The sequence below is a fragment of the Mercenaria mercenaria genome, chromosome 14 (assembly GCF_021730395.1).
Source record: "Mercenaria mercenaria strain notata chromosome 14, MADL_Memer_1, whole genome shotgun sequence".
In the NCBI taxonomy this organism is placed as follows: Eukaryota; Metazoa; Mollusca; class Bivalvia; order Venerida; family Veneridae; genus Mercenaria; species Mercenaria mercenaria.
Window position 1 is genome coordinate 21,314,029 of NC_069374.1, and position 60,948 is coordinate 21,374,976.

The 60,948-nt window shown below is 34.0% G+C and overlaps 2 protein-coding genes across 2 annotated transcripts; one reads left to right on the forward strand and one right to left on the reverse strand.

Annotated features, from left to right (window-relative positions):
• The first annotated feature begins 8,108 nt into the window (after positions 1–8,108).
• LOC123526525 (glutamine synthetase-like) lies at positions 8,109–15,309 on the forward strand. Its single transcript, XM_045305716.2, has 7 exons — positions 8,109–8,269; positions 10,358–10,505; positions 11,386–11,553; positions 12,054–12,194; positions 12,513–12,643; positions 13,558–13,760; positions 14,101–15,309. Exons 1-7 carry the CDS (start codon positions 8,240–8,242, stop codon positions 14,411–14,413), a joined length of 1,134 nt encoding a protein of 377 aa, XP_045161651.2. The 5' UTR covers positions 8,109–8,239; the 3' UTR covers positions 14,414–15,309.
• Positions 15,310–23,789: 8,480 nt separating this feature from the next.
• On the reverse strand, positions 23,790–37,287 carry LOC123526678 (fucolectin-5-like). The gene is made up of 4 exons (XM_045305924.2): positions 34,705–37,287; positions 33,705–33,915; positions 27,308–27,499; positions 23,790–23,890 (listed from the first exon to the last, which is right to left on the reverse strand). The coding sequence occupies exons 1-4, from the start codon at positions 34,708–34,710 to the stop codon at positions 23,790–23,792; spliced, it is 510 nt and encodes a 169-aa protein (XP_045161859.2). The 5' UTR covers positions 34,711–37,287.
• Positions 37,288–60,948: the final 23,661 nt, after the last annotated feature.

The window sequence follows — 60,948 nt, forward strand, 5'->3', positions numbered from 1 at the left end:
CTAGTTCCAACGAATTTTCTTCCATCCGTTATAAAAACAGGCGACCCCGGGTATTTTATCATTCGTCATTTCTTTTCTCTTTACCAATGAACTACTGGTTGAACGTTTTCATCTTATTGAGACACATATTTAGTTAAACCTGGGTGTCAGCGTCTATTTTTTATCTGCCCGTTTACTGATTAAGACAAGTGTTCAGATAAAAATGACTAACTCAAGCTTATAGTTTTAAATGTTTAGCTAGCCTACAAATGCTTGCTATTTATGAGGTAATAGGTACATAAATCAAATTAACTAATGTGTTTGCACTATTTCTATGTCCAAGTTTTCAATTTTCATTCAATGCAATTTAAGACAAAAACTTAAAAGACGAATATCTCTAAGTTCAAATAAATAACGAAGTTATAAGCATTCTTCGCTTTCATCACTCTAGATAACAGATCCATATATATACCAGTAATCGTACGATTTATATACTAAATACCAGAATTGCATATGATATGGATCAAGATGTAGTAATTTCAAACATTGTCATATTTCTGGGCTGATTTAAATAATCACTGACAAATATATTTATAATTAAAATTCGAAATGATGATATTTTAATCGCAGAGACCTACATAATTCTTCAGATGTAGATCAAACCTCTCCGGTTATCGCCTGAGTGTCCTTGTAAGATTATAAAGCAGTCCAAAACTTTTGACATTAAAATTAAAGTGGACACATTTCATGACACAAAACATATCTGTTTGAACGAAATCCGTATGTAGTTACATAAGGTTGAATATTGATCTATTGTTAAATCAATTTTACTCGAGATCAATTTGAACAATTTCATTTAAATAAAGGAGACTTCCTAAAATCTTAACATCGTGATACTCAGGTACGCCGTGTATAAAATGAGTTATTTCTTTATATTTATGGGTCATGCTATTCCTTCAAGTTCCTGTATAACAGAATTGCGGTCACATACGATCCTGGGGTTTAGGGGAAGTTTGGGTTGTGCGTGAGGGGTATTGCGCACGTAATTTCTTCTTGAAGACAGACTTGATCAAGACGAGTCTGCTATTTAGTTTGCGTTCCCTGCTTTAAGAGAATCTTCTTATAAAGTTTTTGTATGAACACAATAAACAATTTGTAGGGGTTTCCACATCATATAAATTATGTATGTAATCCTCTACGTTAGATATGTATCCATTGTCGAGAACTTGACCAGGGCACTCTGATAATATTAGTGTGAGAATAAGGCAAAGAGAAACAATGTATAATTATAGCCCTACACTCATGCACTAAGTTAAAATAATCAAATACCAAAAACGCTTTGGAACGTGACTGATAATTGGTTTTCACATGACAGAAAAATGGTTTCACATGAAAGGCAGCTTGTTTCACATAATAATATTATGACCAGCAGGGTTTAAAAAGGTGACACAACCGAATCTTTTTTCAGTTCGTCATGAAGCGAATTAAACCAGCAAGATACTTTTCTTGACTTAATTTCTGCTACAGAAAATGTACCCATTTTACCCAAAATCAATGACTATTTCCACCCGATAGATAGACTGCGATAGAAGGAAACCTTCTACATTGCGATTGCAGTTTGCTGCTGACGGAATCAGGAACAAGGTTTATTGGTTAGTGTGCGTTTATTTTCTAGAGCAAGCAACTCTTCATCTAATTGGTACCTAATGTAATTTTTAATAAACTTTGTATTAAACATTTTTCTGATGCATTTGTTTGTATTTCGTACATTCCTTTTCTATTATAGTCTACCAATATCCTGAGAAAATGTGACTTCTGATGGCATTTTTTGTTAATGCTCGTATATTAGTATAAAAGTGTTCCTTAGGATAAAACATGAAATTTAAAAGGGGCTGTCGCCTTCTAGGGGTCTTCTTTACTGTATAATTGGGTCAAAGGTCAAATGGGTGCATTTACAAATACACAATGCCGTTTTGCACTCATTTTATTTTCATATACCAACTAAATTGGTTTAAATATTGTGGCTAGACAACCATTATTATTTTATAAAACTGATGATAATTTTAAAAGTATATATACACATTTGTAATATATATTATATTATATTATATTATATTATATTATATTATATTATATTATATTATATATCTGGGAAAAGTGGCATACGATGGCAAAGTATGTTATACTTGACATTTTTGCTAATCTTTATATGTGGATCAACTACAGAAATATTTTTGGTACTGTCGTATCAAAAGGTTATCTAAATGTAATTTCAAGGTCACAGACATGTCAAGGTCAAAACTGAACTTTTAAACATGACCTTTTAGTTATTAAAGGTATCAGCTATAAAAAGAACAATGTATCGTACACATTTTGAGAAATGTGTGTGAAAGAGAAAATATGTTAGGTTTTAAGGAAGAAGACTAGAGCGGAAAATGAATTACATTTAAATGTATAAAAATTCTCACGCAAATAGTTAAAATCTCTTTAATGTCATGTTTACAACCAAGTATTTTTAGCTCAATAAGGAGAGCGCATACCTAAGGTTCGCGAGGTCGTGAGTTAGATCCCCGGGAGAAGTGTATGTTCTCCATGACTATTTGAGAATAGACATTGTCAGAAGTAATTTCGTCGTCCACTTCTGAATCATATGGAGGAGTTGGCAGTTACTTGCAGGGAAAGGCTACTACTTGTAGAGGCTCTGGAGCACTGATTAGGTTAATTTACTGCCGTAAAATGATTGAAATACTGTTGAAAGTAACATTTTTATAATAGTTTTATATGAGATGTTTCTTCAGCTCTATAAAGAAATGATTACAAATCTGGTGATGATTTATTATATGATTTTATATTTATGTAAATTTGTCCGCGCGGTGATGCTCGCGGTGATGCTTAAATAGGACCATTTCAAGGGAATATCTGAATATTGGTCACATCATAGGTGTACACAGTATATGTACGGTAATAAACAGGACAGAACAGATCTGTAGGATTTCAACTAGTTAATTTATACATTATTTTCTTGATTTGCTGTAATTTTTTTCTTTTTTCCATATCGGTCAGGCTTTTATTATCATACTTTATGTATTTGTAATTAAGTAACACATTTCAAGAACTATCACCGAAGCTCTTAATGCGATATCTGCATCATTTTTTTCTGAAAATTCAGCACGCTATTTCTGTTTCATCCTTATTATCTTTGGCTTTGCTTCTACACCCTCACTTCCTGTCAGGTCAAGCCTTTTTGAAGTTATAACGCCCACACATTCATAAACAAATTGCTACAGCACATGCGTAAACCACTGGAATAGAGTCTTGATTGACAGCATAGACCATTTTATATAATGCTTGAGAGAATTTGCACAATTCAAACTATCCCACAAATAGACTTAATCTAACCGAGTCTTTAGATCTGGCGACGGTTAGTACAGTCAAACCATGTTTGCTAGAGCTCGACGGTACTAACAAAATGTGTTCGAGATATCAGTAGTACATGCCAACGTGAAGTATACATTATACAGACCTGCAGCTGAGTTCGAGTCAAAAGTAGTAATTGGATAATCCGGATTCGAGCAAACGAAGTTTTATTGTTAGGTTTAACGTAGCACCGACACAATTATAGGTCATATGACAACTTTCCAGTTTTGATGGTGAAGGAACCGCCGACCTTCCGTAAGCCAGCTGGATGGCTTCCTCACATGAAGAATTCAACGCCCCGAGTGAGGCTCGAACCCACATCGATGAGGGACAACTGATTTGAAGTCAGCGACCTTAACCACTCGGCCACGGAGGCCCCTCAAGTTTGACTGAACTAATCTTTATACAATATACGCGCCATAGAACTTTCTACCTGTTATGTTCATACAGACAATCATACAGGTACTCAACCAGTATTTATGGAAATTGTTAGCCTGAAAACGGAAATTTTAGAAACATGAGAAAGATATCTTTCACAATTGAACATTCTATAGAAATAACTTAATCGTTTTTAATTTTGCCAGTCTCAAATGCAATAAATATTTCTAAAGTAATTTATTTTACTTCTCAAATTCATAAATATCACCGAAAAATAACAGGTTTATATTAGAGATTTTCAACTTACTTCGACACGGACTGCGGACAGCGGACTGCGTACTTACAGTAGGGGTTTTCTCAAAATATTTAAAGGTTCGCAAAACAGAAAACATACTTAGGGTATATATGTTTCTTTTACCTATATGTGTTGTAACTTCATTGTAACACACACGTATATACATTTTACATAACTGTTTTTAGATATGCTTTACATTTTTACATGGATGATTTTGGATGTGTTTTACATTACTCATAGTGTTCTTTACATTTTTACACGGATGTATTTGGGAATGTTTTACATTTTTACATCAATGTTTATGCTTTACAGTTGGCGTCTGCAATATGACTTCTTCTCGGCGATATATGGCCATTTAGTGTCGATTCGCCGTAAAACCCAACTCACTCACTCATTGTACAAATTAGTGTATTGTGAGATTATTTGCTGTTATACAATACATACATTTGAAAATATATGGATTGTGAACAGACTACATTTAAAACACGTAATCGCAAAATTCTGATGTCATCTAAAGACGCTGTCACATTTTACTTGCGTTAAGCATGTTTATTCAATTATCCGTAAGCTTTAACATTTTGTTTTTATATTTTGTGACATTTCTGGCGTTACTTAACCTCCGTGCGAATCGAACGATATGACATGTGAAGTTTCGAACCCACTTTACTACGATAATAATTTACCTTGATATGTTCATGCATTAATAATACAACTTGAAACATGAATTTGAAGATAACGGCGATTCCTGGATTTAATATATGTCCGTCCATTCAATTCCTAGACTAGTTTTTTCCCAGCAACATAATAAAAAAAACGCAGTACAAAATATTACTGTTAAAAATAATAAAACATCCTGAATGTAATGAAAGTCCGTTTATTTTTTGTTGTATAGTATATATACCGTGTTTTAGTAGAATTCTGTACGAAAAAGGTCATTAACTTTCATTAATTTTGAAAATGTATCTAATGTTCGATAAAATAGAAGTTTTACTGAAATATCTTGAATGATTTATTTCAACACTTTGTCTTAACATCAGAAGTTCTCATACATGTATCTTTGATCCCCGTCGAAACGAGATCCGATACATTACCATATTTTAGCTAAAACATCCTGAATTAGTTATGTATCAGCATGTTTGGAGATAAAAATGGAAATAGCCACTTCGTATTTTCATAATCTGATAACAGATTTGCATGTTAAAAGTTGTTTTAAATTTACTATCTTAAAGTGACTACTCAGTATGAATTATCAGTCTCAACTGGAATTTAATCTTTAAGTACTATTAAAACTGGCTGTCAAAATGTCAATCTAAAACCCAAAGGAGACCGAAAATTTTTTTGTGAACATTAGGCATGGGACGCGTCCAAGGTCAAATTCCGATTATATTTCAAAAAATGTTTTATGGCCTGAGTGCATGCATAGAATTGTCAACGAAATTATATTTTTGACACTATTTGAACGATTCTGTGTGGTCATTTGATACAACCAGCTTAGTAGTCGAGACAAAGCTTTTTTGGTTCTGTACCTTTTCGAACACATGCATACACATGGTATGTGTAGATACTCGGTTTTGGGGAACTTGGACAAATATTTAAACTCATGAAAACTTACGATATATATTGGTTTAATAATTTATAATGTAGCCATCTTTTATATCCTGATAAGATAACGTGACCGGGAAAACTGAATGAATTCAGTACTGTATAAAAATGAATTTGTAGGGTTTGAAATAGTTCAGAATATATATGTATAATACCAAGTAAGACATTTTTTACCGCGGTGCATTAGACTGTCACGCATCGTATCGTGCATTTTCAAAATTGTGCGTTGTACAATAGCATTTCAGCAACCCGAGTGCATTAGTACGAAACTATGTTTCCAAAATCACTATATACATTCTTTGATACCAAATATTAACTAAATTGTAACATACTGTTGTTTTGATTCCCTGATTTTAAATAGGCGAACCTCTTGCGACACAGGGGAAGGGGAAGAGTGTCTGTCTCCTTACCAGGTGGTCATTGGTTCAAATCCTTGATTAAAAGGTATGTTGATCGTTGAATCCGCGAATACTGGCTAGATCCTCAAGAAATTGACAACTAGCATTTAAATAAGTTGCTACACTTCAGATAAAAAGGAATAAGTTTGCGATGTCGAAAGATTTGAGTATAATAGATAAAGAAATAAATAATAAAAAAGGTATAAAAGGTAAAAGGATATTTTTTTTTAAAAAATGCGCCCACACTGTTACGAATGCTTGTAAGACAATATACATGTATATCGGCAATTCATAAATGCAATACAATGGATATTAAATCTTATAACTATCTTTTCTCGGATATTTTAAATAGAAACAGTATTACGGCATTAGAACCGGATGCTAAATACGCCGCTGTTCCGTTTTGCACAAAACTAACTTACATAAAGTTTGAGAAAACACCTATAGTAAGTTCGCAGTCCGTGGTCCGCAGTACGCGTCGAAGTAAGCTGAAAATCTCTATTAGAAGGTAGCAGAAATGGCAAAAATCTGACGTTTATAACAAAAATGCTGAATCTCTCTATTAGAAGGCAGCAGAAATGGCGAAAATCTGACGTTTATAACAAAAATGCACTTACTGACCTTTGACCTTGTGCTGTGACCTTACTATGACCCTTAGAAGGTGACAGCCCCCCTGAAACTTTTCCAATTTTAATTAAGTTAACAATGAACATGGCTGTCGGGCATTAACAAAAAATGCCATTAAAGGCAATTTCTAGGCCTCTTTTTTGGATATATAGGCAGCCTATTACATTACCAGATCAAAATAAAGATTTTAAAAAGCAAAGTCAACTTGTGATGTAGTCTCTGCAGACCCTGGTTTTGCATAATATTTAAAAAATGATATTTTCCAAATGGAGTTTGGTCCCAGATATGTAGCCAGCCCACTTATATTTTCTTTTGCAATGTGAGTGATTTCAAATCTATTTTTAATTTTTGACTTGTTTGTTTGTAAAATGCTTTGTTTAACAATCAAAATACGATTTGTTGCAATTTCTTCCCTGTATTTAAGGAACTTAATTGTGGCTTTATGACAACTTTTTGGATTAACGATATATCGACAGTTATAGGTCATATGACAACTTTAGCAATACAATTCCGTTACCAGTATGTATGTATGGATGGAAGGATGGATGGATGTATTCTGAAGCACTTGGGCATACAGTGGCATAAAAAAGTAACACATTCTCGTCAGTTTTAAAATGATCCAAAACTCTTTCAACTAAATCTACGGTGGAAGCGGATATATTGCTGTTTCACTACAACACAGAAGTTTAGGCACTCTTGGGTTCTGTGAATAATACGTTAATTTGATCGACAAATAGGCATTGCCCAAAGCGGAAATAGAAATAGGCGAGGGGAAGCATGGAAATTTGTTTTGTGAAATGATACGTAAATTTATTCGTTGAAGGAAAACGAGCAAGGTAAACGCATTCAACTAGGCCTATGTCCTCAAAACGTTTTATAGTGTTCATAATTATACGTACAAAGGCCATTTAACGGGAACAATATAGACTGGATCTGTACATATTCATGCGCACTTGTATACAAACAATCAGTGCAGCTGACCAAAAAAGATCCAATGAAAACACATAAAAGTGGTAATGCCAAAATACATTTAAATGTTCTCACCGGAAGTGAAGAAAATCTGTGTGTATATCAGATCCTCATAACCCATACACAAAGTACACACCCGTTCAATAGTTGATAAATGGCAAGAACGTTGTGGGCAAACAGGGGGTACAGATCTACGGACAACCTTAAATAACAATAAGCACAACAATTGACAAAAATATTAACACAAAATTAACAAAATATTAGAAATAGTACGTACGCCACGAAGGTCTTACGGACAGTCCGAAGTTATCATTTTTTAATGACGGCCTCGTTACCTATTTGAGTACAAGTTTTCGACAACAAAGCGATCGACTAGTCCACGAATACTTGACCTCAGCGATACTCTTTAGTCTGTTTATTTACTCATACTAATCTAAAGGATGACTGAAGTATCAAGTTTGACACCGTATCAGTCTCGATGTTACTTCAACTGTATAGGTTATTATAACGCTTATGTCCGAAAAACTATAAAACCACTTCAAAATTTCATTGGACTAACGCATTTGTTTTTGGAATGGAACAAATATACTCCACGCTTTCAGCGGTATGTGAAATTTCTATGTTGCAATATGAAAACCGTTTCGTAATAAACAAGATTTGACTTGCAAGTAATAAAATAAATTTGTGTAATCAACTACAAATACTGGATAACATGTACAGAAAATCAGCTTAAAGATGGTTTTTGTTGGACAATAGTCACGTCTATAGTATTTTTGGTATAACATTTGTAGAATTAATGTTAGAAAGGTAAACTGCAATATCATTTTGTTATATTTATATCGCATCACGAGGATTGCTAGATACGAAACAGTTCACTTTCAGGGTTCCCGCCGTGGTAGCATTTGGGTGTAGGTTCAACTACACTAAATACAATCTCCTATATTGCTAAATAAAATGACCACAGGACTGACACTTTAAGAGTACAAATTCCTACCTGATTTTGAGAAATATACTTAAAACTTTCACAAAAAGACTAAATCAATAGAGATCATCTTTCTTCTAAGACGGAGTTTTTCTGTCACCTTTTTTTCATTTTAGAATTTTATCAAAATTAAAATCATGTGGCCTGATACTACTTCTCATACTGAAACTGAGTTTCCTTTTAATAAATACAACTTTCTCTCTCAGTCTATTTACAAACATTTCAAAGATATCCACAATGAAATTTAAACAATTCTGGCTCTTACTCATACTAGTGTGTCCATCTCATTGACAAGTGAACAAATAGTGTCAAAAATACTGTCCGCCATTTCGAGACTCGGGTAGATGGTGCATTTCATTATTATTTGTTGGTGCTAAAACACTAAATTTCTAAGGAATATTTTATTTGTAAAATAAAATAAACTTGCAATTTAGTCCATTTTGCGATTTAACTTTTTTTCCGTACAAAACAATTATAATTTTAAGGTCAAATGAATTTCTTTCTATTTTTCATATAAATGTGACAGCATAGCTACGGCCCTTTTGAAAATATCATGGAATGTAATTTACCATGATGACGTTTATTCATATGGATCTAGGATAACAATTCCACACATGTGTACACAACACAATACCAGTAATGGTACATGTTAAATTTCCTTTATTTAGCTCATTAATGCGGTTTTCGTAATATTCATTTAATTTTCGAGTAAGATTAAGCCTTTTTTCGACTTTTCCATATTTTGATAATCATGTAATATGTAATTATCATTCTATATCTATAGCAATCTTAGTATGGTGTTAACCTTTCAATCACATGGTCCAATCACCGAGCTTTATTTGTCGTGTCTACATTTTATACACGCGATCTACGTACTTTCAACCTCGAATGCTAATACCAACTTAACGAAACACTTGTATAACATAATATTCCAAAAGTTTCTTCAGTCAATTGAATATATAAGGTTTCGTCTGCAAGGTATATTTGTAAAGACAATATGTGTTTGTATAATTTATTAAGTTACTGTATGATAACATCGATAGGATAAAGGTTATTATCACAGGGTCCTTAAAACAGTTTCTAATAAATAATAGGTGAACGACAGTCCTTCACACATTCATAGGACGTTTTTCTCGGGACGATTGTTGAATAAGAAACATAATTTTCATATATAAGACCCCAGGTGCCCCTCCGTGCATTATATTTCAACATGGGCAGGTACCTGAGTAGAACCACCGACCTTCCATTAGCCAGCTGAATGGCTTCCTCACATGAAGAATGAGGCTTGAACCCATATTTGTTAGGGGCAGGTTATTCGAAGTCAGCGATCTTAACGGTCCCGAGCTGGAAATCGAGCACACCGTATAGTCGGCCCGTCGTCTAGTAATATTTCTGCCTGTTATAGGGTTAATTGATTGTGGTCAGTGGATGACTCTTTCTGTGATTAGTTGGTTAAAAGGTCAACTGGTATGATGTTTTAACACTTGCAGTTCCTTTCGTTTATACTAGAAGTTCATATACCTAGATATCTCATAAAGGCTATCACTGGGTTAGGAAAAATGTGTATGACAAACAACAATTGAGTAAATAGATTTGAATTGTACATATATGTTGACATATTGTCGTGATATCAAATCTATTTCTTTTATGTGATCTGTTTATACAAAACCATCTTTTAAGACATTGTTTACTTTTTTGATACTGTTGTAGATGACCAGTAAAGAATACACGGTTCAGCCTATGCGATTTCCAGAAGATGGTAACAAGGTGATTCTGGAGTACACAATGGTGAATTACACACGCCTGGATTTAATTACCAAGACTTATGTAGTAGATTTTGAGCCAAAGTCTGTTGAAGGTCTGAGTATTTCAACATTCATAGATTTCTTGTCAACGTAAAATTCATAATTTTCATCTATTATCATCACTTTGAGGACAGGACCATTACATAAAACAATTATTATATGTCCGATCACCTAGCGAGTTTGGATCAATGTGCTTATACTTAAATGCTGCACATTTTAAAATTGTTTGATATTACCACCAAGACGGTCATGATATCCACCGATCACTCACAAGAATTTGAAACCTGTATCAAAACATTCGGAAAAAGATTCGCTAGAAGCGGCCATTTTGTTTTCAAATAAAAAAATTGAACATTTTAGTAAACATGTACAGACGAGCGAAAGAGAGGCAGTATGGAAACAAGTGACTAATTTGAATAAATCAACTTTCAAATTCAATAATTTCTAAGTGAAAAACAACCTTTAAAACACCTTTACGCAATATGAATAATAACAAGACTTTTGTTGCTGCGTTTAGGGTACTCTGTGCAACAAGACTCTGTGGCTGTGTTTTGGGGTGCTCTGTGCTTCCGGGGCATCTGCCTTTATATCTTATTTTTTTTTTGTCTAGTAATGAAAGTCCCCTACCGAAAGGGACATATATTTCACTCATCTCTTGCACAATTGTTGTGTGACTGACTAGCTGGCAAATGTCGGATCAAACAAAGGTTTTCTCTGATGACTCATTGATAGCGGGTGTCCAAATGATAGGCTTTAAGCGCAGTTTAGAAGTGAAAATAGAGTATTTTTAATAAATGTTTAAACAGGATCTGTCTTCTTCTATAAATGTGTCTCCAAATTTGAAATAATGATTAATGTTTGATACATATCCGTTAGATATATGCATATTGTCACTGCAGTTGCTAAAATTAATTATTTGAATTTACTTTTAAGAATGCCCTATTAAACATACACACGAATTTGATTCTGACAAGGCTGAATATCCGGCTCCGGAGATTACTATGAAACCCGTTGCAATGTGTCGAGATCCATTCAGGTTAGGCAAGCATAAGATAGTTCTGTGTGAGCCACTATACGCCGATCAACGAAATAAAGATATCGGTAAGTTAGTATTGATCTGAAACTAAAATGTGCTTTGAATCTTACAATGATTCTAGATTCATATTTTTAAACATATTGCTATGTCTAAGGAAAAACATTCCATCTACGGGATCACATTTCCGTCCATTACAACTCATTCTTGCCTAAAGTCCACGGGATCATATTTCCTTCCTTCACAATTCATTTTTGCCTATGTCATAAGGATCTTACATCCGTCCATTACAGCGCATTTTCCTTTGGTCCAGGAGATCATATTTCCGTCTAAAGCATTTTTCCTCTGTACAACCTTTGCTTCCCCATTAAAGTGACATCCGTCTTTGCACGTGGTAATATTTGTATCCTTTTAACTTTATCATACGGACAGAAATTAATATTTAATCGGTGTCTTTTTAAAACATTGTAAAGATTTTGTTTATGCTATTTTTACTTATTATTTCCTGTTTTTCTCCGTTACATATATTTCAACAGATTGTGTATAGAAATTATTTCTTTTGGCACAGCGTTCAATACAAGGAAGAAGTGTAAAGAGATTTTGGAAAAGGTAAAAGAGCAAGAGCCCTGGTTTGGAATTGAGCAAGAATTCTATATCACCGATAAAAACGATATTCCTTTGGACTGGAGTATTCATGAGCTTTCGATAGGTACTTGAACTATTCTGACACATCATAAAAACAATACTTAGGCATCATTCAACAGATTGTTATGTACATCATTTATGTAATGATAAAGTCATTATAATGATGTATAGTGTTTATATATTTTTGTCTTCTTCCTGAGAAACAATAAAAACTACTTGTATATAAACCAGTCAATGAATACCGGTTCATGGTACATCATTTGTATAGCCCGTTAATTATAAATCAGATTACACCTCACTGTACCAATTTCTTTATTGCTTTTATGATACAAACCTAGTCTATGATTTTGTGTCAATGTATAACTGGCTTCGTAAATTGTAGATATCAACAGTGAAATGACAGTTGGAGATCATGTAGGGTTTGAGCGCCATTTTGTTGACCTTCACCTTCGAGCTTGTATCTATGCAGGTCTGGAGATGTATGGAAGCGTCAGAGAAATTCTACCGTCAGAGGTAAACAATATGTTCTCCTTGAAATACATATTGCAACTGTCTTCATTTCTTAACTGTAGGTGACCATTTTACGTCCGTAAATTAACTTGTATTAGTTATAGATTTATTAGAATACAATATATTATGGAACATATATTTCTCTATTCATAAGATTTAAAAGAGCCTTCAAAACTAATTGTCACGACAGGTGTTGCACATTTCATTACCTCTTATGAACAAACTCAGTAAGACAAGTTTGCTGTTATATTGATGGGTTGCATTCCATGTTACCAAACGATGTTACAGATTTTATAAACTATCACAATAGCAGTCTTAAGTTTAAGTTATAATGTTACAATTTACGGGTACGCCGTGTTAACTTTAAGGTACTGTTATCACTTGTAATGGGTGAAATTGTTTTGACACTGACCGTCCCGGGGTAATGTCCAACGTTTGTGGGGTTTCTTTTGTCTTTTTGGTTTATTTTTTCTAGTAACAGATATTTGTTTGTATGTATAATACAGCTGAAATTTAAACAACTGTGCATGTACTTAGTAACGTTATGGTAGTGCCTATTTTGAGTACTCGATCCCTGACCGCGTCATAAGAAATAATGTGAAAAATTGTGCCAATAGCTCAATTACATGCCACTTCGCATCAAACATCTCTCATACTACCATAGCAACGTATATCATCAGGAATGAAGTGTTGCGAATGACGTTTAAGTTGTACAGCTTGTTTCAAGTCAGCCTACACCAATTATTACAAGTTATACTCTGATTACGGGTTGACGGGATTTCGTGAGATGTATCTTCCCGTTTAAAAAGTTTTAAGGGCTGTCACCCTGGTAAAATAAATGATTTGGATCGAGTTAAGCTTAATAATATCTAATGATTATTAATCAAATTGTTTTTGGTGTTTTATCATGTTTTCAGTGGGAGTTTCAAGTAGGTCCACTGCCAGGAATACAGACGGCTGACCAGCTTATTCTTGCCCGTTATATCCTCGTACGTCTGGCAGAGATTCACAACGTTAAGATATCATTCCGCAACATTGATTGTGCGCGTGACACAAATGCACGACAAGCATTACATCTTAATTTTAGTACTAAGAAAACTCGTGCTGAAGATGGTATAAAGTAAGTATGTTTATATCGTCACTCAAGCATTTATATTCTAAGTACATTGTTCAGTATATTTGTTAATACATGAAAAAAAGTTTCTACCTAAGCTCTTTTGTAATTCAAATCCGGCCATCAGAGTGTTCAAGGCATCGATGTTTACATTTTTACCGCATTGAACAAAAACTGTTTGGTTAATCAAAACTTATAAAGCACACAAATATTGTAGAATTTGTACATATTTCAAAAACGGTCAGTTGTCACAATTTTAATGTTGTAAATGTATCCACGAGTGAATTGAATGTCATTCTATACATTGGATTGGTAGTTAATGTTTAGGTTTCTCATTCCATTTCAGGAGCATATATGAAATCATAGCAAATATTTCAAAATATCCACAAGAAGCTTTGTTCAGACACTACGATCTTTCACATGGAGAAGAAATGAAATGGTATCTGGACAGTGGATTTTACGTGGCTTCATATCACAAATTCAAACATACAATAGGTGAGAAACATAAGTCAAGTATTAGAATACCTAGACATGTGGCAAATGAAGGCAAAGGATATATTGAAGAGAGAAGACCAGTGTCAAGTGCTGATCCATATGATGTTTGCCGAGTTTTTACTTATGCGGCTTTGTTTGATCATAACGGAGAGCCCCTTCTTTAGCATTACACATGTAAGATAGTTCTGTGTTAATGCGTCTACGCTTTCTAAAGTTTTTTGGTTCAAACCTTCTTTGGTTTACATGACTTTTGCAGTAAAAGCAGTTACCTTTCCAGACCAGGTTTGAAACATTTGTGTGAATCTAGAAGCAATGTGTATGCAAAGCTACTCTTACTGGCCATATTGTTTATTGTCACATATGATTTTTTTTCTGGATTCAAACATAATATTTTGTTGGTTATCATTTTGATATACACTTAGAAAAAGGAAAACCACAACATCCATTTTGTGATACTACATGCATGACATTTCTTACTTGTGCAGAGAGCTCGAGTTGTAGACTGAAGCGCTTTTAGGTTCTCCTAAAATTTAATGTGAATATTATTTATACATTGTTTGATAAAAAGACGTTTTAGAAATATTACATGCAAATTTTAATTTTTGATTTTGAAATTATTTATCTCTTACGTTCAACATGAGTCGGACTAGTTAGCGAAGCAAATCATCTTTTGCGATCTGCACTAAATTATATGCCATATGTGAGGTGAAATGTCTCATACAACTGGCGGACTGAAAAAAATAGTTATCACTGAACAGACATATGTTTTTGAATGTAGGACTTTTTCAAAAGCAAAGCACATTGGGGTCATTGTACAACAGCATGGAAGCATTCGATGTAACGAGACTTCCTTGATTAAAATTTAGAATTCACTGTTTACATGCTTTTAGGCTGCATCGGTCCTGTATAAGGGATCAAAAATTACAAAGCAATATGTTATTTTGACTATTTGGTTCTACTAGTCTACTCCGCGTATCAACTGAAAGCCGATGTATTGCGTAATTTTGTGATTTTCAGTTAACCATAGGTGTCTTCTGGCGAATACACGGGCGTAATTTTGCGTTTGGGTTCATTTTATCTATCTCAAAGTTTCCCGAACAGGAAAATTTACTTTCCAATCGGGAAACACAGATATGTATATTTATATTGAATTGCATTCAAAATTATGACTCCTTTTCCGCTCAGATGCATACTATTACATAAATCATTTTGGACCGGTATAACTTTAAACAACATAAAATGTAAAGAATTGCCTGTGTATGAGTATAAACTGTGTATTTTTGGATAGTGTTGAAGTACCTGGAACATTATTTTGTTTTAGCAATCAATTTTAAAAAGTGCTTTATTAGTATTATTTGTGCAATTAAAGTATTTTATTACAGATAAGCAGATAAGCAATTCAATATAAATCTATATAACGAGCTTCCTGATCGAGAAGTTAAGTTTTCAATTCAGAAAATTTTGAAATTAAATAATTTCAAAATTAGATAAAATTTTATTAGGATATTTAAAAATGAACGGGAGAAATTTAAACATATTTCCAAGTTTAAAATGGTGTGCTTCGTTTAATGATACCATGCATATTCTTAAACACCGGATCTTTTGGATAAAACAAGTCAAAAAAGGTTGATTTTACTTCCCTAACAGGAAGCAAGTTACTATATTTCGTTTAAAGTTTCCTGTTCAGGAATCAGGGAAAAAACCAGTGATTGTCTTCCCGAACGGGAAATGTCCCCTACTGTGTAGTATTAAATCTTCAAACAAAATTCAATAAAAACTATTTTAAAAGTTATTCTTAGTTATGCTAGATGTCCACTTCATAGCGTTTCTGTCCAATCCATGTAACTACCGCCAGTCAAACTCATAATCAGGATGAATATGGATGGTTCGAACATCTATAACAGTCGTGACACCATTAGTGGTGAATGTTCAATTATTTAAAAACTTTTGAGTTTTTTAACCTTGCAAAATGTGTTCGTATGTGTCGTTGATGTGACTGAAAATGTTAATGTGTTCATGTCACAAAAGTTGTCCATCGCAGTTTGCCCAGCATACTTTTTTCAATTCACCGTTCCAAAACCAGTTAAGGCTTATACTGGTTCTGTGGTGTAGCAACGCTTCAACACAAGAGTTTCCAAAATTATGGACACAATTTGAAAGTTAATCAGTTTTGAAGAAATGTTAGTTCACGAGTTTGTGATCGACTTTAACGTATCATTTGATTATTGTAAATCCATGTAAATACATGGTATGGATTCTGTATTAAAATGAATTAAAACACCTGCTCCACGTGATCATGTGGCAAAGGGAATGATTCGATTATTACAAAGGAGGCAGACATATTAGCTTGGACTTAATGATTAATGTTACATGTATAACAAAATATAATTGCATACAAATCAATGTGAAATACTATGCCAAAATTTCTCTTTCGAAAATATTAGCAACTTGTGTTAACGTCCGATAAATATTTGTGTATGTAAACATAGTAGTGTGTGTTAGGACTAACTTACTATACACTAATGAATGGATAAGAATGAAAATACAGGATGTCATAAAGAACTGGAAGATTTTTATTTTGCAAATGACTGTTTATAAATGACGGTTTATTTGTGATTGCAGCTCTTCATACACATTAGTTTATATATTGAGCCAAGTTTAACATATATATTAAGGATTTTCAAGATTTAAATCATATCTAATGATAGATCTTTAAGTGAAATAAAAGTACAGCTTCAACTAATCCAATGTGCTAATGCGTATCGTGTCACTTTTCAAAACTGGGCTCTGATTGTAAAATCGGTAAAATTATAAGATAAATTAAATCTATTTTATTGACATTTTACTATAACTACAGACTATATTTGTCTAAACGTATATAAAATTTCAGAAATGTAGGTCAGGCAATGGTTAAAATATTGGTATAAAGTCTTGCATTAGAAGATTTTTAAGTGTAGTATTTTTACATGATTTGTTCCTGTGACCTTTTTCTTGATCCAAGATGACCCAGTTTCAACCTTGATCTAGATTTCAGAACGAAACACATTCTGACCAGGTTTCGTGAAGATCAGGCAGTAACAAATGTGACATCAATTTACCGACCATAGATATTTCGTATAATACGTATTACTAATGTTTTATCAATGAGACCGTTATTATATAGCTTTCACGAAAGTTCATTTCTGTAAATTGAGTCAAAACAGTGTTTCAGGTCAAAAAATACAATACAATCTTTTATTTGCATTAATACATGCACCAGTAATTAAAATTGCATTAGATATTTCCATAATGTATCCAGCTATATGCATTCAGAATCCCAGTGTTTGCTGCTATCATTTTTCAGTATTCTTTTCAACGTAATGAAATTACATGTTTAACAAATAAATATATATATTTGCTACATCTCTCTAAATATAGTAGTGAAAGACTCGATTAGACCTGACCTGTATAATTCTTTTTCTTCTTTACTCCATTAATCACCGTTAATAAAATTTGCAGTACTATCTACATTTTTTGACAATGATCATGTTATGTGAAATGACAATGGTAAAAGATCACTGAGAATGAATTAAAGAGTACAACAAATGTTTCAACTAAATCGAAATTAAGCTCATTTAACAATACTAAATCCATAACACTAGCACCATGTCTTTTTAAGCAGACGTACGTACCAGTACCAAAGGCTGATCCTAAACGACCATTTACAATTCTAATCGAAAGTACTGTTCACATATTTTAAAGTATTTTTTCATGCAAGTTACTTTCCTTGTACATCGACTACCTAGGTTATGGCGTATCAGTTCTATTATAATCGTCACTAATAGTGGGTCCATATGTATAACAAATAACAAAGTCTTGCTTGCATGCTGTTCTAGCACTTAAATCTCTGGTATCCATAACAATGCCTTCAAACTCAAAATATCATATATCAGTTTGCAGCTATATCTACCAAAGTTGCAGTCGTGAAACGAACTATTGCCCAATACATATAGTGCGGTCAAATACATTCTCAAACTCCTTTTGAAAAAAGCTTCTATCTAGCTACAACCAAATAATAGTGTCTTGGACAAACTGAAACCTCATCCTTGATGGTGTTCCTAACATATATAACTATGATTCTCATAGTTACGTTTGCGTTGCATTGTCTAAATGTTTTATAGAACTTGTAGCATTTGTAATAGATCTAGTTTACTTGATTTACTTGTCATGTCTTCCGTACGAAAGATAATTTCATTATTTAGAAATAAAGGTTCAGAGTGTAAGTCCTCCCTCTCACCTGCACTTAGTCCATTACAATTCCAAACTAAACATTGAAGTCCATTTGGCTTCTCCATACATCCTCGACTGGTTTCCCGTTCACGTAAGGTTTGTCGTTGACACTCATGCCTGTTTTAAAAATTGTCAAAATCACGAGCGTTCAACGCTAAAAAGACGCAAATCTACTGCAACAGTTGCCGACAGGGGGCGCTTCGGCGTCAAAACTATATCAGACATTTATTTAAAAATGCACCATTTGAAAAGGGGATTCACTATCGTTCATTTATGCCAAAAATCATCACAATCTGAGATGGTGCCAAATTCGTGAAGAAAGTAGCGAGCCACGTTAAGTTGGTCGCAATGCGTGCCGCTTACATAGCACAAACGCACGTATCAAGATTTTATCAGACGCAATCAGTCATGGTCTTTTTTTTTGACTAAAGTAAAATATATTTTACCTTCCTCACGTTTTACTATCAGTTGGATACGTTCTAGATCAATGCAGCTATGCCCGAAATATTCATTAAAACCCCTGTTACGGATTTGGTGGATGAAAAACAGAAAGTGTTTCAGAACGATTCTAAAAGTAGGCTGCATGTTACTTATACATTTCTTTCTTCATTTTCTTAAACAGTTATTACACGTTCAATTATTTACTCCGTAATATTGATATTTTTCCATACTTAAGTTCAAATTTCATATAAGTCAAGCAGTCAGTCTCGTGTTAAACAATACTTTTTCTATTGACCTCAAGCTTAAGAAAAAAATATCTAATAATTAGAACTTATAAGTGTAGTATGTGTATGTAATAAAAGAATTATACGATTTACATGGAGAAATATGCATCCGTTCTTTCGCGGAATAATTTTGAGCTGTAAAACCATTTATAATAGCATGTCAACTTACTAAGTATATCTAAATTTGTCAGAACGAAGCAACTCACAAGGCCTCTGATTGGTTGAAAATGTATAGTGAATCCTGCAGTGTATATGTCGATGTAAAGTGGTCTCTTATTGGTCTAATATGCGTTGAATGTGTTTGAAAACTATCTAATTTCATAAATTGAAATTCTGATCCATGATTTCTGGCTAAAATTATTTTTAATGGTGTATTTTGGGTGGTAATTATGCACGTTTTACCGGTGCAGCATTTTCATGAAAAATAAAAAACAAGACATCACTGCCGGACTAGGGTAACCGAGTTCAAAGAGAAAAAAGTGCCCAAAAGTGATGGTCAACGGGTATATTTCTTGCAGTTTTATGATAGGCCTTGGATAGTTCTTCCATCCTAAGTAGATGGTATCAAAAGGTTAAATGTTAGGAAAGGTCCATAACACAAAACATTACAATGAAGGCCTACGGGAAATTAATTGTTTCACTTTGACCTAAACCATACAGATGTTATGCTTATTTGCTAAATGTTTGACACGAATGAGAAAGGTTTGCCTAAACAGTTGAATAGGATTTGATTTAGACACACGTTAATTTCTTATAAATGTACTGTTCTCTTTACTTTTACTGCACAAGAAAGTCATATGTCATCAAGGCAAAAACCTATCGTTTCTCCATTTTGAAATAAATGTTAGTGGATGTTAAAGCGAAAATAGATTATTATTTTTTATTTCGAAATCAATTTTCGGCAACTTTGATGCATAGCGCCAAAATTTTACCTGTTAAGATTTTTCTTCTTTAACGTAAAATAAAAGGAATAGATAATTGAGATGTAAATTAGCTGTTTTGTACCAGCATGCATTCCTCAACTAATCGAGTAATATGTCTGTGTAGGCATGGAGGTAGTAATTCGCCAGATATACCTTCGTGGTCGAATGTAGTCCATATCAATATATAGTGCAATTCTTCCGCCTAGTAAATGCCATTTCCATGCCAGATATAAGCTTTATTGAAGCTTGATTTTAAAGCGGAATGTCTGCGGATGATTTTAAGCTACGTTATTGTTCCTTCTGATGAGAAGGAACACTTATGGTGAACATGTCACTTGACTGAGCAGGTAATGGATACAAGGGTATCATCAAAGGCATCCGAATTCCAGTAGGCGCCGCCATTTTTTACTCATGCATATTCATTACAAATAGCCTCTTTGCCAATGTGTTTTTACGCATCTTTAAGTCAATTTTTAGTGAAATACAACTACGTAATAAACAAACCTACAAAAAACAATAATTTAGTTTAAACTATCTAACTCCTAAATCTTATATGTCATATTGCAGAATCGAGATTAACTAAATGAATATTCATCATCTAAAAATAGACTCCCGCCCAAAAATATCGTCTACTATTATTCTTCTCGGTTGCATTCTTTGCTGCTTCCAGGGGTTCTTTTTACGATTTTATTTCATACCAACTTTATTATTTTGACATTTTAAGTATAGCCATCAAAACATACTGTACTAATAAAGTTATTCGTGATTTTTTACTTGTCTGTGAATGCTATTGCACGATACGTACCGTCACCGGATTACAACATTTCAATTACTTCCCTTGTTTTTGTCAAGAACTGTATAATGCATTTCTTCTCTTTACTGAGCTATTATATTTCGACCTTTGTAATTTCATGCCTTTTGATTAATTGTTTTATAATTTTCAAGTTGTGAACTTTTTGTACGCACTTTTTTCAAATCCATTAGTTTGTTGGTGCCGACTTATATAAAAGCCATTTTTCTCCTGGTTTAGTCGTTTAGAACTTTTCTGCCATTGTATTGCTAATTAAAAGTAGGCAAACATACCACCAAATTCTGATCTGTGCCACTAGGACAGCTGTCGACACTGGTTCCCGAAATTTTGACAGAGAGATGGTATTTATTATTTATTGTCGGCTGATAATATTTAGGTAGGATCGCTCATCTAAAGGTGTTTGTTTATTATTTTAAGTTAAATAAATGTTTGTGTGAAATATTTAAGTATTCTTATAATAAATAGATAAGAATGCACGTAAACTAGCAAAACACATAGTTCATAATTATTTTATTAAAGATCCCTTAAAAAGAATATTTAATATGTGCTAGAAGGAACCTTTTGGTAAGCTAAATCTTGTATGCTTCAAAAGTTGAGTCGAAGCCGTTTGGTAAAATGAAAGTGAAAGTAGGTATTTTCTGATGTCTACCTAGTACGCAATATTAGCGTTTTCATTACGTGTCTCAGTCACGCGACTTTTATTTCACTGCATTATGGTCAATCCCATATTTTTTGGTATTTTTTTATTTCCTAAAGACAGACCTTCAAGACAAGGGTATTCTCGCAGGAAGTGAAAAACTAGAAATGCTAATAAAATATGTTATAAATTGTTATTTTACGTAGACAATAGCAGCGGAAGCTTAAAATTTACTATGCCTCTTCTTCTTCCAAATAATAACTTTTGTGTTCTATATTTATTAAGGCAATTTAAGTAATACTATTAATATATCAAATAAATAATAACAAAATCTTTTAGTTGATTTAGTGACATATAATCTTTTAGTTGATTTTAGTGACATAAAATCATTTAGCTGATTTAGTGATATAATCGATTTCGCTGGTTTTTGTATGACCTGTCAATTAACACTGCTGTTAAAAAAAATCAATGTTCGTTTACAGCAATTGATACATTGTACATGCATACTGAGAAAAACCAGACGACAGAAGTCATTACTTTGTCTTGTTAATAGCTTTGATTATTTCCATGAATGTTACTATTGCTTTATTATAACTGTTAGATTGTGCTGAGTTAAACCTGCATATTGCATTTTAAATGAATAAGAATGTACACAAATACTTATTCTACATACTTTTCAATAACGAAGTGATCTGGTTAGCACATTGCTACATTTATAATCCCATTATCGTGGCTTTGTTTACAAACAGTAAGAGTATTGTCTGTTTGCCACACCTCCTAGGGAAATTCAAAATTTCTCCTGACAAGTTTAAACTTTTTCTCAAAGTCATCCTTGCAAAAAATTGTTGTAAAAAGTCAAAATGTACAAATGTGCCAATTTTCAGAAAATTTCTTTCTACGATTTCTTTTTAAAAAAGAAAATAAAAAGGGTCCCTGATGTTAAGCATGCATAAAGTAATAGAAAAGCATGCCTCAGTCCAATCTTTGTGGCTTATATACTCCAGTTCCCACTTTAACAACCTTTAATTTGGTAAACATGCCAGCAATTTCTTTTACAGCCACATCCTGTCTTAAACTCGTCCTCAGTTTGTGTTTGATCACTCCATACTACTTTTGGCGGCGTATTAACATTATACTTATACTTACCTAGCTTGATTTTCATACTTCAACAAGTTTGAGCATATTCTTCAGTGTCTTAGTTATGGACATTCAGTCATGATTACCCCGTGTTAAAACGATCCGAAGTTGCTGAATCACCACACCGCTACGTTATTTCATGTGATGAAGTAGAATAATGAAAGAACAGGACAAGTACAAATAACATCGCGTTTAAGATATAAAAAAAATCAACTTTATTTTTAATGATAGCAGATTAACAGGCAACTTTGATGCATAAATGCAACTATTTTGGTAATTAAAACTGTAACTGGCCCTAAATAATGGATGATTGCTTATGTCTAAATGAAAACCAGACAACATATGAATATCTTTTATCATTAACATTTAAAACTAAAACATAATGTTAATAAAAATGATCTGTGGATCTTGCGTTTCTAGCCAAATAAAACAGAAATTCATGATATCAGAAAACGAATTAAAACATTCCTAAGTTAATGATATGCATTGTTTAATACAAATTTCATATCTTAGTTAACGTGAATGTTATCAATTTCAGACGATCGTTATTGTCTGTGACATGAACTGGTCTAACTACATCTCTAATTTTCTGTGTATTACACCATTAATGTAATCGATATCATAAAAATACATGTGGTTATGATTATGATCTGCAAAAAGGTTTCAGATTTCAACTGAACGATGCGCTGTAATATTTTAGCTGTAGAATTATACTGATTGTCGGTTCCTTTAAAGAAACATGGTTTTGGGAGAAAGTATGCACATGACAAACGCATCTTGTCTATATAAAAACACTTGGAGGAAGTGTATGAGAAGAGTATTTAGATTTTTTGCAGACGTTGTGTGCGGAGAAAATCAGTTGTTTTCCGGTCTTCGACAATGCTTGTTTTAAATCCGTCACATATTAAGGAAACTACTTCCAAACAGTCCTCCTAAAGTGAATGATTGCCCTGTATTTACGTTACCAAAACGACTTCTGGGTTGGCAATCCTGATAAACAAAACACTAAACAGTATGCAAGTATATTTATTTATTTATTTATTTATTGAAAAATGAAATAGTCACAAGTAATAGACTGTCTATACTGTCACTACTAGTAATTAATAGTAAATAATCACCATCATTCTCGTCTGGGTAATCTGAAAGAATTTTTAAAATAGAAAGATCATACAATCATAAATAACAATACTTACCTTATTTCATTCATTTATCATAATACAGTTTTTTATGTTCTGCTGATTTTCATAAAGTTTCCCTGAATATATAATAACAAATGAAACGTTTATTGTCACTGACAAAACATGATAGGACATTTCAAATGCTCTTTTAAGTAGGCCTTAATTCACTTTTTTAGCGTGAGCTGTATAACATGGACTTTTTTAACCTATATTCTATAGTAATCGGGGCACGGAAGAGGTGCGCGCTGAAAAGACAAACCATTTATCACTAGGTCTTAAATGACATTGAATATCAGAAGGCACATATCAAAAAGAGGATAATTAGAATGTTTGTTAACCAAAACTAAAATGATTTATTCTAATTTTATAGTCTTATTAAACGGCAATTGAAAGTAAACGTCTTTCCACGTTGCGTACCTCGCTTTAGATAAGCTGAAAAATCTTACATTTTATGAAAAAAATGACTATGCAAACCACAACAATGTGCAAATTTAATTGGAAAATCACTATTCTATCATATAATATGTAAGTATTTACCTATTACTTTACCCAAATAAAAAGATTTCAACAGTTATTAAAGTTCTTCCAACCTGCAAATGTTCAACTGACTTCAACTTAATTTTTTGCTTTGAGTTTTATCAAAACTGAGAACTTAATTGTTTGGGTCACTGGTACCAGAACAGAAAGAAAATGCCTCTGTACATGTTATACCCTACCCCTAGGTATTCTATAAGAACCATGGTCATGAACGGGAAAATATACTAACCTGTTTCAATCGCGCATTTCATAATTAAAACACGCAGTTCGGTAAATGTGTACTATGGATATCAAACAAGCGATAATTTATCTTCCATTGTGTACCGGTCACATTTCTTCAATACATCTTATGTTAGAAAAACAACCGGAAGTTTATAGTTATTTCAACGTTAAACAAAAAACTTGCTTGAACTTCCCTGGTGAAGTTCCGTCCTGGATTACAAAATTATTCTGATTTGCTGTTGTGAAAATGTATGTCAATCGTCATTTTACTACACGTGTTCGCTAAAATGTGAAAATGCAGCATAAATGTGCAAAATGAATAAAATAAACAGAACAGATGCAGACCAAAGTACGATTTCAAATTAAAGATAATATACAAGATGAATTTCATTCATCATTTCGAGTTTTAGTGTAAAATTGTGATTTTTTTTAATTCTGTTTTTGTTTTTTTTACATTTCGCCAAACATGTGCACACTGCCGTGACCTCTACACCGGATGTTCATTAGGGAAAGTCAAGCATGTTTTTTCTGTAACGTTGACGAAAGCATAAAATATGTTGATAATCTCAGCAATATGAAATATTGAGACAATGTGACTGGTGCACGATGGAAGATAAATTATCGCTTGTTCAATATACTAGGTACCCATTCACCGAACTGCGCGTTTAAGTTGAGAAATGTACGATTAAAACGGGTTAATATATTTTCCCGTTCATGACCATGGTTCTTATAGAATACCTAGGGGTAGGGTATAACATGTACAGAGACATTTTCTTTCTGTTCTGGTGCCAGTGGTTTGGGTCACTAGTGCTTCAAAGGCTTTTAGTGTTAATCTTTTACTTCAACTCCAACTAATTGTATACGGCCCGAGAAAATATGCTAGTGGGTTACTTATGGGGGAATCTGGCCCATCACGACATTATTTCAGAATCAGTATATGACGTCAAATCATTTTGACCTTCTATCACTGAAAGGATACCTATTGACCATTAAAATTTGCTGCTAAGCTGAAATATTTGCATGTGAATCGTGTGTTCATAGATGCATATCTTGTTTCTTATGAAAACATACATTTTGGTTCCAAATTTTAGGGGAATGGGGAAGCATATGCTGGCCAATACTTTCTTTTACACTTCTCCATACCCCGTCACTATTCCTATAGTTCATACGCCTTTAATTAAATGAAAATTAGACTGACAACCAACTGGGATAAGACATAAATAATTAGATCAATGGAAAGGCTTGCATACGAAACTGACACTATGTTTCTATTTAAAGTCTATATTAAGAACACAAATTTCATGGACGTCGGATTTCATGGTTGACAAAAATTCATGGCTTTCAAATTTCGATTCAACATATATGGGAAATGTTTGTTCGTAGAGATTCTGTTTCATCGTTCGTCATATCCACAAAATCAACGAGAACTAGTTATCACGAACATAAATGATTGCACAGTAATCAAATAAATTGAAGAGGTCCGTGCGAAAAGGTACCTATCTCCATTTAGTAAAAATGTTGGAAAAACGAATTTTTGTAAAAGTTTTGGTGAAATGTGATTTTTCCCAAAATAATTGCAGCAATAGATTGTATACTATTTAAACAGTTATGTTACAAAGTTTCGTGTATTTTGCACTATTTATATCCTTTTCATAACAAAAAATCCCAGGCTATGTTAATGCAACAAGGGTTCTAAGTCCATGGAGATATGCAACAAAGGTTCTAAGTCAATTGAGTTAGGACCACTGTTGCACTTAAACCATGATTTGCGAATCATTTTTTGCCTAAATATATCAATGAAATATATTAATTTTACATACCTGATGACTTTTAAACTTATTGATATAGTCTATTTACATTACGCTTGAATGTGGTCTTTTTATTATCCGAAACAGCCATCAAAGCCCTGAACTCTTTGATTTTAAACCATTGTGGAGTTATACCTAATGTTACATACGTAAAATACTTTTTTCTCACTCTTATGCAGAAGAATACGCTGCTTGGGGAGTTAATCAGGTGGGGAATGTTATTTTCTATGCCACAAATGCCCTAACTCCATTTGACCAAAAGTGGAGATAGGTACCTTTTGCACGGACCCCTTCAATTGATACATTGCCTTAGCAAGCAATTAAATACATAGTTTTGATGAAAAGTGTTTTTTTAACAACAGACACTAATCTTTAGTACTCATGAGATGGTTGTCTCAAAATGAACGTTTCCTACCGCATATTGAATTCTGTAAAATTTTACAATTCCGTGTACAAAACGTTTGTGGGCTAATTAGTTGGGATATGAATTTCAACAATAACATGAATGTGGATTTTATTTTGTTATAAATATGAACGAAAAGAAATAATAAAAGACTGGCTAAATTTTTTTATTCTATTATTAATGATAAAAATGAAGAGATAATAGGTATTTGAAATATTGCCGTCTCTATGCTGCCCATAGATACGATTAAAAGCTTTCGTTATGCACGTATACCAATTGACTGCAGAAAAGTTGATGAACAGAAATACTTAGAGTTTCGTTTCACGGAATTTTACTTTGATGTAAAGTATTTTTCCTAAATCCGAGCTACGATACTGTAATTTTCAATGCCAGTGTTACAATACTTACATGCCCATACTTTGACTTCACAAAGGTGAAAATAATCATTTGCCTTCTGGATAACTTTAACATATCTCCCGTCAACAGTCGATGACAAGAAAACACCCTGTTGATCCTCAATCTGGCCACTATAATGCGCAACTTGTGTCAAACTATTTAAGGAATCTCCCACAAGTACTGTAATGTTTCTGGCTCGATTCGCTAGACAAGCAATGACAAAAATAAAATATATATTTAACAGCTTTTCAACTCCACGTTAGGTTTTTGTTGATATTTCTGTCAAATATTGACATATATAAATCAAAATTAAATAGACTCTGATTACTATATGTGATCATTTTATTTAGATAAAACTTAGCAACAATAACATAACCGACAAAAATTCATTGAGTAGTCCTGGCAGTTACAATAAAGCTACTATAGAATAAGAAGTCCATAATGTGTGCAACTTGAAAGTCGCACCGACTTTATCTCAGTGTTGTTGTATTTTCTGGTCCTTCGGAATCACTGATTTCAACTCATTTAGATTTGAAGATTAAATACTGCTTAAGCCGGTGCTAAGGGGCGTGGTCAGTGTTGCATTTTCCATTACTGTTCATGAACACACTCAATCAAACCGAGTCTGCAATTTTCACTGTTTGCCTTGTTCTCGGTGCTTCCGAAGGATCTACTTTCCAGATTTTATTTTGGTACTAGCCACTATTTGGTTAAAAGTGTCCTCTGCAGTCGATCAGTCTTAAATCTTACACTCATCAACAGCTAGAAAACTCCCTCATGCAAACTTGATACTATTGCGCACCTGTTCAGTTTTAGGTAATCATTTTTTATGCGTTCTGCTGTTGGGATAATCCATGAAAGCAGGAGCACGTCAGTGGAATAAAGATTGTATTTCTCGATGCAAAATCAAAAATGATTTTGTTACATGTGTATTTTAACTTATGAATGATGGAATTGAAAATTATCGGCGTAAATATACCCATTCAACAACATATAATTAGTGATGTCTAACATTTTTTGTATTGCGGTCAATTGATCTTCGGGTTCTCTTTTAGTGGCTTATTCTCCGAGCCCATAGGCGTGGAGTATTTGTGATGGCTTTTTGTGAGTGCAGTGCAGTGTATGTCGTAAATAATGATTTGCAAAATTTCGAATTTTTATTTTTAATATCCGATCTGGCCAATATTATTGGCATCACATTTAACAGCACAAACGAGAAAAATAAATTTCACTAGAAAAAAAAAGAAGCCGGAAAGAAATCAAAAGGCAGAGAAGAAAGCAATTTGTGTCGGACGTCACGTGGAAAATTCCTTTCATGTTCAGTTTGATGAATGCGCCAGAGAGAAGAATACCTTTTTCGTGAGTAATAATTTTATCTTTTATTTTATTTCAAATATTGATTTATTATATTGTAGACATTGTTATTTGCCACATTTCTTTCATATGGTAGTGGGTATAGAACTTTTATTCCAACCAAAATTCCAGATACTGCTTTGTAAAGTTAATTTATGCTAATATTTAAACCAACTTTATTATGTTACTTTTATTGGTGTATTTATATGTAAGTTTTATAAGCATCTGTTAGGGATTGTTGTGCATTTGTTAAGGATTTATGTTTGCCGTGTATGGTGTTGTTACTATGTCGTTGTATTAAATTTGTAACTCATTCTGCATCTCGTTAAAGGTAAAATGATCTGTCATCTTATTGTAGGCATGACTATCCCATTCCTTTTTCGGAAATCAACACCAAACTTATTACACAGTAAGTACATCTGGAACAAATATCCATAAATAATTATATTTTTAGTTTTATACTAAACGCATAAATATTGATTACCTATGATTCCTTTTTTTGGTTTTTAATTCACTTTTGTAAAACAACAACCACCTTAGATAAAAATTATTTTAAAAAAACAACAAACTATTATATCATTGCAAACATACAGAAACAGACAAGGAATTGATGAATACTTTTGGTAATAAAGACACTGAAACTGAATATACATTATACACTTGTTGCCCACCTTTTGTCATATCGGCAATAGAGATATTTCTACATTACTAAAATCAAATTACCTTGTGTTACATTACACTGGACTGAAAATGTGTAAATTCTGCTTAGTACCGTTCAGTCGTCAGTGATCAAATAGCAAACAAGTAATAGTTATTATACTTAATTATCTTACAAGCATTAATCGCGAAGGGTGGCATACTCAGTTACTCGGCTGAGTAAAATTTAAAATTCAAAATTAAACAAAAGGTTGAGAATTCCGTAGAAGCAATACAAAAATCTGATCAGGAGTGGGTATGGGGGTAGGGAAAATGTCATAGCAAATGTATGCTGTTGTCTTGGTCCTTAACTTTGTTATAATGTTTGTGGCGGCAGACTGCTGTTGCTCTTTTATCAACATTTGTATTAAAATTTCTAAATTTTGTTTATTTCTTGCTCCACTTACAATTGTTCTTGTAAATACATATTTAACTCTAAATACATTTAAAATTCTAGATACATATATGATTTCAGATGCATATATAATAAAGATGATATTGACCAAGAAAAAAATTCGTAATGGCAATTATTGTTCATCACTAGCCATATAATCTATCAATTCATTAATTTCTACATGGAAAACATACTTTTCGAGGCACCCTACTCCACTCCGTCGTGGAAGAGGTAGTATAAAGAAACCAAGTTTCAACACCAGTCCTGATACACATTTCACAAAATTTATTGCCGAAAAAAATACATTAATCAAAATTATTTAACGCACAAAATAATGATACATTCTACTCCTAAATACCTTTGATATAAGGTAATACCTCGATTTCTTTAAACCTAGGGTATACGTTTGTAATAAATATTCATAACCAGCACATATTTAATTACTAATGTCGTCTACACATTTCCTTTATTATCCTTTCGTGAATTCAGATTTTAGATTTCAGCCTAAACACCTGTCACAAGACGTTTGTCTCTGTATCATTATGTACTTGATTGTTTCCAAGAATGTAGATATACATTTCACGGAAATTGTAAGTTTTGAAAAGAAATGTGCATGGAAAGGACAATTGTGATATTATAAACATGCAACAGATGGCAAACAATAACGTGTAGTAATTACCTTGGTCTAGACATCAATATAATGCTTACAACATTTTCTTGCAATATTTAAAAGAGAATTTACCGTAAATTTACTTGAAGAATCTTTTGAAACAGCTTCATCATTTTTTTTCTGTTTTGAAATTGTGCATTAGTCAAAATTTGTTCTCAGCAGTCTGATCAGTTCCTAGGCATTTTAAAGTATTTGCTGCAAGGTTATTTGCATATATTCCGTTGTAACGCGTATGCACACATGTGTACTTTATTTAAGAATTGAATGCTATTTTCTTTGCGTTTATACGGGTATAAACCACGATGAAACTTCTTGCAAATTCATGAATCGCGCTAGAGATTCTCGCATGTTTCGCAAGAAGCCTTCCAGTTAAGTTCACTCCCGTATTAACGGACAAATATAGCATTCAATTCTTATATTTTCATTTTACGACAGCTTTCTACAAAAATAATTATTACATAACTGTATTCTATTGTTTCTCTGATCGGCTCGGTGAATATAACTCTTTTCGGGTTGATAAATCCTGATATCAACCTAAGAAAAAGGCGTAAATTGTATACTGACTTGCTTTCTAGGAGTATCAGAAAATCAAAATGAATGTCAAGATATCGATATTTTCGTCATTTTATTACAGAACAGTCAGTAAGACCCGCCCACGTTCACATATAATTCGCCTTCCGATTAAAATACAGTTCCTGTTGTTTTTTTTTTTTTTTTGGTTGGTTTTTTTTTCAAATATTTCTAACTCTAGTGAAAATTCATACGGTCGTGTCGATTCAATTGTGATCTTTTTGACGTAAGTAAAAATAAGTATTTGTATAGTTAAGATTTTTTTTAAGTTTTGGGGTCCAGTTTGAAAGAACTTTTGCAACAAGGCCATTTTGTTAATGTTTATGGTGAAAGACGTCAGATTACGCGAAAGGGCCGTCATCGATATTATTACTCCAATGTTGTTTATACGAAAATTAACACGTTTGTCTTTCCATATACAGATCAGCTCACGCGGAAAACCCACTTTCCGTTTTTCCTCGAAGGAAAAACCTTGCATAGCGAGGAATTTCTCCGAGTACTGCCTAATTCTGACTCGGAGTACCGACTGTTATAGTTTTATTACTTTAGCAGAATTTCGTCGAGTCACTCCGAGAAATTACTTGACGGAACTCCGAGTCGAATATATACAGGTAACACTTAATGATTTCCGGTATTTTATGGCCACTCCGCGCGACTCCGAGTCTGTAATAAACAATAAATTGGTCATTTCGAGTGCCGCGAGATGATTTGACGAAACTTCGAGGCAGTATTTCCTTACTTGGACGGATTGTTTTTACATAATTTGCTTGTTTTTCTTTAGTTCTTTTTTTATTTGAATGTATGAAACTGTTGTGAATTTTGATATTGAAATAGTTTCTGACCATGCGAATTAGATTAAGAAGTATATTTATGTATAATAAACTGAATTATTAATCATACGAAATTAAACAAACTTTGAAATCACGCCGTTAAAGGAAAGTGATTTGTTAAATTTTTATATTTAAATAATTTCTGACTTTGCGAATTAAATTTAGGAAAACAAATCGTGTAATTATTTATCATTTATGCACTAAATTAAAAATAATTTATAACTAGATACACTTTAAAAATAACGCCCGCTAAAAGTAAATTGTTTAATATGATACTGAAATGCATGCGAATAAGATTTAATAGTGATTTGTTAAATGTAATATTGAAATAGTTTCTGACAGTGCAAATTAAATTTAGAAATAAAGTGATGTAAAATGGACTAAATTAGAAACTATATGGTACTAGATAAACGTTAAGATAATAGCCGTGATTGAAAAGTGACTTTTATCAGTTAATGAAAATTATAGGAGAAATGATTAATTTTCATCATGAAAATGGTCTTTCTTTTATTTTTTGGAAGGAATTATAAATAGGATAAAATACTACTGCCGTATCCACTTAAAAAGTAATAAAATATCATAAGTAAACAGAAAAATTTGGTTTATTTTAAAGTAAGATAAAAATACTTCAGTATTATTTTATTTACAATTCATTATTATTTTTATTTACAAATACTGTGTTATTTCGCGTATCGCTATGTAAAATATAATCACCCTGCTCCGAGTAATCTGAAATATGTCCTCGAAGTAACTCGAAGGCTCATTTAAATTTATATAGGTAATTAATTATTCGTCTCCGAGTCACTCGAAGGAATTCCGTCAAGTGACTCGGAAACAAAAGAAACCAATATACAAATGTAGGTGTGTATTCCGCTAATTGGATTTCATCTCGGGTCACCTCGAGGATTTCCTTCGGGTGACTTCGCATATATCTTCGGAGTCAGATAGCGAAATTCCTTGACGGAAAATGGCTGACTCGAAGAAACTTCGAGTCGGAGCCTTGGTACTCGTTTTGGCCATCCTCCGAGGATCGCGTAGAATGGGTTTTCCGCGTGAGCTGATCTGTAAAATGTATAGTAAATGCAAATTTTGTGAACAACAAAGTGGTTTGGAAAAAGAACTCATGTTGCTTTATTTGTGAATATTACAAATTTCGTCCTGAATGAATAGACAGCCTAGTTTAACGTTCATCATTTTACATAGACCTTTATTTACATTCCGAGCCGTTTGTGAATATTTTTTTTCTACACTGAAGAATCATAGTTTTGGTCAGAAAAGTCACAAAAAGCCACCATTTCCATTTTTTTGCTCTGAAATTTCCACTGGGGAGGCTCCCCGGATCCCGCCGGAGGAGGGGATTCCTCCTCCAACATTCACCCCATGAGTAACATCTAAATTGATCACGCTACGCCCCTGCTCAGTATACTGTTTTAACAATATGCGGATTTCAAAAATGTTCCTCTAGTTATTCTTAAGATATGCAAAATATCAAGTATTGCGTTTGAAGTTTTGTTAAATGCTTATATAAAAATTTAAAATTCATATTTCTAACAATACTTCAAAATGGTATAAAGGATATTTTAAACAAACGTTGATTTTCTGTTTAAAAGCAGATAAGGGGTAAAAACTGCAATGGAGCTAAATGCCGTTTAAATGTATAAACAAAGTCTTTTAAACCAACAATACAAGGAAACAATTAAATTGATACTTACATTAGATTTACAACGACACTTGAGATATAGTAATCTGTAACCAATGTATATTCTTGCTTCATACTGACATTTAGGCTCATCTCAACAGTCATAAGAGTCAGATGTGCGAGATAATGATATTTTCAGAAAGAGCTCATGTATTTCTTTTAAAGTATTCTATCAAGTGATGCAAATCTTTACTTACAACAACAGTCTAATCTGTTATACAGTTCTATAAGGGAAATTGGGTAGATCTGTTCCAAATCGACGTACCACCAGTTGATCGCGGCGGACTTAGTATGAAAACATGAGCTAGGAGACGACGTTTTTCCATCGACTGCCCTTTCTTTGACCTTTAGTTTGGTCAAAGAGACTAGATTGATAAGCATCCTTTTGGAAAGAAACCAGCTCTGACCCTAAAAATGAGAAAAGGATTTATACATTTGAACCAATTATTACAACTAAGCCGTGTTTCCTTCGGCCAGAGAATCGTAAGAAGGTAAGTATCACTGCATAGTTGCATTTATAGTATTCTCGAAAACATTCAGTTTTATTGTACCTTTAAATTATAAATGCACCCTAATCCTTTTCATCCGTAGCAACGGTAATTCACATCTCTAATTTTTTACAGTCGGTACATTGCTGTTATTACACTGTCATTTGATTGCCATTCAAATAGGCGATTAATCCACACTTAAATAGACACAATATTGTACTTACAAATAATATATCGTACTGGCTGCGGACTGCAAATTGCATGTATATGTCGTTCGATAGATGGATATTGTTTTTGTTTTTATCCCCTTTTTGCTTTACGGATCGATATTGAAAATGCTGCTGCTTCATAAATAAGTAAATTGTAAATCAATTGAAATAATGTGGATTTGTGCACTCATGTTATACAATTACGGTACTAGAATATGAATTAATAACAACAAGGTATGTGTAAGCACAGAACCATTTTATAGCGATCTATATAAGTTGAAGCTAGAATCTTTCGCGTTTTTGTTAGAACAGAGTTTTTTGCGGCTACTTAATTTCACGGAAATATACTACCCGCGAAAGGTGCTTAATATATATTTAAAAAGCGCGAAAACATTTCTAGGTTTACAGTATTGTAGAACATAACAATGAAAAAATGCATAAGATCATTTGATTTAAAAGAACGAACTTCTTATAAAAATAAATAAAAAGCAGACTCTTACTTGCATTTACTGCAGCAACACAGATAACGATAAATACAGCTGAAGAAACAATCATTCTTTTTTCAGTTTATTTTGATGATGTCGGGTAGTTAATGGTCTCTTGCTCCTTTTTACTGTTGATAAGAAAGGAGACAATACCAGTTATTAATATATGTATTTTATGTTGGCGTCGTTTTAATTCAAACATGAGCTCCACCAAGCGGGATAATATACGCCCGAATGGTTACATCAGAGGATGGGAGAAAAATTTATAGACCTTGACTGTAGAAGCCCAAAGACAGGAACAACAAAGGAATGAAATTCCAAAAGAAATCCTTACCAGGTCAAAATACACCTACAAATTGGAGGTATCATCCATGTTGTACCATAGAAAGTGGTCTCGGTTTTCCCCTAGGGCCAATAATAAAAAGCAAAGTCATATTTGAACGTTGACCACTAAGTGTGACCTTAACTTTGAAGCAAGTCAACCGAAACATGCGCTCTGCACGTAGTCTCAGTGGGGTGATATTTTGTGCCAAGTTTCTTTGAAATCCTTTAAGGCGTTCAAGAGTTACAACGCGTACACTAAGTTGCTAACAGACGGACGGACGGACGGACACATGGGGTATAACATAATACGTCCCTTCGGGCGTGTAAAAATATGTTGGTCGATCCAACTTTGTTTATTTCAAAATTATGATGTATATTAAATGCAATTTTCATTTTAATTTTCAATGTATTGGACACGTTTTGTTTACAGATGAATATGTTTGGTATTTTTCTATTTTACACATCTGTATGCAATATTTAGATAATGGGAAAATTTATGAGGTTATTCTAAGTTATCAATGAAAAACGATTAAAATTGACTTATTTTGCATTGATATTGCATTGATATCAGTTTCAATTAACTGTCTGAATAATGCATTAAAAATGCGTTGTTTTTTACAGTTCCGAAACGTTCTTCAATACCTTGTATTTTACATGATATAAAAGACAGTTTAGACTCAGTTAACTCGCATTTAAAAATCGACGTGTTGGTCGTGATATTTTCGTTTAACTCATTAATACCAGGAACCATATCTCCACTTAATTACTGTTATCAATTTTCCAGTACATTCCTAAGCCACTAATCCATTTAATATCTGCTCTGTATGTGGGTTTTCATCGATAATCAATAATCGATAAGATCTCTGGATTCTTTGATCAATATTACGGACATACATCTGTTTACTGTAACTTTTTGACACGTTCTAATGATCAAGAAGACTGAAACTTTACAAACTGATAGGGGAATTTATGATCTATTCAATGATGTAAAATTTACTAATATTTTAATATGCAAAAACATTTTACAGGCCAAATGAATCCACATAAATATGGAAAACTGCGGTATTCAAGTAGAAATGGACATAGAAAAACAACCATCATTTGATAGTTTTATATTTATTCTTCTATTGCTAAAATTTAAAACCAATGGCATTATGCAAGAAAAGAATTATATTTTATGTAACAGAATTAAAACTACTGAAATGGAAAAACACTGTAGTATAATAGAAAGTGAAGATAAACATGCAATATCTAGAAACAACTTTCTAATTCAGATATTTAGTGATGATTAGATTGAAAATACACGTTCAAATAATATTTTGATTGTTTCGATTGTTTCCGGGTATAATTAGTCTTTTCTGTAAAATATTTTCATTGGTAGAAATTGCTAGATTGAACGACATGCGTTACTCGATAAGAGTTGAAACGAACGCAAAAATGCGATCTACGTCCTTAATGAGTAAAATTTGGAAACGAAAAATAAATAATATAAATAAATGGAACCTGTGAGTAAAATTTCAAAACGACAACATTACTATTTTTTCTCGAGATATTTTCAGTTTGAAGTATATTCTGAAGTTTTAAAAAATGCGGATATAGTTAAATTCTACATGGTGAAAAAAACTACCTTGTGTGATATCTTTACTTACAGTAAACAAAATATTTTATTAGGTGTTGCTAATAAATGCCACTATAGCTTAAAACAGAAATACCTTTAAAAGACTTACTCGCTTGAACTGCTTAATGGCTCTTCATCAAACTTGCTTTGTTCCATCATTGCACGGTTGTATCTCAGAATTAATCAGTGGTGGTGTTTTGCCCTTTCAGGGACCGCAAGAAATAAACAAAACCGTTAAATGATTTGACATAAGACCGTATATTGACGTTACAGACCAAATTTGATTACCATCCATCAAACTGTTCACGAAAATTAGTCTTTTCAAGGCGTCTCTACTTTAAGTTCTAGCGGCCCCTAATAGCGGCCAAATGCCCTATATGAATAAACTTGAGAAAAGATCATATAATAAAGTTACAAAAGTTTGATGAAGATCCATCAAGCGGTTGACGAGGATCAGGTTTTTAAATATATATCTATTTCTAAGTCTAGCAGCCCTTTATTGGGGCTCAGTGATTGAACAAAGTTGGTAAAGGATCTTATAAAGATGATACAAATCAAGGTTGATTGTAATACATTAAACAGTTCAGGAAGATGTCATTTTAGAGCGTCTCTGATTTTAGTACTAGTAGCCCTTAGAAGGGCCAAGGAGCCCCGTTTGAAGAAATGATCTTTTTATATATTGCTATTTTTAGCGATAGTGGCCCCTACAAGGGGATAATCGCATCTACTTGAACAAATTGCGGAGAGACCCTTAAAATGATGCTATAGATAAGGTTAAATGTAGGTCCATAGAGCGGTTTATGAAACAAAGTTGTTTAAATTTTGTTGTTTTTTTTTTTGTTTTTTTTTTTTTTTGTTGTTTTTTTTTTTCAGTTTTAGCCTTAGCGTACCTTAAAAGAGCCGACTGCTTCCATTTTAACAAAATTAAGAGAGGACCTTATAAATGCCTACAGGCAATGTTTACTGAAGATTCATCCGGTGATTCATAAGAATGAGTCGTTTACAAAGTCTTTCTAATTTAATTCAAGTGATTCCTAAAAGGAACCAATTGCCCAATATGATCAAATTTGAGAGATGCAACAAACCAAATATGATAAAGATCCATCCAGCAGTACATGAGAAGAAGTTGAGTAAAGGCTTTTTGCTACTTATAACTCTAGCAGCCCTTAAAAGGGGACAAGATGATTAATTTGAACAACCTTGATAGAGATCTATACCAGGATGCTACTGGCCAAGCCTGTTGTATTTATGACCAAAAGTTTAAAAGGAGAAAATGATTAAGTAAAAATGTTGACACAGAACGCAGAACGGTCGACTCCGGACGCCGGTCTTTCCACCTATACTAATACAGTTCAGGAGAAGCAAAAATATCTACAGGCTGGAATACGTAATTATAAACGCAGAAATGCAATTCCTTCCGGCTACTCAACGACACATGTTCTCGCTTGCTAAAGCAAATTGCATCATTGCTTACACGGAAAAGGTAAAAGAAATGAGATTCGACTGCTCCGGATTTTTTGTTGCTTTTGATTAAAAATCATACAGCAAAACTGACTTGTCGAGACGGGCCGGAACTACTTTGTGGTGTCCTCTTTTATAATTTTATCCGATGGATTAGTGAGAACGGATATCAAGCAGACTTAGATCTTTTTGATATAAATATAAGATGTATAGTTTCAGATGCTAGTGTTACATTTGTATTTTTTCTGAAACTTACATATTCAATTAATATGTTAGTTGAATCATTTCATTAGTTGTTAAGTAAAAAAGCGACGTGTAATGCTTACTTATTTTCTTGAAGAAAATACAATATTTCCATATTTTCCTGCAGTATGCTAGAACTGAACTGTACATTTTATAACAGTTAAGTTTTAAGAAATCAAATACAAATCACAAAAATATCCTTTAATATTTAGTTTCAGGTCACAAAAATCCTGATCTAATGTGCTTTCACATAATAAATACTTGTATTATTATTGTTTAAGTAGACTTAAATTCATAATCAAATGTCATAAAGTAACAGTCCGGTACCAGTATTTAAAACAATCTTCCTGGTTTAAAGTGGTAGTACAAAGTTTCACCGTGTTTAGCTGTACACATATCTAAGTTACGTATGTAAGTTATTGCTGTTTCAACCCAATGAATAGCACAGTTAATACACATAAAAGTTTACACCAACTAAGTATATTAATATTAGTATATTACTAAGTATATTAATTATTTCTATTTTCAAATATGAACTTCATTGATATATCCTTGTCACTTTCATAATACTAAAATTATATGATTGCATAAAACCTAATTATATTGATAATGGCAAATAAACAATTCTAAAAGATCAGGTAAATATATGTATATATATTTATGTATTTTGATATCCCATGAAAGTGGTTCAAAGTCACAGTGTTACAAAGAAGGCACACCACGACAAGAACAAAGTACTTTTTTAAATAATCGCGTCATATCAAGAATAAAACTTAAATCTGAAAAGATACTTGATTACGTAGCCCGCCCGCTTAGCTCAGTAGGTAGAGCGTTGGTCTACGGACCGCGGGGTCGTGAGTTCGATCCTCGGGCGGGGCGTATGTTCTTCGTGACTATTTGATAAACGACATTGTGTCTGAAATCATTAGTCCTCCACCTCTGATTCATGTTGGGAAGTTGGCAGTTACTTGCGGAGAACAGGCTTGTACTGGTACAGAATCCAGGAACACTGGTTAGGTTAACTGCCCGCCGTTACATGACTGAAATACTGTTGAAAAACGGCGTTAAACCAAAAACTAACAAACTAACTTGATTACGTATTAGAGAAATTTCAATATCCACATCTTTGCACCTTATCAATGTTATGTGCTTGTTGAATATTACTTCGGAAAAAATATAAGATTAAACGGCACTTACAGCTTTGGAATATCCGGCCTACACTCTGTTTATAAACAAAGTCTAACTTCGCCGAAGCAGAATGATTACAGAACGATTCGGTCGAGGAGCGAAAATACTTCCAGAATTGTCTCTTGATTCTTCCTCACGCTCAAGTTGCTTTCTCTCCGTCACAATGAAATATGTTAATATTTATTAAGATAAATGCAATACACGAGAGCTGCCACAAGGACAGGGCGCTCGACTACTCAAAACTGTTTACAACGAGGTTGGAATATGAACATTGCAGAAAGTAGTGGGTGGACGAAATAAGGTTCTCCATACAGATAGGAGAGGTACTAAAAATGTAATGAGTGGGGAAGGAAAGATGAGTTTTGCGTGAGTACGCGTGTGTATGATATTTAGAAAAATGAAATAATATATGAAATTATATCAGATAATGATTAGAGGAATGCAAAAAGTACAAGGTTGCAGTGACGGATTGGGTAAGTGGGAGTTAATTAAAAATAATATGGAGGTTTAACACGGGAAATGCAACGATGAAGGAGACGGTAAAAGCTGTTTAAAGAAAAGCAACTTTAACTTAATATCTTTCCCTAGTGTACTTAACTATTTTGGTATCTGATCCAAATCTAAATGATGTCTGCCCCTCACCAAGATCAATTCTAGCGTGAGGTTTGGTGATAAAATAGGAAGTATATAAGTAAAGTTTAACTGAGAGCTGTGATATAACACAACATGTCATCCGACCTAAGTGACCTTGACCTCTAGAGTATAACCATTCATAAAATGAAGTCTGTCCCAACCAAAGCAAATCTATATGAAGTTCAATGCTAACTGAGGTAGTGGTTAAATTGTTAAGAAAATATAGTGAAATTGAGAAGTGTGGTTTAAAACTTTAGCCTAAGCGAGCAACATTAACGAGAACGGCGATATGAATATATGAGTAAAACGTATCGATTGCAATATTATGAGAAATCATCAGGTAATTACTGAAAAGAGAGAAATGCATCTTGCTTTTCATTTGACAGTAAACTGATAGATATACCTCAGACATCTATAGAAACAAACCAATGCAACATATGTTTGTAAAAGCATATTTATCATGATTGCAGTTGTAAAATATATCATATACCGGGTGTCCCAGAATATATGTCCACTTAACAAATGTTAATATCTTTGTCAAAAAATGCTTCAATACTAACAAATGGTCTCAAAAGAAAAGTAATGGGTGTAAGTTTTTGCTCAGTACAAGAATTGCATCGTGCGACGTCACAGTAACGTCTTATGACGTCATCAATGACGTCATTCATATTCAGGCTTCCAAGATGGCTGACAGTACTGAAATTGTTAGGCTCTACTATGAAAATGGAAAATTTCCATCTATTGTGCAAAGAAAGTTGATTAAAATGCATCCTTCAATAAAGGCACCTTCCAATAAACAAATTGTCCGAGTAGTTCAAAAATTTGAGAAGCATGGAACAGTTTTAGATCGCAGGAAAGATAATGCCGGGAGACCGAGAAGTGCCCGTTCCGAAGACCTGATTCAAGCAGTGTCTGAAGTCGGAGAAACTCCCAGAACATCTGTAAGAAAGGTACTGAGTGACATTACAAATAGATCTACGTGTAAATATACAGTGCATAGAATTTTGAAATATGACTTGAAGGTAACAGCTTATAAAATTTCAATGATGCAGCACTTAAAAGACGATGACATTTCAGCAAGGATTGCATTTGCAGAGTGGATGCGGTCACATGAAGAATTAACAGACAGTATTTGGTTTAGCGACGAATCACATTTTCATCTTGATGGCTATGTCAATAAGCAAAACATCAGGTCCTGGGGATCTACCAAACCTGACTTTCATGACGAGAAGCCGCTGCATAGTCAGAAAGTTACCGTCTGGGCTGCCATGAGTGCATCTGGGATAATCGAGCCATTCTTTTACGAGGAGGATGGCGAGTGTTGTACCGTGACTGCTAAACGATACTTGAAAATTCTGCAGAATAAGTTCATTCCAGAACTGATAAGAAAGGGAAAGATTGAAAGATGTTGGCTTCAACAAGACGGGGCGACCGCCCACATTGCAAATGATGTTTTAAAGTGGTTAGAGCAAACATTTGGCACCCGCTTGATTTCTTTGAAAACCGAGAAAGTTTGGCCTCCGTATTCGCCAGATCTCAGCCCCCTGGACTTTCATTTATGGGGATACTTGAAGGACAATGTTTATTACCCAAACCAACATCCATTGGAGAGTTAAAAGCCGCTATTCGTACAAAGATAAGAAACATTTCAAGAGACACATGTGCCAACGTCATACGTAACTTTAGAGAGCGGATTGGGCTAGTCAGGCAAAATAATGGCGGTCACTTAGAACATAAACTATAGAAACTGTAAGTAAATAATCAAGGTAATTGTTTGATTTACAAAAACTTATGTATGTACTCTTTCAAATGAGATATAATTTGCTTATGTGTGACTCTTCTGTGAAAAGTTATTAGCATTTGTTAAGTGGACTGGGATACCCTGTATTACAAAGCTAGCCGTGCATCACGTCTAATAATTACTCACTTAATAACTATGTAGTAATTAACTGCATCTTCGCTTTATAATTATTTGTGTTATTGAGAACATCTAAATGTTTTAGTTTTGAGATTTAGTGCTTTGTTTTCTATAATTTAGATATTTCATTTCCATGTAAATTTTATCAAATTCGGTTCAGGATTAAGAAAGATGTAACATTCGTTTTTATGACTTTTTTTGTATCTATATATGAAATTCCTAGCATCAGACAAGAAATACAATGTAATTGTAATTGGTAAAGTATCATAGACATGGTCATGAACGGGAAAATAGTAGCCGACTAGCACAATTGATACTTAACGTGCATCATTATTTTTTCCAAGTTTTGCTTATGGAACGCCTAAACTGCCTTAGCATCATACTTTATTAGTTCGGCATGTGCTTTTCCATTATATTCTGTACAAATCATAAGTTGTTATGTAGATAAAGCTTTTTGTTGTATACATATACTAGTTTGTCCGGTACATTTCTTAGATTGTGCTGTGCATTTACTAGTTTGTGCTGTACAGTTTATAGTTCGTCATGTGCATTTTCCAATATATTTGGTACAAAATATAATTTGTTATGTAGATAATGTAACCCCAGTGACAATCGGGTTTCTGCAGTTGATCTCGGGATTGAAGCTCAATGTTAAATCGATCAAATATTGCAAACAGAACTAAAGGTGCTTACAAGAAGGCGGTTAAAATATTTGATACTTTTCGTCAAGGTCAATTTGGGTGTACTTCTTGGCCGCCAGTGCTAGAGCACCTAGCTTCATTTTTAGCCCATCTATCAATCAAGAATGTAGCTCGGCATACAACTCGTCTGTTAACCTCGGGCATTACCTTTTAATGCAAAATTAATAGTTTTGAAGATCCTACTCAAAGATTTTATTACGCAAAATGCTTACCGGTTTTGATAGGTTGATCAAGCAGCCCATAACGCTTGACTTGCTTCGTAAATTTACATAGGTGACAAATTTTGTGAACTTTTCTACATTTGAGGCATTACTGTTTTCAGCAGTATTCTCTCTGGTCTTTTATGGATTTTTTTTATTTATTTATTTATTTTGTTGGGTTTAACGTCGCACCGACACAATTTTAGGTCATATGGCGACTTTCCAGCTTTTAATGATGGAGGAAGACCCCAGGTGCCCCTCTGTGCACTATTTCATCACGAGCGGGCACCTGGGTAGAACCACCGACCTTCCGTAAGCCAGCTGGATGGCTTCCTCACGTGAAGAATTCTACGCCCCAAATGAGGTTTCGAACCCACATCGATGAGGGGCAAATGGTTTGAAGTCAACGACTCTAACCACTCGGCCACGGAGGCCCCGGATTTTTTTTAAATAGACAAGCTTGTGCACACGACCTCAAACACCTTACATATAAGTGATAAAGGTCATGCGTTACGTGTAGGAGACGTTAGTATTGATAGTAATGGTGAACTTTAAATAACTCTACGTTCACCGAAAAAACCGATCAGAAAGGCGAAGGAGTAGCTATTCATTTACTACCAACCCATTTTTCTGTAAGTCTCGTGAATTTATTAAAGAGATATTTGGTTGTTCGTCCATCTAGTGCTTCAAATTATATATGTGTGCATTTAAATGGTCTATCACTCACACGCTGTCAGTTAAGTGCAGTTCTAAAGAAATCTTTGACTGCGGTCGGAGTTAATCCCCTTCCATACAAACCACATTTATTCAGGATAGTTGCTGCAACAGCAGCTTCACAGAACGGCATGACTGATGGCAATATTAAAAGAATGGGCCGTTTGGATCCAAGTGCATTTAAATCTTACATTAGAATCCCCTCACGTCAGCTATTCTCCCTCACATCATAAGCATATAATCAGTTGCATTCATTGATCCTGCATTTTGTTCGCCTTTCTGCTTTTTAACCATTTAAAGCTTTTCAGTGCGCTCTACCCGTATATGGACAGTAGGATCTTCAATTATAAAGTCGGTATTTTGTCACGCCAAGGGAACAGCTGAAGGTTCTCAACTTGGAAGGCAGAGTCACAATGCGACTATACTGTTGCAGGGTGGGAGTGGTATGAAATGGCGGCAAGTTAAATAACTAAACTTACACTTGCTTCATTTTGAAAACAATCAAGACATCATTGTTATTCGCTGTGGCGGGAACGATATAGGTGTTACCAAAACAGTCGATTAAAGGCGCCGTATAATGTCCGACATTAGCGAACTAAAGTCAAAACTTCAAACAACATTTTTTGCCTGGTCACAAATTTTACCCAGGTTGCATTGGACAGGCGAAATCTCTCATTTTGCATTAGAGAGATCTAGAAAACGCGTTAATAACTTCGCTGCTGATTTGTTTTTAAACTGCAAAGGCGGATACATTCGAGAAATCGTTGAATCTGTGACGGGTCTCTGCAGCAGGGATGGGGTGCACTTTTGGAAATAGCTTGTTTTTATTCACCCTGCAACACGCGATTCAGTTTTTTTCTAGCGGTAAATTATTAAGGCACGGTTTCACAGGCAGGGTTTGATTCGCTATACTGGTGGCGGTTGTCAAGAATTTTCACGTTGTTACAAACTCTCGATGTGGCGGTTAGGTCAGCCTCCACCAGTATATCTTAACTTTGTGTAATAAGAATTTTGTTTGTTTCAAGTATGCTGTATTAGGCCTCTGTTCACAGGGCCTCGACATCTGCATTTTTAACCTTAACTTTATATCATATGTATTTGTGAATTTACATTTATGTGAAGCTGTGACCAATTTCTGCCAAACATTAATCTAAACGAAATTAGATATTAATTGCCATAACACTTTGTTAATACTAAAATCTATGTAATCTTACCACTGTCTTGAGTTGTTCTTTTATAGTATTATTATTTTTCTGTGCCAAGCTATATCCAGTAAAGCAGTTTGTTGTGTACATTTACTAGTTTGTCCGGTACATGTCTTAGTTTGTTCTGTACAGTTATTCGGTACAAATTATAATTTGTTATGTAGATTTAACAGTTTGTTATGTACATTGACTGGTTCGTGTTGTGCATTTTGCAGTTTGTTCTGTGCAAGTATTACGTCGTTATGTGCTTTTCCAATATTTTCGGTACAAAGCATAATTGTTCTTGTAGGTAAAACAGTTTGTTCTGTACATTTGCTAGTTTGTACTGTATATTTCTTAGCTGTGTTCTGCATTTACTAGTTATACCCCCACCAAACATGTTTGGGTGGCTATATAGGAGTCAGTTTTGTCACGTCCCGTCGCGTCCCGTCGCGTACCGAAATCTATTATCTCAGTTATTAATAAATGGATTTGGTGCAAACTTAAAATAGATGTTCCGCCTTATCATGTCACTTCATGTGACACAAGGTGCATAACTCTGACACCAGTTTTTCATAAATAATGCCCCTTTTACTTAGAATTTAAGGTTAATTTTAATGCATTTCCAATATATCTCAGTTATTACTATATGGATTTGATTCAAACTTAAATGTTCCACCTTATCACCCACATCATGTGACACAAGGTGTATATATCTGACACAAATTTGTCATGATTTATGACCCCTTTTACTTAGAATTTAAGGTTAAAATGATGTATTTTCACTATATCTCAGTTATTAATAAATGGATTTGATGCAATCTTAAAATAGATTTTCCACCTTATCACCCACATCATGTGACACAACATGCATAATTCTGACACCAATTTTTCATGAATTATGCCCCTTCTACTTAGAATTTCAGGTTATTTTTGATGCATTTTCTCTATATCTCACTTTAATTTAACTTCACATTATTATTCCTCAAGGCCAGATTTTTTGTGCTCCATAACTTCTGTGTGCCTGAAAGGGTTTGAAAATAACTTTGGATTATTATTCTTCATGGCAAGAGGATGTGTCATATACATCATCCATGCCTGATGGTCAAAGGTCAATGTCACAATTCAAAGTCAAATATTAGGTTATTGCTCAAAGACTTTCACAACTTCATTACACCTGAGCATAGGATCCTCAAACTGAGTAGGCAGGTTAGTCATGACCGTAATATGACCCCTGTTGATTTTACGGTCACTAAGTCAAAGGTCAGTGACCTTTCAAAAATTGGCATTATAATAAAGTACTGAAGATTCACTGGACCTGGGATCAGCCAAGTTGACTTGAAAAGTAGAATTTCATATTGACAGATCCGTATGAACCCTCCCTTCACTTAAAAAAAACTATCTGCACCAAGTACCTGGTGGGGTATTAATCGCTTTCAGTGATAGCTCTAGTTTGTGCTGTCCAGTCAATAGTTTGTTATGTGCTTTTCCTACTATGTTCGGTACAAATCATAATTTGTTATGTAAACAAACAGTTTGTTATATACCTTATCTAAATTGTCCGGTACATTTTAGTTCGTGTTATGGATTTACTAGTTTGGGCTTTTCGGTACAAATCATAACTTGTCTCGTAAATAAACAGATATGTATCTATAATTTTTCATAGGTTTATTAAAAAAGATAATTGCCGAAAAGAACATAATTAAGTACTATATTATTTAAGAGAATCAACTTGTATTGACAAAACAGTAAGGGTACACGTTTTGCAATTTCACATAAAATCTAGGTTTTAAAGTGTTTGAATTTTCATATTCTTATGGAGAGCATGCATATATCTGACATCATAATTTAATTAATATTTATTTACAAACTTAAAGTAAATGTACATGACCAACAAGTAAATGTGCATAACAAACTGTTTTATCTACATAACATACACTAATTTGTACAGAATGTATTGGAAAATGCACATACATAACTATTAATTGTACAGAACAAACTGCTAAATGCACAAGACAAACTAATAAATGTGCATAACAAACTGGGTTTTTTCTACACAACAAATTATAGTTTGAACCGAATACATTAAAAGTGCCCATGGAAACTGTTAATTATACAGCACAAACTGCTAAATGCACAACACAGACTAAAAATGTGCCAGACAAACTAGTAAATCTATATACAAAAACTGCTTTACCTACATAATAAATTATTATTTGTACCGAATATATTGGAGAGAGCACATAACGATTTATCAATTGTACATAACAAAATGCTTTATGCAAATCACAAACTAAGAAATGTACCGGACAAACTAGTAAATGTACATAACAAACTATTTTATCTACATAACAAATCATAATTTGTACCAAATATATTAGAAAATGCACATAACGACCTATCAATTTGACAGCACAACCTAAGAAATGTACCGGACAAGCTAGTAAATGTACATAACAAACTATTTTATCTACATAACAAGTTATGATTTATACCGAATATATTATATCTACATAACGAATGATTATTTATACGGAATATATTGCAAAATGCACATAACGAACTACTTATTGTACAGAACAAACTAGTAAATGCACAGCTCAAGCTAATTTGTACCGGAGAAACTAGTAAATGTACATAACAAACTGTTAAATCTACATGGCAAATTATGATTTGTACCGAATATATATGAAAATGTATATGACGAAGTATTAATTGTACAGCACAAATTAGCAAAAGCATAACACAATCTAGAATGACTACGTAATAAAATAAAAAAAAATATTATATCGAGGCAGTCGAAGCGTTCCACAGTTTCTCATCGGAGAGACACTTCGGATGTGTCCATTCAACTTTTCGAGTAGACTGTGTATATGTATATAATTGTATAACTGTGAATACAGTACACTCTCTCTTGTTTTGCATTTCGGCAACATGTGCGCATAGTCGTGTCGTCTGGCCCGAAAATAGACTGTTGATGTTTCGTCTATTAATAATGCACCGTGTGGACATGAACTTGACGAATACAACCGCCTGATAGTTTTTACTAGGTCACTGTGACCTTTGATTTAGGGGGTCATATGCTGGTAATGCCCTACCTTCTTATCAACTTTTATGATCATAGGCCTTAGCATACGTAAAACGATTAGTACGGACCAACCGACCGACAGACAGACCGACCGACATCAGCAAAACAATATACCACTCCTTCTTCGAAGAGGAGTATCATGAATTGTTGTCAGCAATTACCCTTGTGTATGAAACAACCCACTGGCGCCAGATCAGAAAGAAATGCCTCTGTACATGTTATACCCTACCCCTAGATATTCTATAAGAACCATGGTCGTGAACGGGAAAATATACTAACCCATTTCAATCGCGTATTTCATATCTAAAACACGCAGTTCAGTAAATGTGTACTATTGATATTAAACAAGTGGTAATTTATCTTCCGTTGTGTACCGGTCACATTTCTTCAATAGTTCTTATCTTAGAAAAACAACGTGTAGTTTACAGTTTTTTCACAGGTACACAAAAAACTTGCTTGAACTTCCCTGGTGAAGTTCCGTTCTAGATTATAGACACACTCTGATTGGCTGATGTGAAAATGTATGTCAGTCGTCATTTTACTACACGTGTACGCTAAAATGTTTATATGTGGCATAAATGTGCAAAATGAATTAAATAAACAGAATTGATGTATAACTATGTATGATTTCAAATTCAAAACCATATACAAGATGAATTTCATTCATCATTTCGAGTCTTTTCGTAAAACTGTGAATATATTGCATTCTGTTTTTGTTTGTTTACATTTCGCTTAACATGTGCATACTGTCGTGACCTCTAGACCGGATGTTCATTAGGGAAGTTCACGCAAGTTTTTTCTGTAACGTTGACTAAAGCATAAACTATACGGAGCATCTCTGCAACATGGAATATTGAGACAAGGAGACTGGTGCACGATTGAAGATAAATTATCGCTTGTTTAATATCAGTAGTACACATTTACTGACCTGTGTGTTTTAGGTATGAAATACGCGATTGAAATGGGTTAGTATATTTTCCCGTTCATGACCATGGTTCTTATAGAATACCTAGGGGTAGGGTGTAACACGTACGGAGGCATTTTCTTTCTGATCTGGTGCCAGTGAAACAACCCACTATAGCGTAGAGGGGTGTTGAAGGAGGGATTTATTAACTGAGTATGCTGCTGAGTGACATTGTCGATTAAATGGGAACAATGTTAGTAGTCTTGTTTAGTTATGGAAGAGGCTGGTTGCGGCTGACGAACATCGGCAGACATCTGTATAAGATTCGTATTAGGAGGATGTCGGCCATCATGTATCACTATTTATTTGTTCGTGGCTAGCACAACGACGCAACCTAATTTATAGGAGCTTCCGTTTCTTCTTTCATTGCATTTACCGGACAAGCACAATTTTACTTAAGTCTCTTTCATTTAAAATTGTTTTAATTGTCTCTACAAATGACAGTGGGTCAGTTCTGTTTTCATTTACTTGGGATATATCCGCTTCTATAAAATAACTCAATGATGCAGAATCAGTTATATTCAAGCATTATGCAATATCAGATGGATCGAGCTCGGCTGTGAGAGCTTTTAATGGTCTGCTCGTTACTTTCAATAAGCTGGTGTTCTCGCTATTTCATGAAGATGAGATCAAACTAAACCTTTGACAATGTGACAACAATTGTGATTTCGGCGCGTCTATGTAATATCCGGGCCTCCGGCTAAAGCCAAAGGATTTTGAGAGAGGGGACGACCTCGGGCTGTGATAAATAAGTCCGTTACTTCACCATACACGGCATTTTCTTAAATTGACAAAGGTGCTGGTCCTTTGCAAGTTTTACACAAAATGGTTCACCCATATAAGGCAAAATGGAAAAACATCAGGTTAAGGTATAATGCAAAACAGCATTCCGCCAGTTCTTTTATTGGAAGATCACGTAAAAACTCAGGCGGTAATAAGTCGTACAAGTTATTTCACTGCGCCCTCGTGAAATTATAACGCCCGTTGTAAAACCACCCATCGTACATAAATAGTGTTCAAACACTCTTTTGCTATAAATTATTTCGATTCTAATATGCCTTAATCTATAGGCAACTGGGTCTGTAACAACATTATTCCCTAGTTCACTAGCTCAAGCAAATATAAAGTTATATCTATCCCGTAATGAAAGAGAATCATCGGGAGCAAAATGAACAGATACATTTAGGCGTGGCATCTGTCGTATAAACTATCAATCCATTAATTTCTACATGGAAAACATACGGTTGTGAATATACTTTCCGGGTCATTATGCTGCAAGGCACCTACTCATCCCTACTCAACTCCATCGTGGGAGGAGGTAGTATAAAGAAAGTTTCAACACCAGCTGCCTTCTCCCGATGCCCAAACCCCATTTGCCCAAAACGAATTCAATTTGCCGACACAATACATCAATCAAAATTATTCAACGCACGAAATATTTTATACATTTTACAATACCTATATATACCGATATATGAGCCGTGCCATGAGAAAACCAACAAAGCCTATTGCAATTATAGAAACCGTTAGCGAACAGCACTATGTTGGTTTTCTCATGACGTGGCTTATATGATAATACCTCGAATTCTTTAAACCTAGGATACACATATGTAATAAAGTCTCATAACAAGCAAATATTTTGTTACTTATTTCGTCAACATAATTATTTACTTTATTATTGTTTCGTGAATTTAGATTCTCAGCGTAAAATCTGTCACAAGACGTTTGTCTCTGTATCAATATTTACTTGATTGTTTCCAAGATTGTAGAGATACATTTCACGGGAAGTTGGAAACGAAATTTTCATGGCAAGAACAATTGTGATATAAAAAAGCATGTAACAGATGGCAAACAGTAACTTCTAGTAATTACATATTTACTGTATTCAAAAAATGAATATTGTTTTCTTGCGTCTATACATTGCGACTTCTTGCTAATTCATGCAGTGCGGTTCATACCCATGAAACACACAAAAATAGAATTAATTCTTATATTTACATTTTACGATAGCTGGCTACAAAAATAACTCATTTGCTTTCCAGGAGTATCAGAAAATCAATTTAATGTCAAGATATCGATCATTTCCTCAGAGCAGTCAAAAAGATTCACTCATATTCAACTATAATTCGCATATTCCGATTGAATTACAGTTCCTGGTTTTTTATTTGAAATATTTCTAAATCCAGTGAAAATTCATTATGGCCGTGTCAATTCAGTTGTGATATTTGACGTCTGAAAAAAAGAGTTAAAGCTATAATCAAATGTTCTCTTTGAAATTGCTAAAATCCAAATGTGAAAATGTGAAAGAATTTTTAGACTGAGGCCAAGTTCATCATGTTTTAGCTCAAAACTAATAAAGAAATAAATTTTAAATATCTTTGTAGTGCATGTGGTTGCAACGAAGCGTGTTGCATTCTCTCAATTGTTTAATTCTTATTTCATTACCTCTCATGAACAGACTCAATCAAACCGAGTCTGCTATTATTCTTCTTGGTTATTCTTTGCTCAAAAGGATTTTTCTACAGATTTTATTGCATTGTGCCTCAAAAGTGTACAACTAACTTCATGATACATTGTTTATTTTTTTCTTCTAATCTTAGATCTATTGTTCCCTTTAATAAAGGGATTATGAAGAACATTATAATGATATTATAGACCAAGTCTGATGAAGATCAAACTAGTGGATTAAGAGAAGAAGTCATTAAAATTATCGTTCTATTTTCAACTCTTAAGGCCCCTAAAATAGGCCAAGTACATCCATTTGAACAGACTTGAAGGCGGTTCTGATAATGACGACAAAGACCAAATCTGACTGAGGAGATAAACTCAGACGTTCATGAGAAGAAATCTTTAACGGCTTTGTTTATTTCTAACTGAAAGGGCAAAACACAACAGCTGCAAATCCTTGCAATGATGTTACAAACCACATTTGATGAAAATCCATCAAGCAGCATATGCAAGTAAGTCTTTCAAAAGTATTTTGTTTTAAACTCTAGTGGCCCCTAAAAAGGACCAGTCAACCAACAGGAATGGGAGGAGACCTACTATGATGCTACTGAAGTTTGAACAAGATACATCTAGGGGTTAAGCCGAAGAAGATATTTAAAGGTATTATATTTTAGCCTTAATGACCCCTAAAAAGGGTCAGCTGCCACTAATTTGAACTAATTTGGCATAAGACCTTAAGCTGATGTTACAGACCAAGTTTGATTAAGATCCATCAACTTTTTCAGAAACAGTTGTTTAAATACATCTGATGTTTTAGGTCTAGCGGACCCTAATTGAGGCAAAGTGACCCATATGAATAAACTTGAGAATATATCATATAATAAAGTAACAGAAATTTGATGAAGATCCATCAAGCGGTTTGGGAGGATAAGTTTAAAGGTACTCTAGTAGCCCTTTATTGTGGCTCATTGCCCATGACTGAACAAAGCTGGTAATTTACCTTATAATAATGATATATATCAAGTCTGATGGAGATTTATTAAACGGTTCATTAAATTGCCATTTAAAGGCGTCTCCATTTTAAGTACTTGGGGTCTCTAAAACGGTCAAGAGCCCTGTTGGAAAATAAGTTGGGAGAGGACATATCATGTTGCTACATACCAAGACTGATGTATTTAAACCAGTGCTTCATGGGAAGAAGTAATTTTAAGATAGTTATATCTCTTGCGCTATTGGCCCATTCAATGGGCTAATCCCTCCTACTTGAACAAATTGGAAAGAGGGCCTTACAATGATGCTAAAGATAAGGTTTAATGTAGGTCCATCGAGCGGTTCATGAAAATAAGTCGTTTAAAAGTACTGTATTCTTATGTTTAGCTCTAGCGGTCCCTTAAAGAGCCGACCACCCCCATTGGAACAAATGTAAGAGATGACCATATAAATGCTACAGATGAAGTTTAATGAAGTTTAATTCGGCGAATCGTAGGAAGAAACTGTTTAAAAGGATCAATTTACTAGTTTTAGCTCTAGTGACACATAAATACACCAAGTGCTCAATTTGAACAACTTAAGAGAGTATATTATAATGATGCAACAGACAAAGTTTGATAAAAAACCCATCCAGCAGTTCATGAGAAGATGCTGAGTAAAGAATTTTCTCTAGTTTTAGCTCTAGCAGCTCTAAAATGAGGACAAGATGGTCCTTTTGAACAACCTTGATAGAGGTCTATGCCAGGATGCAAGTGGCCAAATTTGTTTGATTAATAGCTTAAGAGGAGAAGACGTTTTAGTAAAATTGTTGACACAGGATGCAGGACGATGAGCGACGGACGTTGGTCTATCCGCCAATACTAATATAATTATAGTTCAGGTGAAGCAAAAAAGTCAAGTCTACGGGCTTGAATACAGAATTATTAACAAGTCAACGACGATTAGTGAAGTCGCAGAGATGAAACTCTTTCCGGCAGCTCAACGACACATGTTCTCAGCTTGTTAATGCAATTGCATAATTGCTTGCACCGAAAAGGGTAAAACAATACATCAATGAGATCGGACGGCTTCGGGGTTTATTTGGTTTTTCATTGCTTTAAACAAAATCATATCGTTAAACTGATCTATCGAGACGGGCCGGAATAAAGTGTTGGTTTCTTTTTTCATAATTTTATCCGATGGATTAGTGAGAACGGATAACTAGCAGATATAGCTCTTTTTTATACAGATATAATGCGTATTGTTTTCAGCTGCTAGTGTTATATTTGTACTTTTCTGGAACTTAACAGATTCTTTTAAGGTATAGCAGTATATCACAAAACAACAGAAATTTTAGTAAACAAACAGCATCTTGACAAACAACTTATCTATCCAATACATGTTCTTACTAATCAGTCCTATAGAGTTTGATCCTTAAAATATTCTGAATGAGTTGTCTACCTTTAAAAAAGAATGCCACTTGTAAAGAAATAAATGTAAACAATTGTCCACAGGCACTTGGTTGCACTGATGGTATGTCGAAAATTCGCTTTTTAAAGAATCTTAAAAATTTGGTCTCAGAATAGATATAAAGTGAAGGTATTGCACTCCGCCATTATCGGCCATTATCGGCAACGGAACTACGGTCGACTGGTTTTGCAAACGGTAGTAAGCCACTAATTTATCGTGGCGTGGTAACTAGAACTACCTAACTTATTTCATGCGTTAATATTACATATTAACTCTGTATTACTAAAACAGATCAATGGAACAGACTGTAAAACGAACTGGAGTACATGTCGCTTTTTGCCTACAGAGCCAGAACAATAACACAAGACACGTCGACAAAGTTTGTACAAGAACTGACATTACAATTTTTCACAGAATTCATGATGGACCTCCAGAAATTTATAATTTTAACATGACATCACCGTACGTTAGGGGTTCTAAGTGACCAATCAGAGAGCTGCATTTTCGAGTACCTGCCGGTTCCCACTTGGGTATAACGAAGTATATTTACAATGAAAATATAGTGACTAGAAATAAATATCACACTATTTTAGATATCAAATTAAGATTTTTCACTGCACATGCTTCAGATGATGCTACAAACAACAAAACTTTCAAGTTTTGTTCAAATATTATATGGATTTAATACCTTTATTTTAGTTTAAAGTTTGAGATTTTACAAAGGGGTCTACGATAAAGTCCGAGTGAAATGTAATAATCACCAAAGTGGAAATGAGTATCATTGTGCAATGTTTTGGACATGATAAAATTATGAATGGTAATAACTGATTTGGTCTATTGCTGTACTTTTTTTTCTTGTCTCTTGACATGGTATTTTTCAAACATCTGATGTTGTTGGAGGAATACATAAGGTGTGCCTGCAGGTATAACTTCATTAGACACCTGGGTAGAACCACCAACCTTCCATGTACCAGGATAAATTCTTCAAGCGAAAGATTTCTACACCAAAGCAGGACTTAAAATCCACACTGGTGAAGAGCATGTAAATGTAACTCCTCATTTATGATGATAGTCTGTGTAAATATTTACTTACCAGCACTATGTAGGGTTATGGAATAACCTTTTTGACATTTCACTGGTTTAAGACCACAAACACTATAATAACCTATTTCATTTTCAAATGTAAAATTATCAATCCGTATATAAACAAATCACCACTTTATCTTAGACAAAACTGACTTCAAAAACTTAAAATTCTATAGCCTTTTGAACATTGCCTCCATAATATCTGAAATTTCCATCGATAAAATGGATATTCTCAAATTGCTAGCTAACCTAAAACCAGACAAAGCTGCAGGACCAGACCATTTTTGTCCAGTTGTCCTCCAGGAACTTAATGATGAAATTGTTGATGTTCTACTGGTAATCTTCCATAGTCTTTCTCCTCAGGCACTGTTCCCACAAAATGGAGATAAGATTTTGTTTGCCCTCTATTCAAGAAGGGGGACCCGCATGACTTGGCAAATTATCTGTTATATCATTCACTGTGTAAAACACTAGAACACATCTATGCCTCCGATGTCTCTGTCCACCTTTCTAAACGTAACATTCTTTATGACCTCCAACATGGCGTTTCTAAAGGAGATATTGTAAAACTCAACTAATTGAGTTAATAGGTGAGCTGATTAACAGCATTTCCAGTCGTAAACAAACTGAATTAATTGTACTCGACTTCAGTAAGACTTTTGTTAAGATCATGGTGTCTGTCCACAAGTCATCAAGTGGTATTATGCATTTCTACTTGATAGAAAGTAAATTTGTAGTTTTTGAGGGCGAAATTCCAAAGAAGTACCAATGGCATCTGGGTTTCCACAAGGTTCCATCCTTAGACCTCAGTTTTTTCTATTTTATATTAGCGATCTCCCATTTTCAATCAAGTCTCAAATCCGACACTTTGCCGACGATAATGTAGTATACATATACCTTATTATGATATCAATTCTGTGGATGGAAACTAAATCCTCCAGGAAAATCTGAACAAGCTAGAACAATGGGAAAATAAGTGGGACACGGAGTTTAATCCTTCTAAATTAGGCACTACATGTCACAAAAATCAAAGCTGTCATCAAAACCAAATATTTACTCCATGGCTATATTTTATAGTTAATTGTCAGTGCTAAATAGTGTGACAGATGTAAAATATCACTTAAATATCTTTAAATGCTAATAAACGCTTAATTTCATAATCATCGCAACAACAAACGAAAACGCCAAAACATAAGCATAAAAATACTTGTCCGTCCACAGCTAGAATATGCATATACCATCTTGCACCCAAGTTATACTATGGAATAACCTTGACCTTGTAGAATAACCTGACCACAAAGTTTCAGATGTACTGTGGAATAATCTTGACCACCCTGACCTTGAAGCTTTCAAAGTGGTTGTAGCAACTATAAAGTACATGTACTAGACCAGAGTGCTATGGGTTTTTTATCTTTTGTTTGTTTGTTTGTTTTGGGTTTAACGCCGTTTTTCAACAGTATTTCAGTAATGTAGCGGCGGGCAGTTAACCTAACCAGTGTTCCGGGATTCTGTACCAGTACAAACCTGTTCTCCGCAAGTAACTGCCAACTTCCCCACATGAATCAGAGGTGGAGGACTAATGATTTAAGACACAATGTCGTTTATGATATAGTCACGGAGAACACACGCCCCGCCCGAGGATCGAACTCGCGACCCCGCGATCCGTAGACCGACGCTCTACCTACTGAGCTAAGCGGGCGGGTTCTTTTTTATCTTTTAATGCTTGTTCTTTTTTAATCACACTTACCATGCTAACATTCCTTTAGCCTTTTCATTTTAGCTGATGTCGGACCCATCAGTCTTTTAGAACACTTTTTCAACATAACTAGCAAGTCGACGTGTATCCCATGTCTCTATCAGTCGAGAGATGACTTGACATTATGAGAGAGGGAGAGAGAGAGAGAGGGTGGGGAGGGAGAGGGAGAGAGAGAGAGAGATTACCTGCCTGCAGCCACTTATGAAGTATATACCTACCTTTCATACAGAAATACATTTTCAATTTTTATAAATTAAATATCTGACATGTGCATTGTGAATAAGTTCTTTTTCTATAATTTAATGTTGTGAGCTTGTTTTTGACCTTGTGTAACCAATTTATTTTTATTACATAGTTTAAAAAAAGACAACAGTCATGATCAACGCTCAAAAGCCGGAAATAATTTAGTGGTTCAAAACCTTTTCATTACCCGTCATACACCGGTCATACACTTCCGTTGCCTCGCGTCAGGTATACCTTATATGTAATAATATCTAACCTAAAATTTTAACTTTTTTAATAAAAGGGATTCACTTACAGTAAATAATGTTTTTGAATACAGGGAGCACTGGTGCACATATTAAAACCAAAAAACAGTAAGTACAGGCCAATATAAGAAAAATACTATCAGTGCAACCAAGTGCCTGTGCAATTGTCAAAAACGATGTTTTACCTAGTTATGTCAAGTTTAAACACTCGTACGTTATTGCAAATGCATCAAAACGAAGACATGTAATAGCTTTTTAGAATTGTTAAGTTTTAAAGGCGATGAACTGTCCAGAAGCGTGGCTCCTTCATGCAGCCCTTTTTCGGAATTCAATACTAATACATATGTGAGTAAATTTTGTAGATTAATATAAATGTTTTATGTGTTGTTACATTTTCAAGTAAAACATTGCCTTTTTTCTATGATTTGATGATGTTCGAAATTTTTCCCCGAAACATGGACCTAACTTTTAATAGTTTAGTTTGATTATTTCGCCAGTTATTGAGTGTAAAGCTACGCGTAATGTTTTTGGTACCGTCTTGAAGTAAAAACAATATTTCCATTTTTTTTCCTGCAGTATACTTGGTCAGAACTGTTCATTTTATAACACTTAAGTTTAAAGATATCCAATGCCTATTTTTCACACAAAAAAATATCCTAAGATATTTACACCCAGATAATATTATTATGTAAAATCCTCATCTAATGTTCTTTTTCATACTAAATACATATATTTTATTGTGTATGTAAAATTAAATTTATAATCAAATGTCATTAATATATTAACAATCAGGTACTAGTGTCTTGAAACGCTTCCAGGTTTAAAGTGGTAGTACAAATTTATACTGTGTAGAGCTATTCACGTATCAAGTTCATGCTATTTCAAACCTAATGCAAAGTGCTGTTAATACACATCAAGTTAACACCAACTACATATGAGCCGCGCCACCATGAGAAAAGCATTATAGTGGCTTTGCGATCAGCATGTATCCAGACCAGCTAACGGTTTCTCTAATTGTGATAGGCTTTGAAAGCAAACGGCATGGATCCTGACCAGACTGCGCGGATGTGCAGCCTGGTATTGATCCATGCTGGTCGCAAAGCCACTATATTGGTTTTCTCATGACGCGGCTAATGTAATAATTACTTCTATATTCAAATATGAACTTAGGTTTCTCACTTTTATAATACTGAGTGTATATGTATAAAATTTCTCGAACGCATAGATCATGTTATTATTCATAAACATCGGGTAAATATATTAAGTCATTAAGTAAACGAGTGAATATTGCTATAAGGCAGGCACACCATGACAAGAAAAGTTTCGGAAAACATAAGATTAATCGGCACTTACAATTCTGTCATATCCAGCTTATGCACTGTTTAAACAGATTTTTACTTCTGAATGATTACAGAACAGTTAGGTCGAGGATGCAGTATTACTTCCAGACGATTGGTTCTTAATTTTTTCTAACGCTCAATATATTAATATTGTATCAATATAAATACAATACACGAGAGACGCCACAAGGACAGGGCGCTCGACTACTCAAAACTGTTTACCAATGAGGATATAGAAATAGCAGAAAATAGTGGGCGGATAATGTATGGTTTTTCGTTTGGATAGAGTTTATGCAGTGAATTCTTCGTGAAAAAGAAACCGATAGGAAGGAAACGGAACGTAGCGGAGTGACCGACCGAGGTCAGCAATTAAAATTCATAAACTAATGAAGCAAACGCGACAACAAATTTCAGACATATAAGTCTTTATCTCCAAGTTGTACAAACGATTCTCAAATGATCTAGAGTTGCCTAAATACAGCGACGATAGAGGAAGAAAGCGGAAAATCTGCGAATGGACGTCAACGCCAATGTATGACGCCGTAGATAAAGACCAAGTACTTACGTCGAGTACCCTGTCCGAGATGTGTGGCATAAGTGTTCATACATTTTTGGTATTCTAACCAAACAACCTATTATGACTTACGCATTGTTCATGAAAACTTATAAGAGAAATTTACGAAATTCAATATGAATTAATGCAAACTTAATGGAAGCATCACAATAAATGCACGACGTCGTTAAGTCGTTGAAATACAATCGCCGTTCACCGGGTCCATGTGACTGTTTTCGAGGAAGTGTAACTTCGGATTGCATGGTCGTAACAACATCAAATTTGCAGTGCAGTTAGCAAGAAAAAGATTGCAAATTATGATAGTATATTTCTTGTTTTGATTCATTAAAGTATATAAAAGCTAGAGAAAATGTACAATATGTTATTTTTAAAGAGCCCTATTACTTAACTTTTTTGGTACCAATCCAAAAGATGTCTGCCCTGATGATCAATCCTGGTGTGATGTTTGATGACAAAAGAGACTGTATATAATAAAGTTGAATGGAAAACTGTGACGTAACACAATATATTATCCGAAGTGACCTTGACCTTTCAGGTGCCTAACCATTAATTAAATGGTGTTTGTTCCCAACCAAGGCAAAACTATATGAATTTCAATGCAGTGATTAAGAAAATATATAATGAAATTAAGAAGTGGGCTTTAAAACTTTAGTCTGACGGAGCAACATCAACGAGAAAGGCGATACAAAGATAAAATAAAACACATCGATTGCAATATCATGAAAGAGATGTATTCTCGAAACATCAGTGAATTACTGAAAAGAGAGATATACGTTTCGCTTTTAATTTTGTTCTTCAGCAAACTGATAGATATAACTAAGACATCTATAGAAACAGAGAAATGCAACAGATGTTTGTAAAAGCATATTCACCCTTGTTACCCGGATAATACAAAATGATATGATAATTCCAAAATACTACAAACTTGATGAACTGTCAAACTTGGTAAGGACATTGTTTATTTCATTTTTTTCTAATTACTCATTCTGAGTGTTATAACTGATTCAAATTAGTTTACAAGCTGTACCATTTGAACTAAACAATTTGCATATGGGACATATTATTCACTTCGGAAACCCTTTAACAATGTTTACATTTTGCTTTTGAGAACGAGTTTGGAGATTCAAACCGTTGTCAACCTCATTTAATTGAGTTTTGGTAATGAATGTTATTTTGTAATTTTCAGTTATTATATAAACAATGATATGAACATGTTAGGAAGTTTTTATCTTAGATCAAATACCCCAAATTTACAAATATATAAGCATATGTATTAGTCGATGGATACTGACCAAAGTGTTCACAGAAATTTCGAAGATAAAGCCCAAAATGTTATATGGATAATAGTCAACATTGTAAACTGACACGAAAAAGAAACGCAACAAGTATTGTAATAGTCAATATTTATAACCTACTGATGTTTAGCAATACAGATTTATATGTGTAATCAAAGTAAACATAACAGGAAAAAAAATATCATCAAAAAATGAATATCGTCTGAGATCATATTTCTTTCCATGCTTCAACGTCAGTGCAGTCAATAACGCGTATAGCCACCATTTCTCTGTATGACAGCCTATACAAGGGTGGACTTGAAGGTGGACTTTATTGTTGCCCATACTATGAATCTGCCACCATTGTACGGATAAACCTCACGCACACAGTTATTTGCGAAACGTTTGTCGCGGCGTCTCTATATTCTGACCTATCCGTCACCGTGATGGAGATTAAATCTTGATTCGTCGCTAAATACAACAGTTCCCTATTGACGTCGTCCGTTATTTAGAGCCCAGCGTTGCTTATCTTGACGATGACAAGAGCCTGACATCGAGCTGGACTATGGAAATGAATCCCGCGTTTACGCAAACAATTTATGACTGTGTCACGGTGAA

Excerpts from the sequence above, each read along its gene's own strand:
- LOC123526678 (XM_045305924.2), bottom strand. Across the intron at positions 27,500-33,704 it reads TAACAGATTAGACTGTTGTT|CGAATCGAGCCAGAAACATT; the intron begins GTAAGTAAAGAT and ends TTGCTTGTCTAG. Across the intron at positions 23,891-27,307 it reads TGAAGTCAAAGTATGGGCAT|ATTACCCAGACGAGAATGAT; the intron begins GTAAGTATTGTA and ends AAATTCTTTCAG.
- LOC123526525 (XM_045305716.2), top strand. The coding sequence starts at position 8,240 with ATGGAACAAATATACTCCACGCTTTCAGCG. Across the intron at positions 10,506-11,385 it reads TGAGCCAAAGTCTGTTGAAG|AATGCCCTATTAAACATACA; the intron begins GTCTGAGTATTT and ends TTTACTTTTAAG. Across the intron at positions 12,644-13,557 it reads GAGAAATTCTACCGTCAGAG|TGGGAGTTTCAAGTAGGTCC; the intron begins GTAAACAATATG and ends TCATGTTTTCAG.